Source organism: Strix uralensis, chromosome 2 (assembly GCF_047716275.1).
Source record: "Strix uralensis isolate ZFMK-TIS-50842 chromosome 2, bStrUra1, whole genome shotgun sequence".
NCBI classification, from domain to species: Eukaryota; Metazoa; Chordata; class Aves; order Strigiformes; family Strigidae; genus Strix; species Strix uralensis.
Window position 1 is genome coordinate 107,939,876 of NC_133973.1, and position 72,089 is coordinate 108,011,964.

Consider the following 72,089-nt stretch of genomic DNA (forward strand, 5'->3'; position numbering starts at 1 on the left):
CAGAGGTCTTTTCCACAGAGTTCTTGCTTGTTCACGCCTTCTAAATCAGGAGCCAAGATTCCCCCCACCTTTTGCCACTTAGGCCCTCTCTTCCCCTCCCCTCCCACACATACCCTTTGTTTGACCCCATCTATACTACAATAACTATTTAATTAACAACAGTTGTTAAATTTGTTTATGACCTGACCTTATAACACAGTTTGGCTGGCCAGTTAGAATGGAGCCAAACTGTTTTACATCTAGGTTAGGAAAAAAGCCTAGGTAGAGACCTAAGCTAAAAAGCTTTTTTCTAATAAAACCTGAAAACCAAAACACAACAAAAAAAGTCATTCCATTTGTATCACCCTTTGGCCTCATCCACCATGGCTGTTGGAGCTGCATTATAACCGAGTCCTTGACAGCAGAGCTCAACAGCCATTGCTAACATTTGCTATTTTTCATACAGTAGAGGAGAAAGGGGGACAGCCCTTTGAAAGCTTTTATTTAAGGCAAAAAGCTCTCTTTGTCTCTGCCACTGTTTTCCTTGGCATTTGGAAGTTGGGTCCAGTTTCTGGCAAGAGAGCCCCAGGGTCTCTGACAAACCTGGGTCTCTGCTGGGTACAGCTGCTTCCTTCTGAGCCACTAATACAGTCCCACGGGTAGGAAATTTCTACTGTTCCCCACAGTTACTTTTTCTTTCTCTCTCACTAGACATATTTCATTTCTCTTTTTCATTCTATATCTTTTTATGCTCCTTTGCCAAAGTCCCCCTTGTTTCTTGTGTTTTTATTTCCAGTTGCTCTTTCCTTCTTTTGTTTTTTGTCCCTCAGGATTTCGACATTAAATCACTTAAAAGTAGAGCATAAAAGTCTTAGTTTAACAACAAAAAAAAAAGTGTTAGCTTTTGTTTACCACTCTACTTCTAAGTGCATTGAATGTGGAAATCCAGTGAGGCAGAACTAAGACATCCTCCTAAGGATTGATACTGTTCTAGATGTGTTCTATATAGTTCACAAATCATGTATTGCATAAATAAAACCAGGGATGTTTTTTGTATTACTTAGGTTTTCTTTTTTTTTTCAGAAACAGTCACATAAGGTTTTTGGTACTTTAGTATCCTTAGTACCTCTATTAAGTTTCTGTGTGGTGGGGTTTTGGTAGTGGGGGAGGCACTACAGAGGTGGCCCCTGTGAGAAGCTGCTAGAAGCTCCCTAGCTCCAAGCTGGATCCGCCTTCGGCCAAGGCCGAGCCAATTAGCAATGGTGACTGCACGTCTGTGGTAACATATTTAAGAAGGGGAACCTGCAGAGGAGGGTAGGAGTGAGGAAAATACGTATGCAAACACCAAGGTCAGTTGAAGAAGGAAGAGGAGGCAGAGGTGTGCTGGTGCAGAGCCTCCACTGCAGCCTGTGGTGAGAGGGCAGGCTGTGCCCCTGCAGTCGGTGGAGGTCCATGGTGGAGCAGATGCCCACCTGCAGCCCATGGAGGACCCCACACTGGACCAGGTGGCTGTGCCTGAAGAAGGCTGGGACTCTGAGGGAACACCACACTGGAACAGTCTGTTGCTGGGAGGACTGAAGCCTGTGGGAGGGACCCACGCTGGAACAGTTCATGAAGAGCTGCAGCCTGTGGGAAGAACTCATACTGGAGAAATTTGTGGAGGACTGTCTCCTCTGGCAGGGACACTATATTGGAGCCAGGGAAGAGTGTGAGGAGTTGTCCCCTTGAGGAGGAGGGAGTGGCAGAAACAATGGGTGATGAACTGACCGCAATCCCCATTCCCTGCCCCCCTGCACCACTGGAGGGGAGGAGGTAGAGAAATCGGGAGCAAAGCTGAGTCCAGGAAGAAGGGAGGCTTGGGGAAAGGTGTTTTTAAGATGTGGTTGTATTTCTCACTATCCTACTCTGATTTAACTGGTAAATTAGTGGTGGCGGTGGTCAAATTAAATTGATGCTATTTCTTCCCAAATTCTGTCTGTCTTTTGACTGTGACCATAATTTGTGAGTCACCCCTCCCTGTCCTTGTCTCAATCCCCAAGCCTTTTGTTATGTTTTTCTTCTCCCCATCCCCCCAGGGGGGAGGAGTGAGCAAGCAGCTGCATGGTGCTCAGTTGCCCTCTGGGCCTAAACCAGGACAGTACCTCTGGAAATACCCCTCTCTGAGTCCAGGATGGTTCCCCAAGCATTCTGCTGCTTAAGCAAAACTGACTTGGAAAGTTTTATTTCATCTCTGCGGAGAGAAATGTGACTGCAGATGGGTCTAGAGCCAGACCGTGGCAGACTCTGAGTGTATTTGCACACTGGAGAAGAGAAGCAGCAAGGCCTCACTTCATGTGAATGGAAGAAACCAAACGAACTTACCTGCCTGCCCTCTGAAGGAAGGTTGGTTATTGGTAGCAGGGAGAGCTACTCTTCATTATGCCAATGTCACTGCTCATAGAAGAGGATTCAGCACTACTGGGGTTGTTGTCCCTGAGACAAAGCCAGCCCAGGTGATTAGAGATTCATTAGCACTTTTCATGAATGCATATCCTGGCCAAACTGGCACTCAATTTAAAAAAAAAAAAAAAAGTGAGCATGGGTGGACAAACAGACAAACATTCCATACCATGAATTTTCAGGTCTTACAGTAAAGTCCTCAGACATTCACTGGAGAAAAGTAGGTACATTTGATCTCAAACACCTCACTTCTGTCTGAGCATCTGATCTCAAAATGGGCTTCCCATGAGACTTCATCCACTTCCCAGTCACATTTGCAGTCAACCTAGCACAGCAGTGGAAGTGCTGTCAGAATATCTCCTCATTGTCGCTTCACCTCATCAGAGCGAAAAGGCACAAAATTTAATTTCATAGTCTTTGTTTATTCAAATGTGAAAAAAATTTCAGCTTGAAATCAGTCAGATTTTTGGATACAGGCTCAGCCTCTTTCTTATTTTATTCAAACTGACTTAGTTCAAGTTCTGTTACTGTCCTTTTGAACTAGTCTTCCTGCTCTCTTTGTGTAATGAGCTGTACATGTTCCAAAACAGTTGAGTGAAGTTAAATCATGAAACAATGGATCTCTGCTGAACCTGACTGTCAAAGAAAAATTAAAAACATATTTTGGAGAAAGGCTAAGGAGTCATATCAACCGCTAGTCTGGGTACATTCAGAAGACTCGGGAATATTAATAAACCTGAGTTCAACTGGTAATGTATGGCTTTTCTACAGAAGTTTGTGTTCAAAAAGTTTTAGTCTTCTGTTCAACTCACTCATGATGTACGTAGCAGAATCAGTTCCCTTACCTAAAATGAAATCTTGGACTCTTCTATGTTTCTTGAATTAAATTGTTCCAGGTAGACACAAATTTTGGACTGGTATTCACCTATTCATAAAAAGTTTTAATGGAACTAAAGGAAAATTTATTGTATTCTTTGCAATATTTTTCTACATTATCTATAGCTATATCAAAGCAGATAAATCACTATATTAAATACACATGTTCCTTAATTGCTATTACTTTCAGACTGTTTTCCCACAATTCCTGCAATAGGGCAGTCTGTCTGTCCTTCTCTTCTGACCTCCATGGCCCGTTTCAATCAAATTAGAGTAAGGCTCAAACTGAAATCTTACCTTAGGTTCTTAACTTGAACAAACATTTCAAGGAACTGGAGAAGAAGCCCTCTTAGAGCAACGTTTCCCTCTATAGTCAGTGGAGGCAGGTAAATTTCTTTGGATGTCTCTGAAGGCAGACCTTGTCCGTGAAATGTAGGTGCCTAGTCTCAGAAAGGCAGCAATGATCTTCTGTTGCTTGTGGTAGGGGCAAAAGCATTGAAAGAACACTGGCTCCCTAGCCTTCTTGAATTTAAGCTCAAGTTAGATCCCTCAGTTAGGCAGGGTTGATCACATCTTGGACATCTATGGATTAATGAAGATTTTCTGGAGGATATAGGTTCTCAGACAATTTGCCCTCACTGAGACAAAGACACGCCGAGCTCAGCTATTGCATGGCCAGGGGGCCAGCTAGCACACCCACAGCTCTAGATAAGCTGCAGCATATGATGAATCTCAGCTGGCTGAAATGGTCAAGAGGACCTGGGCAGAGGAGCTGGGGTTATGATGGGGGAGACTGAAGAACAAAGATAGAAATCCATAAGAAACAATTTGTTCCTTTTAGAATTTGTTTGCATTTATTAGTTCTGCTGCTCACAAAACAACTTATTCAAGTATGTGAGTTGCTTTTGTTTACTCTTGTAAATGCCAAATGCATTCCAAATGCAACTGCTGGAGTAACGGGTCCTTACTGTACCAATTGCTTTTCCAGGACGTCAGATGCAAATCTTGTGTTGAAGGAATATATCTTTTGTGGGAGGATTTGCTGATACTGCAGTCCAAATGCTTAACTCTTACAGGAACAAGCATCGCACTGACTCTTGCTTACATTTTTAATCCTTCTTTGGCCCCTGGCCATTTTCTAAATAAATGAAACATGCCTGTATTGTTCTATCCAGCAGACAGATGATAAAAAGTCTGTTTCAGACTATAGGCAAGTCAGTCTTCAGGCAGTCACTTCTAAAGATATGGAACAAGTACAGCAGTCTTTAAGTTTAATACTACCCTTGCACATTTTAAATCAATTTACAATCTTCCTTTGTAATCAATTTGGTTACTTCCCAAATCCAGTACAGGGGATGTTTTATTGCCAGTTCTTCATTTCTGGTATGATGTTCTTGATAAGGGTTATGTCAAAGACAACACTTCTTGATCGTACAGAATCTTTGATATAGCATCTCACACAGGCCCTTTGTTTCAATAAAGCTATGGATGGTACATGTACCTTAACAAGTCATTCTTATGATGATCTGCTTTGAAGGTCACAAAATACCGTTAATGATGTTCCAAATAACAAGGACCCTTTGCCTTCTAGAATTCCCCTTGAGAATACACTTGGCTGAAATAAATGTTTATGTATGCTAACAATATGATCTCTTTGCAGTGCTCAAAAAATAAGAGACTTACATTAGTGAAGACACAACACTTCATAAGCCAGGGTATAATTCAACTGAGAATTCTGATTTTCAGTCTGATTTAAAAGTAACCTTAGAATATAGCTGTTTTCAACAGAATTATCACATGCAGCAACCTATCTCTACACAATCTTCACCCACAACTCCTAGAAATAGATGAGCCTTATAAGATTTATTTGAATATTGACCTCTTGTGCCTGCTTGCAGTAGACCTATTTGGCAAAAATTCTCACTGGCCACATTGTGAGCCACACTGAAGCATGGCTGTGTCTATACTAGTAAATAAATCAGGCCAGGGTGCCTTCCATGGCTCCAAGGGAAGAATCATGATGCTGAGGCTGTACTCCTTCCCCAAAACAGGGTGGCCTGCTTATTGGGAACAGTCATGTTGTCACTGACATCGTGATGGGACAGTGTCTGGGAGCTTACTAGTTGGCACAGGACTATGCTGGGAGTTGCTACCAGTTAGACAATACAGATAGTTTCTGGACAGTGTTTGAGGCCATGCTCTAACCCTGTTTACTTTACCTCTCCTGATGTCACTCACAGTTACAGTAAAGAAGTCACAGTCAGGAATTAGGGAAGAGACAGGCGAAGCAGTCTGTGTCCTCAGGGACTGGGTCCCTCTAACAGTGGAAATACTGAATCCTGGCCTCAGAATTTCATGGAATCAAATGAGGAACCAATACCTTGTTTTGAATACATTTCTTTGGATGTGAGGGCAGTGTTTGTGGTATGATTTACATTAGGCTCCTTGCATTTAAAACTCTCAACCTGCTATGCACCTGGTTGTTCTTTCTAAATCCACTCATACAAGTGCCCTCTGCTGACAAATCCCCCTGGCTTCCACCTCTAAGCAATGTTCAGCTCTCCCACAACCACTACACAGCACACATTTCTGGCCCTGTGGAGGTATTTTTATGCATAACCACAGATGGGATAAAAGTATAGAATAGGCAGATCACGCCTCCTAGAATAAGCTTTTAGAATAACAACAAAACAGTAGTTCCAAACTCACCACGAAGCCCAGTTTCTAATGAATTTGTGTCCTATAGCTGATTGAACTTTCCTTTGAATTGTGGCATGAGATCAAGATCTTATTAGACATCAAATAATGCATGCAGATGCTAGCCATTTTATGAATGCTATCATTCATAGCTGGGAAGTCTTCAGGAATATTCACACCCAGTTTGACATGAAAGAATTCTTAGAAGAGAGAAATCTTGGCTGTGATGTTGATACTCCACTGCCCTGTGAGGCATGAACATCAAAATACTCATGGCTAATGCATTTAGAATTTGTGTTTCTTCATCTCACAATCCTCTTCTTCCCCAGGAAGGTCACTAATGCCATATAAGGTACCTTAAGATAGCGGATACATGCATATGGAGCTAGACAATATGACAAAAGAGCTACGGGACACCAGTGCTCCCCTGGACCAGATGTGGGTGTCCAGGTGTTCCACTCCACAACCAAATCAAGCCTGCAGTCATTAAATGCCATGGATTTTAGAAGAGCTGTTGGGCTGCCAGCGATGGATGTGTGTTTTAGGAGGAGCTGAATGTCACCCGAAGAGTGTTTCTCTCCTCAACCTAGAAGTGTGTTCTTATAAAATATGAACCTGCATCAAAGGTGGCTGAAGTCAGTGACCACTTACTGAGGGAGGACTCAGACATGCATACATTCACACAACATGCTCCCCTAAGCCTGCTTCCTTAGGAGACTGGGCTATAAACACCACTCAGATCTTCCATAATTATTTTTCTGTTGTTCTTAGTTCCCTATACCATTCTATCCATGGTGGAGGACAGGAACCTTCTACCTGATCTAGAGGAGGACTGTTATGCCAGCCCCAGTGACAGAAATTCAGTGGGCCTGCTGGGGGACTGTCTGGGTTTGAAGTACATGAATGACCATCTTTGGCAGATTGGCATAAAGTATTTGCTAGAAAAGAAGCTGAGCCTGTATGGATGGATCTCTCTGCAGACAGCATTATAAACAGTTCTGTTCTTTGAGATCCCACCTTGAGGGTTTTCTGAAAGAGGATGAGTCTGTTTGTTTACGTTTGTATGACGACTGAAAGCAGAAATTAACTATTTAAGTTTCATAATTAACCGTGATGGACCTCTGTAATGATTTCTGAGTATGGAATGCTGTCTTAGTTATTGCTGGATATTAGAATTATGAATGTGTTGCTTCAGTAACAGGATTGCTGTTAGTAAAAAGCAGGGAGGAAAAAAATTGGCAGAAACAAAACCATTAAACACACAGTGGTTATTCAGAGAGAATTCCTCAAAGAGGAAACATGGAAACACAGAAGATCAAAGGGAATGATAGTTGTCTAAAGACGGATGAGAATAATAACAAGAGGCATTTTCTGGACTATACAGATAGTATTCTAGGATTAATAGTACTGATTTGTCTAAGAAATCTAGGCTTTTATTCCTATCAAAGGGATGAAGCCTCAGACTGCTGAAGCCTAAGACTGCTGAAACATTTTGGTGCATAGAACGACACACAGATAGACATATACATATTTTATATGGGAAAAAATATATATTTTACATGGTTGTGTCTATGTACACAGATATATATGTATATGTATCCATGTGTATGAACTGTGGTAGAAAGGTAGTTTCTGAGGTTTTTTACCTTACGGATACTACATTTCTAGCCATTGATACTGTGGAAGGGAAGTGCAGCATCAAGACTGCCAAAGTACTGTTGGCTTATGATAATAATAACGCCATCACATGGCACTTATGAGGTTCACTGTAACTCAAGTATTGTCTTCTTTCTCACCAACCTGGACATTTTGTTTGCATAGGTTTTTTTTCATGCTCTGCTTTTCAAGTGAACCCTTGTTTTCGGAGCCCCTGATGGGGCTGAGAAATTTCTGAAATCCACTGAACAGGAAGGCAGGGTTAATATGGCCACTATAACACTTTCAATGCAACAACTTTTAATCTGAAAATGTTCAGCAAAGTCTCCATATGTTTGGTGGGTTTTTTTAAAAATATGTTAGTGTCTTCTTCTTTCTTTTTTTTTTTTTTTTTGCCAGTGTGAGTCATAATCTGGAGGATATTTTGCAGTACTTACTGCCATAGATGAATGTATCATGCACATTAAACAAGTGTTGCTACTGTTCACTTTAAGCCAGCTCACAATCTGTATACTCATTCAACTTTTTTCTCCAAACAGTATACATCATTCTGAGCAGCTTCTATAAACAGACCAAGTTCTGCTTGCTATAGCAACACACCTCCAATAAGTGAATTTTCTGGTTGATTAAACAGAGGAAAAATAATATTTCTCAGGTGCCCTGAAAGAAAATTGGGACATCCACCATACTTGAGTCAATAAGTATCTGCTTGTGCTAACCCCACAATAAGGTCCTCATCCACCCTTAGGATGTGATGGATACACAAAAGATGCAGGGAAAAAAAAAAAAAAGATAATGATAACAACTGTATGTAAACTGGGGCCTGTGCCAGTATGGAAAAAAGGTAATGGAGAAAGGTTCTTACCTGCTCATCTGAGGTATCTTCGATTTAGATATCTACCTCTAGATAGATGGGCTAACTCTGAGATAAACTTACAAAGTGGGCCAGATGAATGCTGCTGTTTCTCTCCATTACCTGTAAAAAGACACTAAATAATCAGATTGAACTTAGATATTTAAAGTATAAAATTAGGCAACATGAATCCTATGGTTTCTGTGGGTGTGCCTGTATTTCCCCATCTAATTCTGATTTCTTTCTCTTACTCCTATTTGACCTGTCATACAGGCAAACTTTGGAACCCCGCAGGTTATTTCTGTTAAGGCAAAAATTGGTAATTGTTGCCTATAGGTGTGACAGAACCTTGTTTAGTGCAAAGGACAAAGTGATTTCTGCTCAGAGCTGGATAGAATCATTTTTCATCATTGCTTGAATGCTTTTAAATGAATACTGTTATTTTCCTTAAAATGGACTATTTTTAATTAGAGAAGTACTTGCTTAGATTAATAGTGTCATGAAGAACTATTTAAAATAACTATTTTTCAGACTGAAAAATTGACTTGGAATTTCAGTTAGAAATTCAAACATGGTTTTGAGAGTTGTTTTATAGATTTGTAATGCCTCTACGTGTTCTTTCTGGTCAATGCCATCTGTATGTTAGCCTCCATATGTTCTTTTGAGTCACAGCAAAACCTTCTAAGGTCACTAGGATTTAAATATAGGGATTAAACAGCTCTTAAGTATTTTTGGATTAAAAAACCTGAGATTGGGAACTGCTTTGTGACATAAACAAACCTATTCTGGAGGACAAGATGACTGCACACCTGGACCTGTTCCCTCCTGTGTGCCCGCACATGTGTGTTTCATGTGACCAAAATGGCAATTTTTCCTGCCACAGATAGATATTGATCCAAGGCACGTTGTGACGAGATGATCCCATTACTTGAACTGAGGGAGATGGATGGTGCATTTCAGTCAATTCAGGGAGTATTTTTGGTCACACAATGGGAAAGCACTATGATTTGCTTTGGTGGGTCAGAGCACAGATACTTCATCACCAGTTTATGTTCTGTTAAAGTATGCTAAGAATACACCATTTGTCATTTAAATTAGCTTATTTTAATGTATAATGAAGCATGATTCATGTTTCCTTATACAGTTTTATTAGGCTTTTCAGTTTTCACATTTATCTGTTGTTTTTCTTTTTTTGTGTGTATCCACCATTAGTTGTGAAGATAAATGTGATTCTTGTCTAATAGGAAGAAAAATAAGGGGAAAAAAGACTGAATAAAATAATTTCAATTTGTTTCAATGCCAAACATATTTTGTTTTGAATAAAACCAAACAAAACAATAATTTGACCTGTGATGAACAGAAACAGTATTTCACACTAGATAACTTAAAATGAATAGTAATTATCCTGGTGCATCAGCTAAAGTTACGTGTATCAATAGGCCTTTTACTGGGATGAAATGTACCACTGCATACATACAGCTGACCCTTAAATGTGCAGATCAATGGATTTAAAGTTATGCATGTAAATGTTTGAACCACTGAAGCATAAAATAGATAAACTTGGCCCATAAATATGTTTGTTGAAACAGTCTAAAATGAAACATAATCATAAGTGGAAACATTTTTGTCTTTTAAATGACAACCTTGACTTAGCAATGAATCACACTGCTTTCTAAACCTTGTTTCATTTCTTGCCCCCAGCAAGATTTAAAATTTACTGCACTTAAAGCTCGTGTAAGGGAGGAGGAAGGGTTAATTCCGCAGCTGAAGGTGGACAAAGGTAGCGTTTCTTTGGCAGCAGAAAGTAAGTAATTTTTGTTTGGCAAAAGAGATGTTTGCATTTGCACAGACATTTGGATTATGAGAAGCAGCCCTAGCAGAAATGAATTAATAGACAGCATGCAGGTGAAGTCTGAATGCAAATCAAATGGCTCTGAAATGTGTAAAACGATTGTCCTCGGATCGGATGCAGTCCCATATTGCATGCATTTAGCTCTCTGGACATGATGAGTCATACGGACCCAAATGAGAATACCCATGTGTGAAAAATTAAGATCTGAGTATTTGCAATGATATCACCACAGCAGTTCAGATCAGTCTAGTGTTTTAAACTTCAACATTTTCTTTCTGGGAGATATCACTAAGGTTTAAAAGGGTTGGCAAGACTGGAGGGAAAGTATTTAATTCTTAGGCAAGTAAGACTTGAGTATCATCGGCTCCTGACAGAAATCCCTAATTAGTATATCTTTTGTTTATAATAATATAGTACATCCTATGTTTATAAAGACAGATAGTATATCTCAAATGTGCACAAGTAACAACAGAAAGTTTAAAATATTTAATATGTATAAATTACTGCATTATATTTATTCCAAAACTGATGTCATTCTAGAACCTTATTCAGGCTCACTTGAGAATTTCTGTTTGGGGCATTTTGAAGTATCTGAGAAAAAGATTTGTATCTGAAAGTTCCTGGAAAAGGACGTTATAGATCCCAGGGCCAATATGCATCTAGAGATTGTGGGAGGCACTCATAAATCAAAAGAAATGAACAGCTGAAATGTCCATTCAGTTCAATTGATGTTAGGAGTACTCAGCACCTCTGAAAATTAGCTGGTTTACCAGGTGCCTAAATAAGGTTGGACTGGTGCTTTGAAAAATGTGGGCTTAATAAGTCAGTTTTGTAAATGTACAGCAATGTTTGCTATGGCGTTTCCATCACACACCACAGTCAGGGAGGAAATAGGATGTCTGGAACAACTGCAGGTTATGCCTCTAGACTTGACCCTGACACACACTGCACCTGGAGGCTTGCAGGGTTGGATTCCCGGCTTTTCCAGAGCTTTTTTAAGCTCAGCAGTGTACAACAGCCTGTGACTTGTTGTCATTTTCAGGACTGGAGGCCAAATCGATGTTGTTATTTATGGAGAACCTTTTCTCCATATGGAAGGCTTTCTTTCTAGGAAGGTTTCAAACACAGCAACCAGCTCTGTTCTGCTCTTCCAGTGCTCTTGTATGGATTACAGTGGAACAGTTGGGAGACTCTTTCTCTCTGCTAACACAAGTACTGAGGAGGGTTTTATGAGACCCATCAGTGAATGTTGCAATCCAGGCATATGCTACAGCAAATTGCAATCACTTTGAAAGCAAGTGATTTCAGTGGGGACTTCTTCAAAACACATGATGTGGTGTGGTCTTTGGGACTTAGATCTTGCCTTACTTCAAGCAGGGAAAAAAAATCAAGAAAATCAAAATAAAACAAATTTAGATTAATGTAATCTCAGTTATGAATGTATATGCTCAAACTTCAGGAAATTATTTTTTTCAGCCTTACATCAACTCAGCTGTGTTGCATATGTCGGTTTTGGTTAGTTCTGCTCTGTTTTGGGGCATAGATGTTAGTATGTTTTTAATATTTGTTTCATATCTCTGAGATCTACAATTGATATACTTTAATACTTTTGATAACGTACAATATTTATCTCCTAAATCTCTGCAATGGTGGCCATCAACCCATTCTTGTGTTGATAAAGCTAAATTTATGTACATACATATATGTGTCTGAAAATATGTGTAAGTGTGGATCTTATTTGTGACTATGGCTCCTTGGTGTGTCAGACCTATTTAACAGGATCCTATTATACACCTGGGAGGATGACTCTTACAAGAGGGCTGGGGCTCTGCCCATGCCCAGCCTTGGAGGACCGAAATTCCACAGAACGGCAGCGGCTGGCAGATGCCTCTGGAGAGGGTCCCATCCAGCTCCCTGCTCAGGGCTGGGTCAGCTACAATGGGTGCTCAGGGCAATGCCCAGTCGGTTTTTTAACATCTCCACAGATGGAGACTCTGTGCTTGCTCAGGACAACCTGCTCCAGTGTTCGATCACCTGCACAACTAAAGGCATTTTTTCTTATGTTTAAATGGAATCTCCTGCGTTTCAGTGTGTGTCCTTTGCTTTGGGACCTGTCAGTCAGCACCACTGAGAAGAGCCTGGCTCCATTCTCTTTATTCCCTCATGAGATATTTATGAACATGGATTAAGATCCCCCCGAGCCTTCCCTTCTCCGGGTGAACAGCCCCAGCTTTCGGCCTTTCCTCACTTCAGATGTTCAAATCTGTTAATCACCCCCTGGCCTTGCATTTCTGCTTTAGGTCCAAACTCATTACACCTAATCGAAGCTGTGCCCCCCTCAAGACAACACTTTCGACAGAGGTGCTGCCTCCTGCCAGGGGCTGGCGGCGATGGGGAGTGGCAGGTCCCCCTCAGCTATGGCCGCCCGAGGATCTGCCACAGACCCCTGCAAAAAGGCACCTCCCAGCCTGCGACGGGACAAAGCCAAAAGGAAGCCGTTGCCTGCCAGCCCTCAGGGAGTGAGAGGGAAGGCGTGTATGGGAAAGCAGCCCTACTGCCAGTCCGCTCCTAGGCCGAGAGCGGGGAGAGGGGCTGAGAGGGGCTGCGAAGGGCGCTGCGGCGCTGCCTGCCCCACCCCCCCCCCCACCTCACAGCCCCCCGCCCCAGCAGCCTGCAGAGCACGGACGGGGGGCGGGGGGCGAAGTTTTGCCGCTCTCTGTCCCGCCTGCAATGGCTTGTACCATTCCCTCCACGGGGGCGGGGAGTGTAGAGGGGAAGCGGCAGCTCAGCCTCAGCCTCCTCAGTGCCCTGCTGCCGCCCGCCCCCCTCTCCCGCCCGCGGGGTGGCGCCGTCCTGCCGCCACGCGCCTGGCTGCGGGGCGCGCTGCCGCCGGACGGGCAGTAGCGCGCGGCGCGTCTTCCTGCCTCTCCTCCGCTCCCCTGCGGCCCCGCCCCGGCCGCCATGTTGTGGCGGCGGCGGCGGGAGCGGCGGCGGGAGCGCGGGGAGGCGGCCGCCCGGGCCTACGGAGCATGTACGGCGCGAAGCAGCGTCCCGCGGGCGCGCACCCTGGCCAGTGGGTGCTCATTGCACCAGGTAACCCAGCGGGGCTCCGAGGTGGGACAGGCTCTGCCGCAGCGCCGATCTCGTTCTCCACCGCGCCCCGCTGAACTGGCCCTGGCGGTGCTTGCCTGCATCGCGGCGGGGCTGGGCCGGGCCGTCGCTCGGGCCGGAAACGGGTGCCTTTCTCCGAGGGCTGGAGCAGGTCTCTGGGCTGCTGTGTGCAGCCAGCCCCAGCCCTGATGTGGTAAGGACGTTTTGAGACACAGCCTTTACACAAGGCCCTACAGAGTACCGCCCCTTCTTTCCAGGCACCCTGTTTCCCTCAGTGTATCTGTGCGCTTTATTTTTGTGTGCCGTTAAGGTTTTCGAAAGGTCAGCTTGCCCCTGTTTTGCAAACAGCGTTGTGACCCCTGGAGAGAGGAGCTGTTGAAGAGAGGTCTTGTCTGATGGAGCCTCACCATTGTCTCCCTGCTGCTGGCAGCCCACCTTGTCTCCCTCCCCTTAGTCCATTCCTGCGTTTTTTGAAGGAAATGGTTTAGTGCCCTTTAAAACAAACTCCTTGGAAACCATAAGTCCTAAGCCAGAGTGAGATCTCAGCTCTTCCTCTCTATAGGTTAAAGAAGCAGGCTTCCACATGGCAGCTCTGCAGATGCAATATACACAAGGCCTTAAACACTGTGTAGGCTGAATAAATGGGAAGATACCTTTTCCCCTTTATGTTTATTTCTGCCTAGTATCAGGTTTTAAAATTTTAAATTCACAGATCACAAAAGGTTCTTGCGTTAAAGAGGATGAGTGAAACGGGATGCGCTCAAACTCCAAGACACTCAAGAGGAAGGAGACAAGTGCTTTTTTTTAGTTTGATTTTCTAAGGAAATGCAACTTTCACAATTATCTGTGGGTCAGCTTTGTACTGTGCATATATCTTATCCCACTCAAAACTTTTGAGTGTTAATTTCAACCAAACCTGATAAAAAATAGGAGCTCTTTAGAGTAATTTTATGAGCTTTGTGAAAATGTCTGCGATGATGTGAGAAATGCTATAAATGGCACCACTGAAGGAAAGGTATAGCAAGAGCTGAGTTCAGCAAAGGTTGAAAACAAGGCAGGAGCTCAGTCTTGAGACATGCATCCGTAAGGAACCAGGCTTCTCTAGTTATATGAGAAACAGAACCAATTGTTATGATTTCACTGATTCCTCTCTTCCTCTGGTTTTAACTTTTCAATTCCACCCTTTGGTATCTGACATGCTTGATGCCTAAGAAAGGAATTTATAAGTGAGGAATTCCTTTTTTTAATATTGACTCTGCAGACTAGGATTTAAAGCTGAATCTTGTATCAGATGACTAGCTATGCCAACAGATGTCCATACTGTGCAAATATTTACAAATATGCTTAACTTATGCATGAGTAGTCAGTTCTGTGCAGTAAGTTAAATTCTTCAGTAAGTGTTTGCAGGATTGGAGCCAGAGCTTGTAACTTTCATGAAGCCAGACAGTTTGTATTACGAATTATGCCAGCAGAGCTCTGACAAAATTTATATAGTACTCCAGACCTTTAAGAAAGTTTATTAAGCCTTAGTAGAACCTCAAAGCACATAGTGATTTTTAAAAAATTCTGTGGCTGATAATTTCAGAACTCCATGGCTGATGAGACTTGCCAATCATATGACTAGGACTGCTGGAATTAATTTGATTTAATGATTGTAGCTTGGTTTTAACATTATTTTTTTTTTTCAAAAAAGATTTTTAAAGTTAACACCTATCACTTTTCAAAGTTTTGTATTTCTTAACTACTTTGTTGAATGGATCTCATTTCTTCTTTACTGGCCATATTAGCAGAATTTGTAGTAGGAAGGCCTGATTACTTTGAGCAATGAAGATGGATGCAGTTGGATTTATAACAAAAAATGCTTTTTCTTTGACTATGTTAAATTTTATTGATATGGCAATCCATATATTCATAATACCCCATTATGCTACATACATGCATAAAAATGACTGGTGTAAGTAATTGCAGGATCTGGTTCTGGCTGTGAGTTTAATACCATTTGTTAATAAGTCTACCAACACCTTCAAATAGCTATTTGTCTTCTTGTATCTGTGGCCATTATCTTGTGCATAGTGGGAGGAAGGAGCAAGGTGTGTTTTAATGCTATGCATGAAGCTGCAAAACTTTTATTGTAATAAAGGCACTTTCTAAGGTCCCGGTTTCAAGTGCTTAAGTTAGTTTGAACTACTCACATATGTAGTCTGCCTCCTAGAACAGCTCATAAGGTTAATAATGTATACTGTCCTACACAACCTAGTAGCGTCTCCACTTGGATATATGCCATTCATCTTGCTTTGACTGTGACATCTTAAAAGTTTCTGTATGGAGGGAGATGGTGACTAGTTCTGCAAAGACTCAGTATCTTAGTCTACAAAAGAACGAAGTCTGTCAGAAGTATAGAAGTAAAACATTGAGAACTGAAACTTGCTTTCTTACGTATCAGTATTTTTCAGTCATTCAGACTGTTAGAGGTTCAACAGTAGCTTCCTAGAACAAGGCAAAGATAGGGCTGGAGTTCTGAGTGGTGATCAGAGCCTGAGTTGCTCTGATTCCTTAGTTACTATTTCATTCTGAGAATCTATATGATTTTGCACAAGTCTCTGACCATGGTCTTGTTGCTTATGTGACATGTAAAAACACTTAACTGTGTAAAAAGCACATGTAAGAGAAAGGTGAGACTCTTTCTTATTTGGACTTCAGCAACTGACAATATTGGGTTGATATCTGGAACACAGCAGCTAAAAAGCAGGCAGATTTCATTTTCTAATTGCCATAGAAAGTAAGGAGAGTATGCATGTCTGCTTTAGTATGGAAGGTCATAAAATTATTAATTTCCTTGTTTCAATACACGTACACTATGTTGTATTGCATAGACCATAAATTACTGCTCTGCTGTTCAGAGCATGTTTGATGACCAAGGAGATATATTTCAATTTTGTTTCTGATTTCTTAATTTTTATAATGATTTCAGTGTTCTGGAAACAGCTCAGAAACAAGGAATCTCCTGTGTCAGGTAGAGCTGCCCACGTTCTTTGTTGAAGAGGAGTTAATGCAGTTGGAATGGTTGTTTTACCAATGATGTGTGTTATCCCAGCCCTCTTGAACTGTACTAGAGGGCCAGACTCTCACTTTCTGTTGCAAGTGATTAACTCTACTGTTATATTTCCGGTACTGTAAAACTTTGATTGTTACTGTCCATCTCATGCCTACACATAATAGGACAGAGCTGCAAACCACACAACTCACAGGTGTTTTGCATAGATTATAGAGGTGGGTGAAGGTGGGAAGGGGGAGCAGAGTTGCCTGAGCTGAGATGTTCGATCAGCAGGCCAGTCACCCCGTGCTTCATTTCAATGAGTCTTTGCCTACCCTCATTCTTTCCTATGGCATTCTTTCCTTGTTCACTGTTCTTATCAGCAGCCTGATGACAGTCTTTGCTCTCACCAGCCCTTTGCCACACTAAGACACTTGGGCTGTTTGACATGGGAGTGTCACGCAAGGGAGGTCTGAGTAGGAAGGGGAAAGAAGAGCCTCAGACAGTCATGTTTGGGCAGGCTGGTAAGGTGAGGTAGCAAGTTTTACTTTTAGAAATGGTAGTCTGCCCTTGCTCTGGTGAGAGCTCTTGGGATGGTGTTTCTGCTGATATTTATTTTTTTCCATGGAGGCAGGATGATTTGATATGCCAATACAATCACCTTGTTTTGTTTTTATAAGCATAATTGTTTCTATGTTAGGGATTGAAACACCAAGGGCAGGATAAAGCGGGAAGCCAGAAGTCAGGGGGAGAGCAGCTAGGAAGTGTTGATGTGGTGGAGAAGGTAAGGTGAGGAGAGGGTGGTAACCATGTTAATCACTCCTGAAAGGCTGGAAACCACTGGTGTACGTTGTGCAGCCTTATCATGGACATTCAGAGGAAGGTTGAGAAATGGATGTGAATAGTCAAGAGGGAAAATGATGAACAAACAGGAAGAGGGTAGATGGAGGAATTGGTCGTAGGGAGGAAGGTGATGAGGACAGAAGACTTGGGCATGTGGATAGGGATAGAGCTGTGCATGCTGGGCTTGAAATGGAGTCAACTCTTTGGGCAGTTTCTCCAGTTGCAGATTAACTATGCTGTGAATATGCAGGCACCATATTTGGCCTAGAGCAGACTCAGCTCAGCACTAACAGTTTATTAGTTCAAGTGCTGTGCCATGTTAACACATCTCTGATATTTCCAGGACCAGCTTTGCAGTGCAGCTGCTTTCAGACAGTGTCTGAACTAATAAGTCCTGATGGACCCAAGCTGGCTCTGTGCAGATCCACTTGGGTGTTTCTGTGCTGTGCTTCACGTTCCAGGGGATTTTATTAGGTTGGCTGGAAATCCAGATCTGAACTTGCTTTGTGCAGGGTAGTTGATGTCGATGGTTAAGAAGACCTCCCGAATCTGGAGTTCTGGTGGAATTGTGGTACAGAGACACCAAAGTGCTAGTAAGTCCTGAAGGACCCACATGGACTTCATTGGTGGGTGGCCAAGTTTCCAGATTGTGTTTTTATACATTTCTTGTAGTAGCTGGATAATCAGGGATGTTATCTTACCTATGGATCTGAGCCCCCCTTTACCCTTGACAATGCAGAGCTTCCTATACAGGTTTCCTGTTGTATTGGTCTAGCTACTGAACAGGTACAAGGGAAAATAAGTAGCTCCTGAGGATTAAAACTTGGTCATCTCGCAGCTAGAAAGTTGCTAATGGTGTGCTTTAGTAGAGGAGATTCTGTCTGTGTTTACTGAGTATTCATGCACATTTTTTTTTAAATCCTACCACCTGAACCGATAGGAAATTTCTACTTGCTTTGTGAGTTGGGCCCATGTAACTACCATTTTTAATGTTTTCTCTGAAAATCATAAGGACTAGAAATTATTTTCTAGACAGAGAAATAATACTGAGACCCCGCCTAATTGTAGGGTTCTAAAGACAGGGCTCTGGAAAACCCTCAAATGTTGCGGTAAAGTCACTGTGCGTGGAGTAGATCTTATCTGGGCTCTGTGTAGCAAATAAACATTCTTACGTAATGGCTTCAAACTGGTTTTACCAACAGCAGCCAGAATCACACTAGCTGCTTAACAGGATGGGTGTGAAGGGCAGTCTCTTTTCAGTACACTTGCTCAGAGATAGGTGTTTTGTCAGAACTGGAACTATTTATACCTTTCACTGGTTTTAGCAAAGAGGTCAGGAATTGAAGGCAGTTTTCTAAGTCTGCTGTTCTACTCTACACCTGAAGTTAAGACTGCTGTACTTAATTTGTTCTGTGTTTGTCTGCATTAGGAAAAGAAGTAGAGGTTAGCTGCAAGCTGAAAATTATTTTCAACCTTTATTTTTCTGAACTAGACAAATTTAGTTGACTACATTTTTTCAGTCTGCTGTTTTCTTAAACAGTAAATTGATTAGCTTTTTTATTGTTTTATGGGAACTGCCATATGAATAGCACTGGAAGGATTGCAAGGGCGGACGGAAATTTAACAATCCTATTATTTTTAGGAATTACTTATTTAAAAATAAAAGGAGCAGTTTCACATTAGACTTGGCAAGTTGTTTGAACAAATCTCATATATGCCAAAAGTCAGATGGGAGCAGAAATAAATGGACTGTGATGCCAAACCATAGGGCATCAGCACACATTAAATTAATCCTTCGTTCTTTCAAATGAGACTAAGGAACTTTTGTCTCCGTGCAACAACAGAGGAAGCATTTGACTTGAAAATTTTGGGTCATATTGAGAGAAGATGTCATAGCAAAAGAAGCTGTGGAATACTTAATGCATAAAAGTAGTTTCCTTTAAAATCTGAAGTAGGTAGTTTTTATATTTTTTTTTCCATTCTCTCACCTTGCGCTTAACACTTTGATACATCCTTTTATTTAGCATTTTAAAAACAGTTCAATTTATCTGCTACAAAATAGACCACACTGCTGGGCTGTTAGGGAGCTTGATTCAGAAGTTGTAATGAATGTCAGAATTGAGCATTATACTTCAGCATTAATAATTCCAGACTAATTTAGATAAAGAACTTGGAAATAATATTTACAGTAAACAAATATGCATGTTTTTTAACAGCTGACTTAAAACATTAGAAAGACTATATAAAATATGTGCACATATTTATATACCTTTTTAATAAGGTGAATGTGAATATGCTTATTTTAGAAGTTAGCACTCTGTGGGCATATTTTACTTAACCTCCCCCTAAACTGGCATTTGCATCTCCTGAACAAAGCCTTTTGCCTGCAGGTAATTTGCACCATTTCTTACATGTCATCTCTTAAAAGGCATACTGAGCTCAGCTGTGTATAAAGCAGATCTAACTGGCAAGCTAAGGAGCCAGGAGGAAGCGTAGCAAATAAAATAACTGAAAAGAGATGTTTTAATGTGTAACACCATCTCCTACTTCTGCTTTCTGCCATCTGGCTTGGAAGAGACCAGCTTATGCCAACTTAGGCCTCTCTGCACATGGGAATAGGGCTGATTCAGCCAGTAATACAGCTGCACCAGTGTTGACCCTATAAATATTGAGAAGGGAAGTCTGAAGTTTTTATCATTTCAAGTGATAACCTGTTCTTGAACTTCTCAAGATTGACCTCTCCTTCATTCAGCTCAAAGACCTGCATGATCTGCCTAGCATCTAGATTTCAGTAACAGATTAATTTGTACTGTCCATTGCTGCCAGTGAGTCCATGAACGTGTTCTTTTGGCCTAAAAAGTGAACAGTGCCAGCATAAGGGGAAGCCAAAAGATGGTCTCAGGCTTAAGTCTTAATATTTAGCTGTATTGCGCAGCTGTGTACTGGAGCAGAAGACCACTCAAACTGTCTAGCAGCATTTCCATGTGAAGTTTTGCTCAAGATAGAAAACAGTGCTGGTTTTAGATATCATTGTGTTTTATTGTAGGGTTTTCATGTGAAGTGGGAGCCAGAAAGACTTTAAGGGGTGTAAATTATGTCACATTAAATGTTATTTCCTTAGGGTACCAAGTAATAAATGCTGTGATTACCAAACTGATAACCATTCTATCTTTTACAACAGGCATGGCAAAAGTCCTCTCACTGAAGTACTGTGTATGGACAAGGAGAAGGTAGAGTGGTGGGGTAACATCAAGTTAACATAACTGAGTAACTGCTAAAAGATATTTCCAAAAATTGTGTGTGCAAGTGTAAAGCCATACCTTATATGTAAGCACCTGCAAAAGAGGCTGTTTGCAGAGTTAAGTCCAGCTGTGTGCCATTTAGTACTCCCCTGAGAGTATTGTTAGCCAAGGAAGCAACAGTGTTAGTCTTTTGGCTCACCTCTTGCTTTCCGACCTCTGTAAAGTCACATACTAATTAGCTCATGATGGTCAAAGACCCCCGTGTCACATATAGAGTGGGTTATATTCTGTGCCATCTGCTCCCACCATGGGTTCTGTCCCTTTGTTCTGGTGATCATGTAACCATATGGTGAGTGAGAATAGCTTACTGATCTGGGTGAAAATGAATACTTCTTTTTTGTGGCTGGTTATTTCTCAGCTGGATCAGTGAACTGAGCTGACTTGCTGCGTGGCCACAAGATCGCTAGTTTTGACAGAAAGAAAGGAGCAGAGATGCGCAACAGGAAGGGAGCAGAGGTGGGGACCTCGGGATTGCGCTTTTCAATGGCCTGTGATCTTTGGTCATTTGAAGCCATTCATGAAACTGTATCCTCAGTCTGTGCATACCTGAATTCATTCGTTATGCTAATAGTTAATTACCTTGTAATTTATAAAAATTGTCAAAAGTTTGGGCGGTACAAAGTAGTACTGGATTTAATTAATTTTTACTGGGCTTTTTTCAGGGCATGCTGCAGGACAGAGAACACGGGCACTGAATTAAAACAGTTTACTTCAGGGTTGACTGATTCTAAAAAGAACATAAATAAAATTATTATTACATTTAACATATCTGTACCCTTAGGCTACATAGTTTAAAGTCTTCCATAAAATGTCCATTTAATGGACTCCCATCAGAATGTCTCCATCTGACACACCTTTCGTGCATGGTTAGAAGTTAAGAAGGGAATGGAAAAGACTTGTGTAGGTGACGTATGGTTTAATATCTGTTTTTAAATGAAATCTTAACTTTATATTTCCAGACTTTTAAATAATCCTGGTTTTTTGCAGGGTGGTGGTGGTAGGGAAATTTGTGCTCTCAGAGGGTTTTTTCCTCTTACGCAATTGACAGATATTTACAGCCTTTTTGCTTGCTTGGCTGGCAGCTTTTTGCATGGGAATTCCATATAACTTGATATTAGTCTGTTACATACAGTATTCTATAAGCATTTTTTATAAAAAAAAAAAAAAAAAGTGAACAGGCCTTGCATCATCCATAACAGTTTCATAGATCTTAGTGGGAGTTTTATGTTCTTTTCCAATTTATTCATGTTGCTGTACCAGCTAACACTTTTTTTTTTAATGGCCAGATTCATTAGTGCCTCATATCTATCCATTGTGGAAGAAATTATTGCCAGAAATCCTTTGACAGCTGGTTCATTTTCACTTTGTTCTGTTTATATATTTTATAGAATTTGCCTGGTTGTATGTCTGACCTCCACGAAATATGATAGGCTTTTCTCTTTTTCTGTTATGGAAAGCATTGTTTAAGCTTTTATAGTCTCTTTCGCTCAGCTTCAAGATTCTGAGGTTCTGCCAGTAGACTCCAGTACAACTGATGGATATATCACCCATATTTTTAGATGGACTTTGTGTAATTTAGTTAATATTGAATAACAGTAAATTATAACTTAAGCAAAGTAGACACACTTATCAGCTGCATGTTGGTATTTAGTTGTTCTGCATTGTGATTACCTCAGAACTCCCTCCCCTGGTATAGCTGTAGTGGTGCTGCATCTGGATTCATTCTGCATTGCTGGAGGTGTCTGTAAACTCAATGGAGACAGAGGCGTATACTTGCAGGGGGTGATACAGGTGGGTTTAGGCTTTAGGTGAGTTCAGCTGCCTCCTGGAAGTGCCTGTCATTTGTCTTCCTTGGCAGTTTAGACAGTGGATTGCTAATTGAGATGCTTCCTTGGGACAGGATTAATCGAGCCCCACTTGTATCAGTTTTTTGCATCCTTGTAGGGAATGTTGTCCTAGGAGAATAGTTTACTGTACTGGCATATCTGTTCGTAAGCTGATCTTTACTGACTGTTACCTTGCAGCTTACAGCTGCAGGACAGTTGGTAGAGAGTATAATAGTCAGAAAGGTCTTACCTCTCTCAGTTGTTATTCTTGTAGATGAACAAGTTTCTCTGGGCTGAGCTGTGGAAACTGTTGTAGTACGTGTAGTGGCAATCATCTGATGTTTTCCTTTAGGATTTAACAAAAAAACTCTTCCTGTAATGTCCCTTTTGTCTGCTTATGTTCTGTAAGATTATTTCTTATCTGGATGTGAATCTTAAAACTAAAAAAAAAAAACCCAAAAAAACCCACCTAGTTTAACTCTTAGTTCTGCTAGAAAATTGCTACGGTACTGCTTTTTAAGAAGTCTTCATTTATTTAACTACAAGAGATCCTTGCCCAAATACAAGGACTGATAAATGTAATGACATTAAAGAAAAGCAGTTACCTTTCCTGGTTAAAGGCCACAACACACACAAGTTAGGTTTGGACACCTAAATTCAAAAATCCCTTGCTCAGCATATTCCTGGTCATGAACTGTTTAAACTTGGATAAATAGGACCTTCTTTGCCCTTAAGGCCACGTTAATACTGCATCCAGTTTTCCAAGCAGGCATTCTCCCAATTGCCTCTTTTTATCTGCCAGCCTGACATCTAGTAGAGCCAATCTGTAACAAAAATATACTTCAGATGCCCTTGGAAATTGAGTGGGATATTGCCTACATTTTGAGGAAACTGAAGGTGCAAGAAAAGGAAACCACTTTTGCCTGTGCCCCACTCCTTTCCTTCTTGTGCGTTTGCACGTGTACGTGACCCTTCTGGTAAACCATCTTCTGTGGCAGCTGTGTGGAGAATGTGACATACACTCTGATCCCCTCAGCATGAGATACTGGGACTGAAGGCTGTGCATTAGGGTATGGTTGCTGCTGTCCTCTGTGCAGCATTGAACCCCACGGAGCTTGGGGAGGACCTCAGGACTAAATGGGCAGAGCTGTGCTTCTCTTCACATGGGGAAGAGCTACTGGCTGAGCCAAGGCAGCTCCAGGGCCAGGCTGCATATCCAAAGGGGCAGAGCGGAGGGTGCTGAGCCTGGGATAGCATGGGGCAGGCCTTCATGCTGGAGGGTGGATATCTGGATTGGGAAGGCAGAGGATTGATGAGGAAGAGATGGGACACTGTATCCCTTGGCTTTGTTACACTGAGTGCTCCCTACGTGCAGGTGTCTCCCAGGCTTAGTGGGGATGGATAAATTCAGCGTGTTACTGAAAGGTTAGGAAAAGAGCATCAACTAAATAAAGATGTGAACTTCATTAAAAACAGCTATATTAGGACAGACTGTCTACTTAATTGTTCACGTTATACAAGATGCAACTTAGGGCTCAGCTGGACTCATTCCCAGTGTTCATAAATCTATGCATGAAGAAAGCAGAGCAAGTGAGCGCTAAAAGTTCCTTTGGGGTTTTTTTTGTTTTGCTTTTTGTTTTAAATTTTGAAACTCACATTTAGTGTGTATATTTTAACATGTTCATGTGAAACACATCAAAGTAAACACATGCAGTGTGTTTCTTTCACTGTCATTAATCACTGTAGTGTTTTAAAAAGTAACAAAAAATACACTAATGTTAAACTGTGGTCAAGAATTGAAATATACACAGCTCTAGAAATTTGAAGTTCGCCTTTGCCAGGGCAAATGTAGCTTGACAACCGTGTGTGTTTATGTATCAGCATATGAAGCAAGTCTGGTTAGAAAATATGGACTTTTTCCATTAAAACCCCTCAACTTATATTGAAACTTTTTAAAGCACTTTTTCAAGGCACCTGAAGACTCAGCTAAAAATTCAGGGGAAGAAAATTAAATTCTCCGAACCCATCTGAGAACTATTACTCTCCAACACTATTGCAAAATGCACTTGCTTTTTAAGCTCTTATGTCTTTATCTGGGCAATTTCTGGTTTTGACACAACTGAATAACCAGGAGTGCATGTGAAAGATGAGGGTTATTTGGGGCTTTTTTTGCCACTGAGGCACCAGTGAACAGCCTGTGAGAAGTCCACCTGTCCTTTCCAGATGTGTTGGGGATAGGCTTTCACCCAGAGTGAAGGACGGCTATTTTTGGTTGTACTTGAGGTTCCCACTTCCTTCTTTTCCATAGAAAAGAACTGTGCTATCTCCCTCTCCACAAATCTCCTGGATGCTACTGAAAGGGGAAGGACAGTGTGGCACTTCTGTTCCTTCCAACAGCCTCCCTTGTGAATAGCTGTGCAGCCCGCCTCTGCTGCTCCTCTCTGCTTTCCTCAGCAGCACCATAATGCAAACATCAGCCTGATTCCTGTCAGTCCATTCTCTGGGGTCTGGATACTGGTTATGTATGAGAAATGCTTTAGTAATTTTTCTTGCTCTGATGAATGCCTATATGAAAGGAATTGGGACAGAACTGGCAGTGTGCAAGCTAAGAAAGATGATGCTGTCATGTTGGTCTTCACTCAGATGTGGGAAGTTGTTTTCATAAATATAAGTTAGACTTTCCCTACAAAGAGAACTTGGATAGAGTATAATCAACTGGGGATCCTTATAGATGTTTTTTCAGACTTGAATCAGCATCCTTGTTGGAGCTGTTTCCTTTCTAATTCTTTTTTTTTAATTTCACAGAGAAATTATGCCTTTATGACTCTGCTTTTTGTCTTTTTTTGCTTAAAGACACAGGAAAGAGAACAACTGTCAGAGACTTAAGCCAGAGGTGCTGTATTCTCTCAGCTTCTTTTTCCTGTGGGGGGAATTAAATGTACTCTTTATTTTTCAAGATTATACGTAACAGATAAACAAGTGTGCATATCTTTCACAGAAGTAACAACAACTCAGACAATTCCTGTCCCATATTCCTCCATAATCTGACTTTCTGAAAGCTTTAGAGGACCGCTGTTTCTTACCACAAATATTTTGCCTTTTTGTGCTTTTTAACTTTTTATGTCCACACTGTGCTTGGCCTAACTACCAAAGCATTCTCATGGTCTTTGTGACTAATCAGGGCAGCATATCAGTTCATCTCACTTAACTGTGCTGTCAAACTTAGGAGCTCTCTTGCCTAAGAGTCTCTAGAGGGGAAGTGGTTTTCAAAATCTAAATCGTGCCAGGTGTATATCTTTCCTGTGGCAGATAGAGAGTGCCAGGAAGTCTGGAATCATAATTTAGGTGCCTTGATCAGGTAGGATGAATTTGGGCTGAGGCATATAACTTTTAGGCAGAAAATAGTTGAGTTTTCAAAAGTGTCAGTCCAATTAATTCTGAATGTCTTGGATAAGCATGGCAGGATGTGAAATACTTCTCAATTTACAAGTTCATAACTTTTTCCTCTTCCCCTACAGAGGCTGCTACTGACCCCCCTAAGACACCTGACAGCGAACCTTTGTTTACAAAACTGCGCAATCCAAGCACAGGCAAGTTTTGGAATTGTGACATGAGCCTGTTAATGTTCTGGTTGATTCCCTCCACCACCAAAAGATTCATATTTTGCAAGTTGAAATAATGATGATAGTATAAGTCTTACGTGCCAAAGATACTGCTGGTGATGCCAGATAGTTAATACTGTGCAAACATTTAGGATTTCTTTTATAATTTTAATTGGATGAACTGTTTATTCATCAGGAATATTGGCAGCACAAAAAAGAGATGTAATTTAAGTTCTGTTTTTAAGTGCACTAGTTTTGGGGAGCTTAGAGTGTTGGGTGTTGAGGCTGGGCTTTTTTTAAATCCAAATTTAGGCTTCAGAGCATTCATCGTATGCTATAAAATAAATAGTCAAAGTCAGAAGAAGTGATTCAGTTATACTTAACAAGCTTTTTGAGTCTTTTCATTTTTAAATCTAATTTTCTTCTTTCCCTGGTCCAAGTGGTGGTGTCTCTTTCCTCGTTCATAGATGGTGAGGCACTCTGAATTCAAAATACATTGGAAAGACCAACAAATGCAGGCAATATAATGACACTACTATCCCACAGTTACTTTCTTCTAGTCAGATTGTTCTTTTTGTCAAGGATTTGTTATTATTATACGAGCAATGTAATAATTGGAGCATGAGATACTGCAACAGAAACTTGCAGTGAGCCTTTGTTAGGGTTAACATATTTTGTTTGAAAAACACATTTCATGCTGGGTTTTTTTCTTTTCATAAGCTCATTTATTTTCTATAGATTTAAGTTGTATGTTTTTGTTTTGAAATTCACTGCTAATATTTGTATATGTTTGTAAGGAAAGTCTTCAGGTACATTTTAATGTCACAATATAGTAACTGCTACTTGTTCCTGAAAGAGGAAAATAACTAAAAAAAATAGATATGGAATGTGAAATCACTTACTCATCATGATGCTTGTTTTTTGATTGCTCAGATTTGCAGTGGGAACATATAGCCATGGATATTTTCCACCTCCTGTATTATATTGGCTTTCTAATTCATTATGTTTTTAAAAGCGTAGATGTTAATTTTGATTTTCTCTGTGGAAGAAGAGATCTGTTTACCTTGTAGAATCAGAGATCTTGGGAAAGGTTTCTGGGGAAAACCTAAAGTACAATGATTGCCTGGGTGTGTTCCTTCAGAATTTACAGGAGCTTATTTATAGACCTGCATAAACTTTTAGTTATGTAGCCTATTATAAGTATAGGTTCTGAGAATGGAAGGACTGAGAACATCCTATTAATGTATTTTCCTTACTTTTGGGTCTAACAGATGAATTGTTGATGCCAGATATTGTATAAATATGCACTGAAGGACTCGGCACACTGCAGAATTCATGCTAACCACTTTATTAAATAAAAGTATGTATGGTCTTTTTTATAGACAGGTAAAAAGGACAAAATTTCTATCCCTTACAAAGACTATAAACTAGGGTTCAGCCTGCAATTCAGCAGTACCACAAGAAGCATTTTTCAAGTGCTGAACAAAAAGAAGAGAAATAACTATACCACAAGATTTAAGCAACTAGTTGAATTGGTAAAGTTGTGATCAAAGCTGCCTAGGTTCTCTCTCCACCCCCTAGAGTTTGTGTCTAATGACAGCATTGGGAACCTGTGGTGACTGTCCTTTTAACATAAGCAAATAAATTAAGGATCTGGAGTTAGGCAATAGGAGTGGTCCCTCTTCCAAGATTCATAGCTCACCACCACATTTGGCCAGCGCACTCACTGGTAGGAGTCTTAAGTTGTTCAGTGAGCACTTCTGTGAGTAGTTTGATGTCTGGCGCTGATCAAACTATGGTGTAGACCCTTGTTGAGAAGCACGTGGTAATGATTGAAACCTCTGCTCCCCCTTATATCTACTCTTCACTCCTCTCCCCAAAAGAAAAATTATCAGAGAACTGAAACTATATCTTTAGGTCAGGTTAAACATCTGGTTAGCCTTTTGGATAAAGGGGGAAAAATGCATTATAAGTCATTTTTGGGAAGAGATGTGTCTGCCCATTTTAGCTGACCTCCCTTTGTACCTCGGAATCTCTGCAGACTGAGAACAGCAGTGCTGATGTCAGCTTGCAGGGGCTTACACTGAGACTGTTGAGCCAGCCCATGATCTGCAAGTCAGCACAGCTTTGCAACTTATGTGTTCCGAGCAGGATTGCCATGTTGTAGCAGCTCTTGTCTCTTGAAGATGGATTGATAACCAAGACAGGACCAGTCCAGCCAGCAGACTCAGCTGACCAAATTTCATTGGCCCCTTCTGTAGTTCTGGCAACTTCCTGTTTTAGGTATGGAAACTGCCGTTTGCAACACAGTCATCACCCTTTCGTTATAACCCAGAACTACTGTGAAATGACAGAGCTGTGCTACGGGGTGGCATAAAATAGCGCTTTCCTTTTCCTTTCCAAACTATTATGATTCTGATGAGCACTTTGAAGCAATTTCTTTTAGCTTCCTTGTTCACCTTATTTGTCTACCCATACTGAATCATCATAAATCCATTTTGATGGAAAAAAAAAAAAATTCAAATTGTCACTTGAAAGATTGAGACTTTTGTTCCCCTAACTCAGAGTCTGATATCTTGGAGACAAACATGATGGAAGGAATTTTCTTGTTTTCCACCTTCCCCCTCCAGTACAGACAAAAGCTGATTTCTTGAGTGATTTTGATTTGGGTTTGGATCAAAGGTTTTGTGTTGTAAGATGAACTATTCACACATCTTATTTATTGATTCAAATTCAGTTTGGTTTATAGAGCTGGTAAATGAACATCTGTATATAATAGTTTTCTTTGTCTGAGCTTTCTTTGTAGTGAGTTTATGTAGAATGTGTGTATGTTTGTGTGTCTGTATGTATATAAGGGACATTCTTCAGATGTATTGGGTATTCTTTTGATTTTTGTGAAAGCTTACAAACACAAACCAGATTTCTTTTCAACAGGGGAAGCAACCCTTTACTTATTCAATAGTGGTGCACAGCAGCTGTTTGAAGTAAAAGCTTTTCATGAGGAATATCGTTCCTGGTTTATAGGTCAGACTGTTCAACAAGGTGAGTAATATAACGTATCCTTCTCTCAACTGTAACTAATGTTCATACACAGACCTTCCCTCTTTCTTCTAGTAAATTTACAGGTGTTTTTCTTAGTTGTTTGAGGCATGCTGCATCACATCCCCACCTTCTGACACGCTCATTTGCCATCTGGATTTAACCAGGGCTGGGGGCTTTGTGGTCTCTCTTTAAATGGCTGCCTTTGGCAGCCTCAATTAGACAGATGTTCATTTGTCTTTGAGGAGGGGGGGGGGAAGTCATTCAATTGTATTTAAACTGAAGTGCCATAAAATACTTAGCTTGCCTTGTCAATCAGACCAGCAAGTCCTCAGTGTAAGTAAAATATGTGTTATCCTACATGAGGGGAAAAGGGCTGGAAGGCCTTAGCTAGCTAAGCAGAGCGGCGGTGTGTAAGAGCTCCAGACATTGGAATGCATGATCTTGCTTTCTTTTAATTACCTCTGTAGTTCCCTGTGTGAGTGCTGGGATTTCAGGATAGGCCTCCTGTCTGAAGGTGCCATATCAGTGTTTTGTCTTAAGTAAGCTCATCTATACCATCCCAGTCATTCTCTGATCCTAGCTCACCTTTCTGAAAATGAGGAGGAAACTTATGTAACTGCTTGTGACACCTTTAACAATCCTTTATCAATAAGGATGTCACTGGAGTAGTGTTTCTCTGCCAGCATGTCCATAGACCAAGCAGTAAGTATTAATCCAGGAGATGAAGGTGTATTTATTTTGTCCTTTTTAACTAGAAGAAAGACCATTTATAGTAATAAATAAAAGCAACCCCACCAGATATATGCCTTCTTTAATGGTAATATCCCAAAGCGTGTGTTAACTTTTAAACATCCTCTGCAGGTGCATAGAGCAATGCAAGCAGTATGTCTGTGAGCTTTTCCTTGCTCCATCTGGGGGTGAGCCAAAAGACTGGGTCTGCTTGCTGCTCCCAATTATGTCCATATTGTATTCTTCCCCTCCCTTTCTAACCTCTATTTTGGCCCTTGGGAAACAGTTGCCTTAAGGAATCATCACCTCAGTTTTCTTTAAAAGATACAGGCAGAAAAGTTGTTTCTGAATGTTAGGGCTGCTGCATCTCTGAAATGGCCAAGGGAAGAACAACACAAAAAAGCTGTGTGTTTGCAGTTAAAGCAAATTATCTTGTTATCTGCAGAGTAGGGCAGAGGTCTCTGTACACTTACAGTGAGGCTGAGCTTTTTAGAACAAAAAAAAAAAAGTCTTCCTGGAGGTACAGTGGACAGCATTTAAATGGAAGCTTTGAGAAAGTGGCTGGTGGCTTTTTTCCCTTCCAGTTTTATTATCAAAGTTTTCATGTTTGTAAATAGTCCTAATGTTTGCTTTGCCTCATGCAATGCATCATATTAGTAATACAGACATTAGATTGGGTATCAGCTTCGTCCAGACCGTGTTCTTCCCACCCCATCTTTTGTTAGTTTTAGGGCCATCGCAATGGCGATTAAGATAATTAAAGAAAATTTCCTTTTCTTTAATTATCTTAATCATGTGATTTAAAACAAAACAAAAAAACCATTTATTTGCTTTTGGTTTGCTAATTAATGTCAAATTGTCATCAGTTATTGGGTTTCATGTGAATTTTCTTGATGTTACATTGTTTCCAATTATCTACAATTATACAAAAAGCCTGACTAAGCCATTGTCCTGCAATGAGCTCCAGATGGGTAGAGGTGTCCGTTTCAATGGGAGACCAAGTTCTTCCTTTGTGCGTAACTTTGAATACAACATACTGAGCCATATTTTCTGATCTATGTATTTTGTTTTATTAGGAGACTGCATGCAGATTCTCCCCTTACAGATGAGAGGCAGTTTTAACTTAACTAGCTCTTGAAACTCTCTCTTGCCCTGCTTACCTCTTCTGTCTTGTCAGTGTTGCCTTGCCCAGTGTTTGAGGTGGAGTGTATACTGGATATATCTGGTATCCCAAAAGTTTCTGTTACACCCAAATCTGCCAATAGAGGGCAGCTTCAATTTTGCTGTTCTTAATATAGTCCAGAAAAAAGCAAAACTAAGAGTGCTTGAAGCCAGCAGACTGCAGTGGAACTTGTGCTCTGGATTGACAGGGTTGAGAATTGAGTTCTCTCTGTATTTTTAATATAAAATCATGAATACTATTTTCCTGCCCATTTTATTAGAATATTGGTATACTTACAGAAAAAAAATATTCTCCTCTTGCACACACTCCTGAAAAACATCCTAAAAATAAAAGGTCAATGTATTGTGTCTCTTGGTACTAAGTTTACTTCTATAAATCTGTCACCTAGATGGGCGCCTGCTGTTTGTTACACCAATGGACCCCTTATTTCTGATACTTTACTACCTCATAAAGGCAGACAAGGAGGTAAGCTTGCTTTATTTTAATTCTCTGACTTCTTTTTCTGCAGATGTTATGTTAATTTTACAAAGAGGGCCTTCCATAATACTGGAAATTTTGCATTTAAAGCAGAGGTATCCACCCTAGAAGTACTTTTGTTTGCATCAAGTTTTTTGGTCAGTAAAGTATATTCCAGGAGTCAGCTTGCAACCTCAACAAAGTAATCACCTCCTTTTTAAGAGAGCAGAGAATCTCTTTTGTCCTTTTGTGAGAGCCTATCGCAGAACTAGTGAATTATGAGATGTCATCAGAGTAAAACAAACTAGTGCCCTTTCTGAGACATCAATAGATGAGTCATTTTGGGAAAGAAGGGAAAAAGGAAGAAGAATTTGAGGAGGAAGAAGGAACATTTCCTCGAACTTGAAAGGAACTGTTGCCTTTTTAGAATCAGTATTTGTAGAGGTGCTGTATCATAGAACAACAACGGGATGATCAAGTATCCAAAAGTTCAATAATTAATAAATGCCTTAGTTGATTTATCATGTGTGTGGCAAAACCTCACTCCAATTTCTGAAGTGTATCAAAAGACATAGGCAAAGTTATTGATTTATTGTTTATAATCTACCTGTGGAAAAAAGAGCATAAAATAAAATGTAAATGTTGATCCTTGTTTTTTGTTTTATGGAGGCAATAATTTCACTTTATGCATCTTAAGAGTTTTTGCTCTAAGACTATTTCCTATAAGGTTGCTTGCTGTTTTCTGCTTTAGATTGCAAGTGGAGAATGTAGAATGCTTTTTGTATGGTGAACAAATAAAGTCCAACTACATTTGTAATAGTAACCTATTGTTCTTTTATTATTTTTAAGTTGTTTATGGTATAAGATGTGCAAACGTATTCTGTATTTCTGTGGTCTGTTCCTGCTTCAGGGTGGACCATCAGAAGAAGTCATTTCACAAGGATTAGTTTAGCTCCTCTAGGCACTGTGCTCTGAATTCAGTATCCCTCCAAAAGCTTTATACCAAACTTCAATTAGGGAAACAGTAAATCTCCTCTGTCTTTGTGGTAAAGTATTGAGGTAGCCTGAGCAAAGGACAACTACTGCTGCTGTTTCTGTGCTTGGGAACAGCCCTGTACTGCCCTTTATAGGTACATTGTTTTCTAGGTTTTCTGGTTTTCTAGGCCAGGCATGATGCCAGATAAATGCATAGACCTGTTCTGGGTCCTGAATCAGGGCAAAAGCGTTCCTGCAGTGCCCTGCCTAAGTTCGTATATTCTTCAGTAAAGAGAAGTCTTGGGGATTGTGTTGCAGGTACCTCATGCAAGGCCAGCTTGAATGCACCACAATCACTTGTGGCTTGAACTAATGAGTATCAAGGTACCCACTGGGTATCTTGGGATGGTTTTGATAGTGTGATGCAGGGATGCTTAATATGTCTTCTGAGCAGAGCCATCTCCTATCCAGCAGGCTTTCTTGGCCTAGGCTCTGTGCCCCTGCACAGTGTAAATGTGGCAGTCTTGCTCGGGGACACAGGCAGGTCTGTGCAGGTAAATTATCTGTAGGAAATAGTTTTTTGCAGATTTATTTCTGTGTCTCATAATCTTCTTTTTGCCATTGTTATTATGCCTTTTCTTTTTCAGGAGAAAAAACCCTTGAAATTCTTTCTGGGGTTTTTTTGTTTGCTTGTTTTTATTGTGATTTAACAATGATGATTACTTTTATTAAGCCTCTGACTGTCTAGCAAGAAGACTAATTAATAATGAAAGCAGTATACCCAAGTGGGTTTTTTTCATGCTGACCGGTATAATGACTTCAGCTTTGGCTCCTGAGACCATGCACTCTCTAAGGATGGAGAGCTCACTGAGTCTTTGTACTGATGCGCTAAAGGATCCTTCCAAAGGGAAGGCTGCCAGTTGTGCCAAACCGTGCTGAATGATTATGCATTGTTTGGCAACGGCAGAATTTTTTTGATGGTTCTGTCATGTGTGGGGCTATTTAAGTTGTGCCAAAATCACTTTATATACATACTCTGGCCAAACTGGAATTGACTTTGCAGAGGTGAAAGGTTAATACTGTGTTCCAGAAGCTGCCCTGCTCCTTTGAGATTTATCTTTATGGAAGGAAAAGCAAAATTTGAATGGAAGTTATGACACTGGGTTTAATCCAACAGGTTTTGGTCTAAAACACTGTTGGCACACACCGACTGCTGTGTCTTATGTCATCTTCCAAAAAATCCCACTGTACTTCACATTAGATTCTCCCCATGTTGTTTTAAATTTAGTCTTTTAAGTGCAGTAATTGAAGAGTTCAGCATTTTGTGGGTATTTACTGGTTTGAAATAAATATTTATAGCTTGCTTTGTAATCAGTTTCTGAGTGTATCATGTGTTACCATTCAAGATACGATCTTCTTTAAATCCTTTATTTTAAAGCTATGGCCACTGCATGCATATATTTCTATATATGTGTAGTGTGTATATGTGTCTTAACATTATAATAATGCTTTTATAATCCCTTTGATGTATTTTCAGCAACGAGGCAAGTTCCAGCCACTCGATCAAGTTGTGCTAGACTCAGAGTACCCTAGCTGCCTGTTGCTGCTGAAGTGTGCAGATGTTAAACAGTACATACATCATATAACAGAAGAAAAAGGTGAAAAAAAGGGGCTGGGAGGCAAAAAAAAAGGCTTGTTCATGTCACTTCATTACAAGATAGATGTTTTTTGGTTTACCAAACACCCACAGTGCTGGACGCAGCTGTACTTTAAAAACAGAAGCTTAAGCTTAGATGTCATCATTGCAGTATTGTGAATAGTAATGTGTGGATCACAGATCATCTGCTGTAACCTAAAATACTTGTGCAGTCTTGTTGCTAGGTATCATAAAAATGATAAACTCATCAGAGCTGGCTTCTTGACATTATTGTATGTGTTGTGAACTTTATTTGCCTTTTGATGAAAGTTCTACATCTCTCTAAATTCTTTATTTAGTGTAAGATGGTCTGGTGTGGAAGAAGTTAACCATTGTCCACTTGGATGTTTTTCTCCCTTTGCCACAAAGCGTTTAAACAATAAATAGGAAAAACTGGAGAAGAGAGAATAGGCTGCTGAGAAAGGAGAACACAAGTTTTCTAGCTTTGCATAAGTTAGTGTTGTAGGTTTCAGTTCAAAGACTTAATTTTTTTAAACTAGAAAACTTGATTTGGATGCCTAAGTGTATGAGAGAGAAAACCTAAATGGAAAAAATTAGCAAAGTATCAGTTCTGTGCATAGTTTCCTCAGCCTTTACCCATACCAAAGAATTCCCTTTGGTATGGGGGCTTTTATTTTATTTGAGGACAATATATGCTTTCTCTGGAAGGAGCATTAAATAATCTTCACAGCTTGACAGACCTGCAAAAGATGCAAGACCTCACTTTTTATATTCAGTCCTTTAAAGAGTGTTCTCCTTCTGTGAATCGTAATTTACCTACACACAGATGGAGATCTGCAGAAGGAGGTACAGGAGTCTGGGAACATTGAATCTCCAAACCAAGTGCAAAACAACTAAACTGTCTGACCTTTATGTATGTAGAGCTCCTCCAAGGAGTTGAGGTACACAGATTAAAAGCCAGAAATATTAGGAACTTGCTTTCTTGAAGCACTCTGCCCTTTTCATTGATATATATAAGAGGAAATATTTAGGTGATTTACAAATGATTGGGAAGTGGCTAAGGAAAGATGATAGAAGAATGAAAACCCTGCTAAGAAGTAAAACACCAGACCTCTTTATTGCTGTATAGAACATGAATGGGGGGGCTGTGAATTTTTCCTGAAAGGTTTAGATGCCCAAGTTCAATTATTTCCTGTATGATATGGTGCATAGGCAGTAATGTAAGGCAGTTGTTTCCCCCAGAAAATCAGTTTCAGCTTTAGGGCAGGACATGTTTCTGTTGAAAATGATAACTTTAACAAGAGAGCAGGAAATCTGGGCAGCAAGACTCTTTTTACATTCTTGCTGGGACTGGGATAGTTGCTGTTCTGATACTCTTGGATTTCCAAAAGAACCTTCAGAAAACATTTAGTTACATTCAATATCATTTGGAGCAGGCAACCTTTTTCTTTGGGTGAGTTCTGACTTTTGAGAAGGCTTCTTTAAGACAGGTGCATCTGAACTGCAAAACCATTTTTGCCTTCCCATGAAGTGATAAATACTTCCAGTAAAAACCATTGTTAAGCTTTTAGGCAATTGCTGTGCCCTACAAGTTGTCATAACACTGGCTAAGGAGCTAGGGGTGAGAGAAGGGGTACTAAACTTATGTGCACCCATCTGAGAAGGTGAAAAATCATGCCAGATCCTCTAGGCTGTCAAGCTAAGAAATCAGTATAGGAATGTAAGACAAGGTCTGGATTGTTTTTCTGAAGGGACACTTCCTCCAAACAACAGTGCTGCCTTTGGGCAGTATTTATGTTCCCTTCTTAACAACAAAATAAAAATTTAATTAAAAAAAAAAAAGTATTTTCTATAGACAAGGTCTTATATCTTGGTCTAACCTCTATCCATTCTGAAATTGTATTTGCAGTTGTTATCCACCAGAACATCCTCTTATAAACTGTGTTCTGTTAGACAGTAGTGAAGATGCTTTACTGTCTGATTTTTTGCATTGGTGTTTTTAATAACGTGTTATGTACACCAGTAAGTTTGTGTCGCTTTGCCAGCAAATGATATTAACCATTAAAGAAGTTATGTTCACTTCCTGGTTTTTGTTCTGAAATGTAAGGTAAAAATTGCTTTTGTCGTTAAAGCTGCACACACCTGTACACACACACCAGCTGTATGTGATGTTCTTGGATGTCCCTAGGCATGTACCTGCATGTACCTGCTGTTTCTTTTCTTGTTCGGGTTTGGGTTGGGTTGAAAGTAACAGTGGGGCTTGTTCTTAGGATTTCTTTCTTTTTTTAGAACACCAAGCATATTGTTACGCAACAAACACATTGGCGCTTGCTTGCTTGTCATGAACAGATCACCTTTCTGTTCAATCTACTTCTGTGTGTTTCATATTCTCATGTCGTTTATTGCCTGTAAAAAATACCAATATTATGACTAAGGTACTCATTTCTAGCTCTAAGACCTGTTGTCCACTTTGTAGCCTTTCTTGTTTAAGGAGTAGGGCTTTAGGGTAAGAAGTATCTGTTGTATTGAGTCTTCTGCAGCTCTGATCTGTTTGGCAGAACCTAACAACATTAATTATTTCACTCTCAATTTAATCTTAAGGCACTTAACATCTGTCTAACAAATTCTTACTGTAGAGCACTCACACTTTACACTTACTGAATTAGCAGAAATTCCACCTTCCCTGGCCTCAGTGTTGAAGGGCACTGAAAATTCATTTTGCTGGATTAAATTCCTGGTTACCTGCTTTAGTGGTTGGGGAAAGGGTGTGTTACAGCTTGCTAAATCTGGGTGAGGCAGGTTGTTTGCTAATAAATTCAAACATCAGATAGAAAGTACAATAGAGAAGGTTTAAGAAAGGGTTATGAATTCCATTTCTAGAGTGTTACTCTGTTTCATTTTGCAAGTCAAAAATTGCACTGTGATCTTGTCTGATGTGATTAACATGAAGAGCCAAGAAAACTTACCTGATTAGAATAACTAAGTAATATTGCCAAGCTTGTATTCCCAGAAGGTAGGAAAAAAGGGGCCATATGAGTTTCAGAGTTATGGAAAACACTGAGAAAATGGATGTTAAAATGTGCTTTAGGCAGTTTGTTCAACAATACATCAGGGAAACTTCCAAGTCTACATAGCGATTACCCGATCGCTGAACATATTATTTAATTGTAGAACCACTTATATTCCATCTGTATTTCTCAAACCCAATCTTTCCAGATGTCTCTGACCAGTTTTATAGGCACCAGACACATTAGGGAACAAAAGGCTTTCCAATATATACTCATATTATCAAACATAGTCGCTAACTCTCACCAATATCAAATGTGCATCACATGTTGAATCCACGTTCCAATGTTGAATCCTTTTGTCAGCAGTTTGTGACTTTCATAACTCACTTTAATTCTTCAGAGGTCTCAAATATTGTCAGTTTCTAGAGTTTAATAGTCAAAACTGTCAAGCACACAAAATATTTTCAAACAAAGTGATCTCTGAAGGGTTCAGTGTAATTATTTTTCACATGTTTTAATGAAAATGGCTTCACAGTTCTACGTTTCCTTTCCGAACTGAGTCACTCTGAATCTGACTGTTGTGGGGGAGTCTGCCTGGGAATCCAGACTAGAATTATTTTTCAGCATGGGTTGGGGGATGGTGGCCAGAGGATGTCCCTTCCTCGAACTTTCTTAGATAAGAGAGGAATCCACAAATCATACTCACTGTACTTGGACCCAAACCACGTTAGTTCTTTGAGAAGCAGGTTCAAGTATCCAGAGCGTCTCCCCCATTTCTGCTTCTTTTCTTTCAGAGCCATTTAGAAACTTCTTAAGTCCTAAAGGCTGCAGCCAGCAATGTCACAGCTAATTACTTTACCTGTAACTCATCAACTTCATGAAGCGAAGTGTATATCAGTGGTTTTTTTCTTTTTGCTCTGAAGAATTTTTGCATTTTACTGTTCTACAACTGTTGAGATAGATTTAAACTATTTTGTAAAGTTTTCCTCAGCCTCTCCATATCCCCTACCATGCGTACACAAAGAGCACATAATAGTTAGCTATTTGTATGCAATTTGAAAGAGCCAAGATAAACCCCAAAGAAGGAAATGCTGAAGGAATCATGAATAATATGTTGTTGTTTGCAAGGGGAGAAGGAAACTCCATGAACTGAGTGTTGGAATATGATACTGGATCAGTAAATGACATGAAACAGATGTAGGTATTTATAGGAATGATATACAGGAGATTAAAATTTACTGAAATACCTGTTAAAGAAAAAGACTGAAACACAGTGGGCTCTAAAATCTCCTGTGAAATCATATTAGGCATTTTATTCCATTCCCAAAATGTAGCTTTCTGGGAATTAATACTGAATTTTTGTACTGAAATTTCCATGAGCCTTTGTAATTTTCTCTCCTTTGCCTCAGCATTGTGATCTTGCGTGTCTCCAGATAACTGATCACATGTGAATACCAAGTGTTCATGATACCCTAGTTATCACAGGGGAAACACTTTCTGAAATTCTTATATCATTGAGTTACATTATGTTGCTCAGTAAATCAGAAATGAATCATGTACTTCCTCCCACAAGGAGTGTGTTTCACCATTTTGGATTCTGTATTTTCTTTTGACACTGTATAATAATTTTCTTTTGACACTATGTAAAAGGGGGACAGAAGTAAAACTTTTGCTTTAGTCACTCTCTGAAGTCAGAGGGGAGAACTGATAAGAAAAGGGTTTATTAAAAGGGTGGATGTTTTGTCTTCACTAACCAACTCTCTTACTAGGTGCTGGAATCCAGTAAGTAAAGATTTAAGATATGATGTTTAAAAAAAAAAGTAACGGTGGAACCAATATTTTGTGTGGTGAACTGTGTAGTTAAAATACGCAGTCTGGCGGCACAGGGCAGTGAAGGTTTGGCAAACTTCAAGGGCTTGGGAAGAATCTTGGTGAATCTAGGCAGCCCAAGATTACACGTAAATAAATAAAATATGTACTTTGCTGGATTAGGGCCTAATTAGAGTATTGTCAAGTTGTTCAGACTTGTGGATATCAGCTCAGTCTGTTTATTTTTCCACATTTCCAATATTTTTGAAACTTATTGCTCTGATATCAAACATGTGCAAGCTGCAAATTAATTTTCATGCTGTATCTACAGCTTCAAAGATCTGAAATATATTGAAAATGCAGTCCAAATGGGTCATGACTTTCTTCCCCTTACTTGTTTTTTCTCAGAGATTGGCAGTCAGAAATTCCACAAATACAGCCAAGAGAAGACACTGAAGTGGTTAAAGATAAAGGTATTATGTTTCTCTTCTACTTTCAAAATGAAAATGCTTATTAGCTTGTCCGTATTTGTATTTGAGCCATATGCTGTGCCTCAGTTCAAGGTACGTGTCCTGTCCAAGGACAGACATCACAGTAAAGTTCTTGAACTTGGGAATGTCATATTAGAGAAATGACAAGTTTGTTATGTTTCTCTTTTTGATGGGGCTGGCTATCTTCTGTAGGCTTTGCATAAGGTGAAGTGCTTGTCTTTTGCTTTGTCCACTTCACAGATGGGTTAGAGGAGAGCTTTGACTGTTGCAGCTTTTAAATTCTGCCGTGCTTTAAAGCTGGACAGAAATGCCTTGTTTTTTTGTTACAAATGGGTTTCCTCATGAAGTTTTGGCAGTCTCTCAGAATGGTCCTGATGTGGTTGCTGCTATCCTGATCCAGTCATGCTGTTCAAGAGGTCTGTACAGTATGCAGAAAATAAACTAGTGTTATAGCTAAGCTTGATGTGGTCTGTGTTTTGGTATAAAGAAGGCAAATCTCATTTTACACACACACACACGTGTCCCTACTATGATACCACTTTGTAGAAAAAGATTGTATGCATCACATGTTACAAGGAAGCCTTGTCATTTAGATTAGTCAATGCAAGCACAAAATCTGGTATACTTGCTGTAATGATGAGGCATGGGGATATCTATTTTGCAGTGAATACCTGAATATTTACATTTGAACAGGTACCTGTTTGTGTTGTTGAAAATATCTTCTTCTGCCAGTTATCTCTCTGTTAGATCCAGTATAGCGGTACCCTGTAAAGTCCTTTATCTTTGATTTCCATCAGGACTGCCTTTGCAATCCAGCTGAGCTCAGGCATTCTCTGTTCTCCAAGCAGGTGTCTTTCTCACCTGTATGATCACGGCTGTTGCATCTGAGTAGCTCTACTCATCTAAGGGTGCTGCAAAACTGGTGCTGTGTTGCCAAGGCAACATGTTCAAAGACATGCTAGTTTCTTTAGGTTGTTTGAGCTCATATGCTAGTCATTACAAATGTATATTAAATTTCACCACAGTCCATAACTTGAGTGTTTTATATGCTTGAAACAAAATTACAAGAGCTTTGTCACTGCATTAACATGTGCATAACAACACTGATACAGACATTTCATTCTGTGGTTTCCTATAGGTCAGTCGAACAGTGAAAGCACTTAAAAGCAACAATATATCTGTAGGTGAAAGGGTACATGCAGCTACATTTATCAGTGGTAAACAGATCACAGATACTAAAGAAGGTAAGAAAACTAAACATTGTAATGAATTCTATTTTTGTGAAATTGCATAGGTGGTGGTAAAACACATGATTAGAATCTAAAATGTATTGAAATTGGCCTTTGCAGTAAATTTATTCCTTGTACAGAAAATTCCATATATGTTGTGACTGTGTGCCTTGACTTTTCTGAGTTCTTTGGTATCTTCATCCTATGACATTGTAATTAACAGTAGGTTTCAGCTGGGGTTCTTTCAGCTTCTCTGTAGTTCAAGGAGAAGATGTTTTTCTCAGTGAAATATATGCTGAAATGCATTCCTGAAGTGAGACTGTCTTGGACAGTAGGAGACTTGCTTATAATATGTATGAGTGTCTGCCCAATAAGTGTCTCTGTATTAGAACAGACTTCTTTTTAATTACTATTTTTATTAGCATGCAAATGCTTTTCATAGAATTCTCAAAAAAGGGAAGGGATCTTAGGAAGTCATAGTCACAGGGTAAAACCTCTCAGTCCAGACATTACTTTATGTGACAAATGTATAGAATACAGAAGTGTTGTGCTTATTAAGGGCAAAAAATTTAATAATAAGTGTATTAAATTGCCCTGAAATTGACAGTCCTGGTACCAAAAAGTCTGGAGTGATCCTGGTTGCTTCTAGTCACCTTTTCCCTGGGGAGGACAATGTCCTGAATGTTACTGGGATATGAAGTTGTGTAGAGAAACCTGAAAATGGACTCAGAATGATTTCTTTGAATGTTAATGAAAATTAAAACAACTTTAGAACAAGACGAACAAAAGCAAATTGTTTCTTCTTACAAAGACATTCAGAAGTCTGCATGCGGTTGAAAACTAAGGAGAAACAAAGCAACTTGCTGATGAAGGGGAAAATGAGTTACCAAGTAATGATATCAAAGGAAACAACATAAATGAGATTTAAGAGGCAACTAGACAGTTTTATAGAACAGAGATTGTAATATATGGTTTTTAAAAAGAGGCAAAGCTGAAAAACTTGTGACTTTAACTTTACAGTAGCTTTTCATCCTTTTCCTCACCCCCATTTTTTTAAAGGAAGGGAAAATTGTCCTGACAGCAACCATACTGACTATGCTTAAATACTTTTATCTCTGAAACTTGTAATAAAATAGCTCATCTGCAGTGTTTTTTCCACCTTCCTCCTTACTTACAGTAACATGGATATATTATAGTCTTTTGAAAAGCCTTTTTTAGATTTGAAATAGGGAATACTGGGGGTTAAAAGTAGGTAAGTTTTGGAGGCAGTCCCACTGTATGTAGCAAGGTGAATGACGGGAAGTCAAATGGACCTTACTTAACACTTATTTTTAATAAGACTAGTTTTCTTGTCTGATCCTTTCACTGCCATGACAGTGCAATTTATTTCTGTAGAGAATTGCTTTCATAGGGTATTGTGAAATTTCAGTACCTTATGAATGGATGGGTATATGTAGTTAGCATCTACAGATGTTGTAGGGCAAAAATCTGGGAGGATGTAATGGGTTCAAATGGGGAAGGAGGGGAAATATAACATGTGAGACCGTAATATTTCATTCAGAAGACAAAGAAGGCAGGTGCACAAGTATTCCTGATGTTTAACAGGAGGTTAACATCAAAGCAAAGCTAGGGTGAGAACACAGACTCCCTAGAAGGCAAACAGTAGTATTTTAAAATTAGTAAAGGAAGTCAGTGAAGATTGCTTCAAGGCAGAAATGCAAAGATAATGGATTTTGTATTTAGTGCAGAATAATAGCAGTTGACTTGGACGCATCATTCAGTGTCATATGCAAAGAGTGAAATGATGGGAATATTTTTCTTAAGTGATAAATTGGACGTATTAAGTGCAGAGGTGAAATTGTCTTGGATTGGAATTATTTCTTGTTCTCTCTTGACCCTAAAGTGGGCTTAGGGAGTGACAAATCCTTGATGAATCTAGGCAGTGGAGGAAGGAGAAGTGCAGATAGGAGATACTAAAAATTTGATGTCAGTATAGTTGAAATGCATATGCTTGTATCAATTTGTTAATGCTTTCTGCTTCAATGCCAGTTTGCATTGGGCTTTTTAGATTAAAAAAAGAGGAAGCTATCTCTGGCACAGAAGAGATAGTTCTTTACAATGCTGAGGCTAGGTTACCACATGCTTCTGAACTCTCTAAGTGTGTATGCATATGAACAGATAGAGCTGGCCTGTTGTACATGGAATTCAGAGGCGAGATTTTAGCTTAATGTCTGTCTGGCAAATACTTCCTGAGCATGGTGCAGTTACTCCCTAGCAACCCCAACAACAGCAAGTTTAAAAGATCCAGCCCATGGTCAGTAAGTACTTGTGTAGCACGTGACCGGAAAAGATCTGGTTTAGGACTTCAAGTTATAAAAAGGTCACTTTTTTTTTCCAGTCTCTCAGAAAAACATTTGTAGCAGGAGTGCCCTATACTGAAAACAGCTTCTAGTAGTTCATATTTCCACAGATAATTATCCCCTCTTGCCAGTGATGTTTAGATAGGCCTTGGCATTTTCTGTAAAGTACTGAAATTAAGCACAAGACTTTGAAATAGACTCATTGTCTCATCTAATTGTTTTCAGTTGAAGCCAGAAAATGTACTTTAGTACTGAAGCCCTTGCCAAATAATTGTAAGATCCAGATGCTTTAAAATTAATGATTGCGTGTTCTGTTGAGTCAGCTTTTTACTTTTGCAGGTTTTTAAAATTTAATTTCTTTAGAAGAATACATGGTATCTAGTATTCTCAGAAAGTGAACAGCTTTTGTGAAGTATGTACAGCAGATATTAATAACATGTGTTGACAAAGTGAGCGTAGTAAGTCTTTACTTTTTAAATAAACCTACAAGTGTCATATAACATAAACTACTCATCACGAGAGCCATCACAGTGTATCCATTAGAAGTCTCTTACTATTAATTCAACCTCATGATTTATGGTAGAACGTGCAACATGGCTAAGGCAACGTGACTATATAATGTGAATGTTCTTTTTCTTCTCCTTCCCACTTCCTGCTCTGTTCCTGAAGACTATGTACGGTATGCCCATGGATTAATATCAGAATATATTCCTGAAGATCTGAGTAAGGAGTTGCTAAAATACTTGGGGTAAGTATCATTTCAGCTAGCTGCTAGTTTTATATGGCATACATTAATGTCCTTTTGGTCATTTCTGTTGAATACTGAGATTTGTTCATTGGGGTTGCAGTGAGTGACACAATGAGATCATATTTGCCACTCTTTAACTGTGATTTTTTTCAAATGTAGGTTGTGCATTTCTGTTGTTCCTATGATGCTAAGGACCATGGGCTGGTAGAGCGGTGTAATATATAAGTCTGATATGTCTGTTATCACAGTTGCATCATGAAACCCTGTCATGGTTTAACCCCAGCTGGCAACTAAGCACCATGCAGCCACTCAATCACTCCTCCCCCCACAGAGGGATGGGGAGGAAAATTGGCAAAAAACTCGTGGGTTGAGATAAGAACAGTTTCATGACTAGAGTAAAGTTAACAATAGTAGTAATAATAGTAATGAAAATTAATATAGCAAAAAGAGAGAGAGAAATAAAACCCAAGAAAAGTGAGACACAATGCAATTGCTCATCACCCACTGACCAATGCCCAGACAATCCCTGAGCAGCAATCTGTCCCTCCCAGCCAACTCCCCCCAGTTTATCTACTGAGCATGATGTTCTATGGTATGGAATATTCCTCTGGCTAGTTCAGATCAGCTGCCCTGGCCACGCTCCCTCCCAGCTTCTTGTGCACCTGCTTGCTGGCAGAGATGGGAAATTGAAAAATCTTTAATTTAGGATTAGCACTACTTAACAACAACTAAAACACGACTGTGTTAGCAACATTATTCCCATACTAAATCCAAAACACAGCTCTGTACCAGCTACTAGGAAGAAAATTATCCTAGCTGAAACCAGGACAAACCCTGAGCAATGAATCCCATTTGAAAACAAGGCGGGGAAGGAAATCCAAAGAGTTAAAGCAATTTGTCCAGAATTGTCAAACACAAGCAGCAGAGCCAGGAGTAGAATCTTTATTCCCAGTCCTCTTTCCTTTTCCCTGCTCACTCAGTGCTGCTGGGGTTTTGACTTCACATATCTAACCTGTGTTAGTTGATATTTAAATCTGGAAGGAGAGCCAGCATATTCAGCCTGGTGTTCCCTGCCAGCAGCAGACTTTGCTTGGAGCATCGTTGGGACCCTGCACCTGCCCTTCAATTCAGTTCTGTTCAAAGTGTTCTGTTATGGTGGCCTATGGAAAAATGCAATTTGCAGCTTGAAGTCCCATAGCTTAACAGTTTCATTGAAGAGATGTTATATGCTTTATAATATCAACTCACTAGTAGCCAAGGTTTTCAAAAGTGAGGTGAAGTTCTTCTGGTTTAGTTGCCAGATCTAACAACTTTTTAAAAAGCCCATGTTTCTGTATGGTGCCTGGCTCTGTTTTAGTTGTCTAAGTCAGAAGTATAGAGGCCATGAACTGCTTATTTTGCAAACACATGCCATGTGTGAGCAGCTTTGTGGGGAAGGAATTATAATATTTAGGTTGTACAATGCAGCTGTCTTAATGTATACTTAAAATCTTTTGTTCTACAGGCTCCCAGAACTTAAAAGTCCAGCAATAGAGCCACCATTGAAGGTAGGAGAACATTAATATATTGTGTTGTAAACTAATTTCTCTGAATTATTGTTTAAACTAGACTAGGCCAAGCACTGGGTACAAGTAAGTTGGCCTTGTGAAAAGCCAGTCTGAAATAATGCAAGAAATTTACCAGGTACTTCATATTTTTTGATAAGGCATATTTTGGTTGTTTTTTCTGTTTAAAAAGGGGGAGGGAAAGAGAGAAGCATATTTAATGTTTTTGGTCAGCAGTCTTTTCATATATGTTTTGCTTATTTAGTTTTATTGAGGTTGAAGGGACAATATGACCTCATAGGTTTTCTTTCATATGTAATTTATGAGGACCCTGAAAGGGACCTCCTGGGTCATGGATTCCCAGACAACCATGTTGGATAATCTCTCATACACTGACCATTCTTCACTGTAAGTCTCATTAGGATTTTTTATTTCCATTACTTCTCTTGGAAGACTGTTCTATAACCTCATTCCTCTGATGCTCAGAAACCTTCCTGTAAATTCCACCTTGAATTTATTCATGGCCAATTTAATCCCCTGTGCTTTTGTGCTAACATTATCGTTGTTTTTTTTTAATTGAAATGGCTCTTTTCCCGCCCTAACATTAGTTCTTTCAGTGTGTAAAGGGAAAACAGATATCCTTTGTGTTTTCATTTTGTGAAGCCAAACTTGGTTGTATAAGATGGGTTCTACATCCCTTATCATTGCGGGAATATTTCTTTACACCTATTCCAAGATTAATCCAATTGTTTCAAAGCAGGTGACCAGAATCATACATAATTATTCATGATGAAACCTTTACTGATAAAATATGATGGCATTCTTTCCTTCTTGTCTTAACTGGAAGTACATTATCTCATTACATCTTAGAATCCCATTTGACTCTATTATTGTGTGATGTACCAGATAGCTTACAGTCATGTTGTGAATGGTTAAGACACACAGTTGGGTTTTTTTCTCCACTGCAATTTTTAGTTGATCTACAAGAAATTGATGCAGTTAGCTGCTGTATACCTGACCTTAGACTTCTGTACATTTCATCCATTTTTAATGTTTCCAGTCTTGAAGGTTCTCTGGCTTTTCCTTCACAGTGTTAAAAGCTCTTTAGATATTCGTAATGCTACTCAGTGGTGTACATTCAGCAAATGTTAGCATGCTGTTATCTTTAATTAACAATTAATGAACATTTTGAATAGATATTGTTCATGGCACTACACTAGTAATCTCCATCTGATCCAATGACATCCCTTTCTGCATTATTTGCCTTTGCTTCCCTTTTACCCAGTTTCTTACCTACCTTAAAATTCTTACGCAGTCTTTGTTTTCTGTAATTTCAGTTCCTTAAGTGGCACCATGTCAAGTCCTCTGGCAATCCTTCACATTTTCTGTCACCAAAAAATGTGTTATCTGTGAGAAAAAACAATAAGTTGGTAGGCGTTACCTGTGTTTAATTTTCATCTACTTTATATCTTTAATTATTCTTCCTTCTTTCACTTTTTCTCCCCTCTCCATTCTGCTGAGGCATACTATTGCTTTTTCCTCCTCCTTACGTATGGATGGATGTTTGGCTATTCTGCAGCAATATGGTCCCTACCTGATAGAGCAGCTGCCAGGTTTTCCCTCTGGACTTGTGATTTCTGAGGCAGTCTCTCAACAGTGTCTGCATATTGAGTTTTACTTCTATCTTGAATAGATTTCTCTTTTCTGCCCCTGTGTTTAACCTCTTCATCTTTATTGAAAACAATTTACTTAGGCAAAGGATTTATTCCATTTTGGGGCTACTCACAGATTAGCTTTAATATCTATCCAATCCTTACTGTGTAGCAGCTTCACTTTTTCTTTTTTGATTCTCTTTTTGCCTCTGTGGCTAAACAACCTTCTACTATTTGTTTTAATTTCCTTTCCAAGGTCTAACTCAGCCTGACTTTTTGGCAGTTCTCACTTTATCCCAGTATTACCTGACCCCTAAAACAAATTCTCTTTTTTTTTTGGCAGTCTTTTTTTCCTCATTCATTGTAGAATTCTCCTTACTCCTAGTATCTTGGGGGGGGGGGTCAGGGGGGTGGAATATATGTGCATCTGTATGAGCAAGAAGGAGCATTCATATTGTTTAGTCTGAGAAGCTCTTTCCTTCAAGATTTTTCACCTTGTTTGAAGTAAAAGATCCAGAATCACTACTTCCATCTTTTTGTTTTACATTCCAGGTGTCCTCCTCAGACACCAAGTCCCTTTGCTTTGGCTTAGAGAAGTAAGGCATGTGATTTACACCTCTAGAATTAAGAACCCAAATTTTGATTATCCTTTCCATTTAAACTGAGGCACCCTATGTCTACTGAAACTAGGTTACTCTACACTGACCTTTCCTGCACTGTCCCTGCTACTTACTGAAACAAAGTCTAAAATAGCCTCATTTCTGGCTGGTTCAGTGACTGTTCTGTTAAGCAGTATGTCAGCTAGCACATGCAGGAATAACTGGGCCTTACTGTTATTAACAGCATTTATTCTCCAATGTATATCCATGCATATAAGTTATTTCCATGTGGTTGGACAGTTGTTCTGGCTGCACAGTTACTTGGCCCTTTGATTCAGTTAAGAATTATCTTTATGCACTGTAAGAAATATTAAATACACATCAGGAGCCAACTGATATTCATTAGCCATATAAGCATGTTACAACAACTATATTAAACTACATGCGATGTACATTACATATTATGTATGAATAGCTTTTATACCATTGGGATAGTTCTGAGAATCTATTTCTAAAAATAGTTTTATTTCAGCAGTTTGGTTACAGAGGAAATGAAGCTTAGAACTGTTCAGTTGTTGGGCAGTGAAATCTTGCTGAGGATCTGATTAATTTCCAAAGCACTGACCAGGGTGTGTAGGATGCTTCTGTGTTTAAGTCTGCAACTTCAGAGATTAAAACACTCCTTTATTTCACAATCTCAGAGGAGCAAGGTAGGCTTGTACACTGGAGCCTATAGGTGTATATCCTTCAAACCATTTCTATTTACTTGCACTGACATTTCATGAGGGCAAGGTGTATTGACAGACATATTATAGGATTATTGCAAATAAAGAAGGGTCTGACATGTATTTCCTGTTATGGTAGGAACCTATTATGGTAAAGTAATTGCATGTTTAGAAATGATGTTAAAATAAATTCTGAAGAGAGGAGAGATGTGGGAACTTCAGTGGTTAACAGAAAGGCTGACAGATTCTCTCTCTTGTAGTACAAGAGTAAACTGGGTACAGTCTGGACTCTGTGATTTAATGATTAAATCAAAATTACATGTTCTTTGTATTAATTGTAAGCCATTGATCTTGTGTTGTAATCGTCATACTGTCCAGCTTGACAGCATAGGGAGCCTGGCCATTGGCAGATGATGACAGACGTCGATGAAGAATACATAGGCTCTGCTAAAACCAAACAGCAAATGTTTTGCTGAAATGCAAATGTTTTGTTGTAAGTTTTAAAAACTTGTTTATCAGATTCCAAAAAGAGGAGAGTAGTAATTATTCATTAGATTGTCATTTGAAAATGTAATCACAGCACAGTAAACAGCCTCCTAGAGAGGCTGATCCAGATCCCATTGAAATCAAAAGAAAAGGCAGCTGTTGGATCTGGTTCTAAGAGCTGAGAAATCTAAGCTGCAGACCTGGCTTTCGTGCCAAAGAGAGAGAGGGAGAGATCACAAGCACCATAAACAAAATGAATAAAACAGGATCTTAAAATGTATGGTACCATCCAAGTTGCTTGCAAAATCACTCTCTTTGGCACAAAAACTAGGAAGGCCACAGTTTAGATTTCACAGGATATTAAGGACAGGGTAGTAATATCAGATATATAATAATAATAAAAATACAGTGTTGTAAAATACTATATACTTTTTTCCCCCTTTTGGGAACGTACCAGGAAGTTTTCACCTTTAAACTAAACACATGCTCACAGTTTATGGAAAGAAATATTCATTCTTACGGCCTAATCGTGTGAAGTGCCGAGAACTGTTCACTTCCATTATTTCTGAAGTTAGAAGGCACCCAGCACATGCAGAGTCAAGCTTCTTAATATACTGTTGGATTCAAGTGATGAAGCAGTCGGCAGAACTATGTCAGTGTTTCACTGTTGCCAAACTGTAGAAACTAATTACTTCTAAAGGTTGTGCACAAACAGATAATAAACTGATGATGATCCACTTGTGTTGGCAGATAGCAATAACACTGGAGTTGCTGCACAGTTCCATGAGACCATGGGGACCAGAGTCTAGGTTCCCTGGCTGTTAGACACTAACTTCCAACAGCTGCTCCATAAAGATTCTCTAAATAGACTCTGACACCAAAGTCACAATCATGGAAGTTAAAAACGGGATTCAAGTGATTTCTAGAAGTCATTCTTCAGAAGGCTAGGAAGAAGAAAAGGATTCCCATGATATTGAATGATCTCTACTGAATACTGTAGAGATGGTGTATATGTGTAAAGAAGACAATTACAAAGAGAAATCTTCTACGGTTACTGCAGATTCTTCAGTTGATTGCCAGTCCTATTTTGGTGCTATGGTTACGTTATAAAGCCAAAGCTTTAAAATTCCACGTGTATACATCATAAAAGTGGCTGACAGAGCAACTTCCTCACTCTAACATTTCAGAAAAGGAAATTATCAGATGTCCCTGTGGAAGCAGAAGAAGACTATACTAAGTTTAACAGCAGCAATCTGAAACCCAAAAAGGTAAGCAAGCCTTGCATTCATGCGTGTTTTGCTAAAGCACAGATTAATATCCAATTAGTACAGAGTGCCTGTTTTTCTTCTCCAAAACACATCAGAAAAACAAATACAAAATGGCAGATGTCTGTAGTTATACTTCCTTGAACTTTTCATTCCAGGCTTAGTTTGACTTTGGTAGCCTTAATGTCCCATTCTGAACTCTTCTGTACTGTTACTGTTTGACTGTATTTTATCAGTGAACATTCCTGTGAACCTCACAGACTTTGACACCTGTGTTAAGGTGCTCAGCTAATTTTTGCAAAGTTTTTTGAGATCTTTAGATGAGAAATCCTGTGGCTTAGTGATAGCAACTGTTAAATTTCAGTTATTTGAAAAAGAAACAAAGATGGCAGCATTTACTTAAATTCCAAGGGATGCTAAGACAGGCTTTATTTTTACCTAGAAATATTGCTTGGGCATTTACTTATGTCAATTTAATGAAGTTAAATCAACACAAAGCTTGCTGATTGCCAGCTGCAACCTAAGTTTGGAGGCCAATTCAAATCTGAGTCCAGTGGTGCCTGCCACTGTACTGTTCCTTGGAGAGCACCAGAGATGTGAAAAGAAATAAATTCTGTCTGTGTGCGCCAAGGTTGTGAGGCTTGCACTGGCTTATTTCTCTGAACATTGAAAGGGCTTATTTCTCTGAACATTGAAAGAAAATGAATCCTTCTTCAGTCCACTGGGAACCGAAAAGGCCCTCTGTGCTTGTCTTGTGACCTTCAGACTAGTGCTGACTACTCTTTATCCCTTTGCAAAGAGAAGCAGCTGGTGACAGATATACATTCCTTCTTCCCCCCAAAACCCCCAGAATTTTTTGTACTCAGGGCACAATGCTAGTTTTGAAGTAAGAGGATTTCCCCCTAAGTGAAGGTGGTAAGTAGTTTAAAATATGCATGTTTCCTGCCTTCCCCCATTATGTACCTATAGCTTTTGAACTGAGCATAAAGATAGAAATAAACCGAGGATAATTCATTTTCACATTAGATATGATCTACTTCTGAAATAATGAAGCATACTGATGAGAGAATCTGGGAAAGAAAAGATAGCTCTTGGACTCTGTACAGTATACTACTCTTTTTTAAATACTTTGGCAGTGTTTTTGTTTGTATAGTAACACAGACGATCATACTGTTGTTGCATATCTCCATCCTATCCATAACCTTCTAGCTGATCCCAAGTATTGTAACTGTGAAGTCCTGCAGACTGAGTATCATAAAGAAAGGTCAATGCAAAGTTTTCTTAATAGGGAAAACAGCTAGAGATTTAAAACATAACATTTTAAAATGTAAGAAAGAAAAGAGGTCAGCTCTATAAAATGTGGCTCATAAAATGTGTTTTAGGTGTAAAAGTCTGGGAAGTTTTCCCAGTGGCCTCGAAGTGCTTTGCAAATGTTAGTTACCTTCTTCATTCTTAGTTCCTCCATCTCTTTTCCCTTTATTTCACTGTTCGTAGAGTCTTTGATAATAAATCAGTGTGAATTATTCATCATCTGTACTGCAAAGCTGTAATTCAGCCTGCTGACAGCATAATCATGAGATTGAGTCGGAAGGTACAGTATGCATCTGTTATATTACATGCATTATTCCTCTTAATGTACACTCAGGGATTATCCCAAAGTAAACGTTTGAGTTGGGATACCTCATTCTGCGGAAAGGAAAGATGTTTCACCTCCTTGTCCTTGTAATTGATTCTCTGTCTTTGTCTGAGGTTAAGTAATTCGTGACAAGTATTTTTCTGTTTGAATGATCTCGAATGTTTTGTAGGGTTTTTCTCCTACAATTTTAAGTCTGCATAACGTTATCTTTGTTGCTGTATACTAAAAAAGCAATTCAACTTCTTGCTTGACTTCTGTATCTAGGAGTTTGTAGCTTATACTCCCCTCCTATGGAGATGCTGCTTACCTTTTTCTATTTATCATTTCACTAACAGGCAAACAGCAAGATGTCTGCAGCACAGAAGGCTCTGGCCAAAGTTGATAAGAGTGGAATGAAATCCATTTCTACTTTCTTCAGTTCCAAACCTAAAGCATCAAAATAAAGACTTATTCTTGAAAGAGTTTTATACAGTGGTTATTTTTATGTTAAGATAAAAGACGTCTCCCGGGGTTTTTTGTTAGTACAGTATATGCAGGGCATGTTTGTGTACATGGTGGAGTGTGATGAAGAGACTGAGCTAGAGTGGTACAGAGCTGTTATGCCTCAGCGGACCAAGGCAGTACCATGCCGGTATTCCAGCTTGGGTCAGGAAAACAGCCTAACTGCTTTAGCATGGTCCTGTGAGCTGAGAAGCAAGGTTTAGCATCAGGCCATAATGTACTGCTGCTTGTTCTAGAGCAAGCTCAGTCAAGGCCACCACAGAGTTTTCTCCATTGCACTCCATTCTGGGCTGGAAGCATGCCCTTCTTTGAGTTTTTAAGAAGAGATTTTTTATTCATAAGGAGCATTATTTTTTGAGACTTTTTGGATATTTTTACCCAGTATAACACCAGAGTAGAATGGTATTGCTAGATTTTTATGTTGACCCAAATCTAAGTGCTGATGCAAGCGTTGCCATTGGTGGCAAATTATCAAGGCAAAGATAGCGTCTATATTGGGATTTGGGTTGTTTTCAATATACTAGAAACAAATTGCAACAAATGTCAATGTGCCTGTATTGCAATAAAGTGCTTTGTGTAGCGAATTTGTGCTTGTTGTATTTGCTGTATGTTTCAAGAGTTGGGTTAAACTTCAGGACATTTCTTAAGGGGTTTTGGTATTTTCCTGTGTATAAATTTTAATCCTTAAAGAATTACAGCATCACTTTAGGCTTACATGATAAATCTCTTAAACCATGGCAATATAGGGTATTTTTATGCTCAGATCCAGGGTCAATAGGTCCTTACAAAAATAATTACGGAAAGATTCATTTAAAGGCAAAACTGGGGTTTTTGAAGAAGCCTATTTGGAGCTGTATTGAAAAGCTTAAGTGTGAGTGTCTTAGATAACATTTAGTTTTATGAAGTTTTGCACAAGGTAGGACTGTTACTTAAAACACACTACTCACCCTGGGTGTGTTCTTTCCTCATTACAGAGTATTCCTATATATTCAGAGGGATAGCTGCCTGCTATGTTGCAACCTCCCTGATTCACAGAACTGAAAAAGAGGTGGAGTCACTGGGATCATTTGTATAGGTCTAGCCAGTTCTGCACAACACTCATCGTTTTGTCCAGCAGTTGTTGCACTGAGTCATTCCTGTAGATCAACTACAATGTGTGTTTTAGAAAGACACTCTTAAAATATGTCATTCTTCGCTACTTCAGCTCAGTGGAGAATCTGCCTATATCCCTTGATAATGGGAAGTTTCAGAGAAGGCAGGAGTTTCTTCATTTTTGTTAACACTGTCATTTTTCCACTTCAGACTTACTTGCTGCCATTTACAACCCATGGATTACAGTCGTGTCTGTTAGGTTAAGGAGCTCTGTGGCTCTTTCACCAGCCCTATCAATAAAGTTTCCTTTTCTGACATTAGCTATCAGACAAGTTTAAAAGTTAATAGTAGGTGTCGTTGTGTGTGACACTTTCTACATACACCCCATTTAGAATTGCCATCTTCTTTTTTTCCTACCTTACTTGTCTAGTAAGCAAAGACTAGCCCTGTAGCAGCATGTATTGGTTTATCCCATGGGTCTTTGCTATGATTGGAAAGAGCTAGCGTTTGGTGAGCCCAGAATGAGCAACTGCAGTCATGAACCGGAAGGGTTATGTTTTGAAAAACATTCAGCCTAGCCCAGCAATTTATTTGACAGTCAAAGAAACCCCCCAACTTCGTATCAGTAGGAGAAGGCATGCACCAGTGATGACAACTTTTGAAAACCACCACTCAAAAGTGCAGGATAATGCTGTGGAAAAAGAAGAAAAAGAACAGGCACATACTGTCATGTTAATGGAGGAAGTTTTGTGCAGCAGGCAACATCTTGGGGAGTATTTTGGTAAATAAGAGGAAAAGAATTGTGTATCTATTAATGGAAAGACAATTCCAAGCACTAGAAGATGTTGAGAAAGCAGAAAAACATGGGTTGGATGTTTGAGTGGAAAACCAAGAATGGGAGAAAGTTACGTTAGAAACAGGAACTGTGAGGTAGGACAGATATATGGTAGAAGCTCTTCTGGATATTTAAATCTGCTAGTTTTAGGGGTTTGGTTTTCAATAGTTCAAAAAATTTGTGAAATAAATTTTGGAAATGCATCTTTTCATTGACTGAACTGTTCAAGAAACTTTCTTCTAAGAAAAAATCCCAGTTCCTCTGGTCAAAATTTAGGACAGAAGGAGGACAGTTCTGATGGAGATGGGAGGTCTTTGTGCTGACTCCTGATCTGGGGTACTGATTATTATTTTTTCTTTCTCTGTACATGACTTTCACATCTGCCACTGTATGCAAGGACTAAGTCTAGAGTGCTTCCGCTGTGCATAGATGCATTTTGCTTTAGTGTGTCACATCTCGACTTCAGCTGTCAGCTATGCCATGACTTACAACAATTGTAATTTTTTTAGTGACTGTGCTTTTGGTTGAGCAGGAATTTGTGCATGACAAAAAAAAAAAAAAAGCCATTTCCAAAAGCCATTAGAGCTTTCACGTGAAAACAAGAACTCTTTTCCCTTTAGGAAAGAATGAAATACATTTAGTAACTTTGAAACTTCCTCAACATGTAGCTGTAAGAAGTTATGAAGAGCATATGGTGCCAAATACATAAAACAATATTTCCTACCACAACAAGGATTTAAATATAGTTTCTCTGCCTGGCCAGCAGTAGCAGTAGGTCATTATGAAGCGCTGCTTTGCTATTTCTTCTTCGCTTAGCTTAGCATGAAACAATATGCCAGCACCATTATAGAAATGTGGTCTTACTTTATTTCTTTTTCTGGATTAACATGCCATCTCTACATGTTCATGTAAATATCTGATGAGTTGTGATGCTTTTATAGTTGTTGTTTTGGGATTAAGTGGCTCTTACTTTTCCACTTTTTTAGACTTCACATTGCAAATGTATTGACATCAGTGGGCATGGAAAACTTCATATGAAAATACCAGCACTGACTTAGGGATATGTAGGGTTTGAACTTGCACATCAGTCTTAAGTAATTAGTTTTATTTGTAGAAGTGACAACTGGTGATTTGAATATTTTCAGTGGAAAAGGCGGCATAGTTGTCAGAATATGCATTCAGATCTGAAATCTAGAAGAATTTCGGTGATGCTTGTTTTCAGGTGTTTAGCTGCATCTGACTTGGTGTTTTTTAGAGGGAAACCAAATGCATGGATGCTTATTTGAATAGATTAATATTTATGACTAGGGTTTTCTCTTTCCTTTTTAGATGCCTGCACAAAGACATGCAAAGAAGAAATGAAAGGAGCATAAGGAGACTCGCTAATATTATTTTAACTTGCCATAATCTCAAAGCAGCTTTTAAAGGCTTTTTTTACACACTTTCTGAAAATAAATGCTGGAAGTTAGACATGCCCTGTTCCAAGAAAAAGCAAATCTCAGCAGATTAACATTGTTAAATATGCGGTGTGTTAAACATACACTGCTTCAAATTTTATAGCTTCTACACTATTGGTCTATTGGGCCCTTCCAGGAAAGCACTTACGAGCATGCCTAATGTTAAGCACATGAGCAGTGATCTTAGAGTCAGCAGTGCTGTTCGTGTGGATAAGTGCTTTGCTGGATCAGCGCCTAAAGTCCTGTTAGGTGCTGAGCATCCTGATCCATATCCAGCAAAGCACTTATGTCCATGCTTATCTTGAAGTGGAAGAGCCAGTCTAACTAATATTTGTGCATTAGTGTTCACCATAAAATATCTCTTGGCACAATGACTCACATGCTTAAAATTAAGCACCTGCCTAAGTATTTTGCAGGGTCACACCAACAGCATCCTTGAGCTAGTCTTAAATAATTACTTGATTTTGTATGAATTTTCTTTTTTTGTACTCATTGGGTTTTAACAGAGTATATGATTTTAGTGGCCATAATTACAAGTTTTAGAAGCTGCATAGCAAAATACATTGCATGCAATTTTCTCCTTTCTTTTTCAAAATCTAGCCAAATTCATCAAGGTGACCTTTTTGGATTAGAAATCCAATGTTCAGACACATAATCATTCAAAATGAAAAAAAGTTAACTATTTTTTAGGACATTCACATTTTTTGAAATAATTTCACTGAGTTTGATTTACATGGTTTTGTCCAACCCTGACCTATTATCCAGAAGATGTCATCTAGCTCTGGTTGTGCGGACAGTCTGACTCTTGAAGTGCTAAAACTTGAGGTAGGATGTGTGTTCAGAAGAGCAGATGGAAAAGGTGTATTTTTATTTTACTTTTTCTAAGGGATTGAAACCTTAGAAACATGTATAAAATAACTGTTGAGAACTAAACCAAAACTTATGTAATCCCGCAGGTAAAAAAAAAAAAGACATAATTGTTTATTGTATTTTTTACTCACGTAAGAGACACTTTCTGTGGAGTGAACTTCAACTAAAATGTCAACCTGAGTCTACATAAAATACGCAGAAAATGGGTGCTAATGAGATCCTTAAGTGATCTGTGTCAGATGCAGTCTGATGTTTTTAACTTAAATACCTGTTTATCAAACTACCATTAATATCTAAATCTTTGCTACAAAACTTTTATAAAGTAATAATTGACACGATCTTGAACATAACAAATGTGTACTTCAATAAATTTTAACTATGAACCCAGTTCACAGACACCTACAGCAAATGGCCAGAATGTTCTATAAAGCTTGAATATATTTGAAGCATTCTTGATAAGAAGTAAAAAATTATTTTGCTCCACTCTGGCAAATTCTTCCTAACTTCAAGTCAAACAAGAGCTCCAAGAAGAGTTTATTACAACATCACTGAAAACTAAATTTCAAGACAAAGAGGCAATAGCTTATTCAACTTTCTTTTCAACTGAATCTGCTTAACTCTGTTTTAGAATATGAAAAACCTGAACTGTTAACCATTTCAAAATCATGTATGAAAGGAAATGTAACCTGAATGCTTATTTTAGAAATCTGCACTGAATTCTTTTTGTTACCTTTATGTTTGTCTGGTTAAGCAATGTGCACTGTCCCTTTTCAAGGAAAAAATATTTATTTTAACATAGTTTTCTAGGCAGTACTGTAAGAATATTATGTGGGTCCAAGATGAAATTTCTATTTTTCTAGCTTACATTAAAAAAAAATGCTTGATGTATGAATAAGATTATATATTTCAATAAATTGTGGTTCCATTTTTTGGGTAAGTTTTTATTTTTAATCCATGTACAAGAAAGAAATAAATACCTTTGGAATAATTTGTTGATTATTACTTCATTAATTTCACAGAGAAATACAAAGAAAAATGCAGTGCAATCAGACTACTACTTAGCCTCCACAAGGTAGTCAGTAATTCTTAGACTGAGTTGAAGGAAATAATAGTGAGATAGGAATCTAAAAGTTCGTTAAGACAGATTCAGTGAAGCAATTAGACTAATTCTTGAGGACCTTACTGTACAGATGTTCTAGTGAAACCCCATTTCTGTGTACATATAGTTTTTGGCTTAAGTACTCTGGATATTTTGATTTTCATGAATGTGGCAGTGAATCTCTGAGCGATAGTGGGATGTGGAGGGTGGAAGTGAAGAGAATGATGTGATACTCATGTCATTTTTTTACATATTTTGCATTCTTCACCATCACATATGTAGTATATAGGTGCTCCATCACAGACTTACGCAGAACTGATAGACCATTCTTTTCCATGTTTTTTGTATCAGACAGTTAATCAGACACAAGGGAAAAGCTGTTCCTCTGCCAAAACATTATCCTGGTATCACCATGATGCTGTGCTAAGTGCTGACATGAGGCTTCAAGGCTGTTAGGAGAATTATTGCCATTTCATTTGTAAAATCCAGAGAACAAGGGGCAAAGCAAAGGTGGTGGCTATTTTATTTGACAGTCAAGTTGGTTTATTGGTATTAATGAGAACCAAGCAAGAAAAGCAGTAAGATTTGTACCATTTCATAAACCCATCAGTCACCAGCACTTATCTGCAGAAACCAAATTACCAGTGCTAAGGGCAAAGCACTAAGGCAGCTTCTATTTAAATATGAAACAGCATTTAGACTGCTTAGCTCAGTAAAGTCAATTTGCAAAGTAATGCAAAGACTAAAGAAAATGGCACATTGCTTTAAGTCTTTAAAGAACTTTAAAGAAAGTGTCTAAGCTTAGCTCTCTAGTACCTTCTGTATGCACAACTGTTATGTCTCTTAGGGTCTGTCACATTGCAAATTGCTCTAATTTTTCCAAAGCTGCCTTTTAAAATGCATTTGGTACCCTGAGATAGTTGCAAAGCAAGCAACTTATCACAGGTAAAACAATGCCCCAGTGAGGCTCATCAGTTTTTAAAGAGGGAAGCTAATAGAAAAGTGGAAATCTGTGCTTTAGAATCTGGCTACTAATTTGGGGTTATGTTCATTGTTGTGTTCACCCTTTGTCTTTTCACTCTGAGGGCCTGATTCTTTTTCAAAAGATCTTTTTCAAAAGATGCTAACTTGGTACAGCCCCACCTCCCCTTGACTTCAGGCCAGCCAAGCAAACTGTTTCAGAACAGGCACCCGCATTCATGAAGACAGCTGAAATAAAAGCTTTCTGCAACCCTATAAATGAGTGAAGCTGGTCCTGTTTGTGAATGGAACCACCAGCCGCTTCCTCTTGAATTCCCTGTGCAGCTGGCAATGCTTGAGGTTCTTCATAAACAGTTCAAACTTGATTTAGTAGGAGTGAAAGTAAAAAAATAGCTGATACACTTTCTAATCTTGTAGTGAGTCCTACGTCGGAGAAACTGAGCAGAATGGTTACAGAGGTTGGTAGCTAGGAATAAATGAAGCTTGCTTGAAGGAAGTCATTAAGGAGTCATTCCACCTCATTTTAACCACCTGAAAGTTGGGTCTCTACGCACCTCTACACAGCTTCCCTGTTATTAATGGAGAGCATCCTGAAAAGGTGACTCTTGTATTGCAGGAAGAATTGTGCACTGGTGCTGTGGCTTTTTCTCATGCACAGTGAGATGAGCCTGGACACTGTGTGTGCACTGCACACTGCACACTGGACACTGCACACAGAATGTGTAGATGGTTGTCTTCAGTATGACTGTAGTGCCTTCAAGAATTGGAGGCAGTCCTGTATTTGAGGAACTGAATTTAGCCTCCAGGCTAGACAGGATAGGTCAGACTCAAGATCTCTTTAGCTTTCCAATAAGTATTGTTTCTCTCTCTTCTAATTTTACAAATACATCATACTTAATTTTTAACCTGTTCTGTTGGGAGGAGAAACTTCCCTCTCCACCCTACAGTGTTGCCATATTGTTTTCCCTTACCGCCCAATAAAACAGTCACTGAAATTTTGCCCTATTACTCCCCACCCCACCCCTCCTATTCCTGTTCTGTGTTTGAGAGGGCAAAATTTGTTTCTAATAATTTTGAAGTCCACTCTGCTGCCTAAAACATTCCCATCAGCCCACAAGGAAGCACTGAGGAATTGGACTAGACTATCTGCTTTTATCTGCAGGCAATGAAGGTAGGTAAGTTGATCTGGGTCTCTCCTCCTCTTTCCAGATGTACTCTTGTGACTGATTTTAAGGAGTTTTAGCCCCTTAATTTTCAGTTATTGTTTCTCAGCTGTTAACTGCCCCCTGCCCCTTTGGCTGCGATGCTGTGACTTATTGTGCAAGGCACATTCAGCCTTTCAGCGTGAATTAAAACAGCAACCAACAGCCAGAGGGTCGTAACTGTTTAAGCTGTTAAGGCTCAACTGAAAGAGTATATCCAAGTGTACTTCAGCTCTCTGTCCCTCAGCCTTCAATCTATAAGCTGTGAATTGTGTCTCCCTACCTCATCACAGTAAGTTGTGACAGTTACTAGCTCACAGGATTACAGTTTAAATAAAAATACATTTAAAACTGAATCCGATGAACTCAACCTGAACTTCTTTGAATTCCCATAAGCGTACCACAAGCAGGAATATCTCTTTGGAGACCAGAGCTACACAGAGACACTGATTTGCTCCAATTTCAGGAAAAGCAATGTGAGATTACCACTTAGTTTGCAACACTGTGTGAGGCAGACAACCTGCTACAGAGTAACTTGCCCTTGACAGAGGCTCCCAAATCTTGATGGAGGAAAGTTTTTCTCTAGATCCAGATCATGAGTTGTTGGTTTAGGCTGGGCTCTGTGGAATAGATACTTTGTGGAGGATTTAATGCTGACATTTGTTCCCACAGACAAAAGCCCCTACAGTTTTTGTGCTGCTTTGGTATGAATTTGCCCTTAGTAAGCACAAATTGTAACTCCTGTCCTTCCTGGAGTCTGATTATACCATAAACCTAGCAAAAAAACCATGCTCATGGGGTTTTAGCAGGATGGTTGCTCCAAGGATAATTTATTGAATGATAGGTTATTTGGGCAACTTGCAAGATATGTGAAGACAAGGAGAGATTCCCCATGCACACTCCTCCCAGGCAGGACAGGATTTTAACCTTTGCAAGTCCTCCACACCCAGCACAGGCATAAGCATGTGCTTATGTGCTCTAAACAGATGGAGTAGTGGCAGAACTGGAGTAAGACTGAAATGAGGAAATAAGTTTGAATGTAGCGGGGAAATCTAGCAGCAATAGAGACATGATCATCCCACTCTGCTCAGCATTTGTCAGGATGCACCTGGAGAACTGTGTCCAGTTCTGGTCCCCACAATTCAAGAAAGACATGGAAACAGACTGGACAGGGTCCAAAGGAGGGTCACAAAGATGATCGAAGGGCTGGAGAACCTACCCTATAAGGAAAGACTGAAGGAGTTAGGTCTTTTCTTCCTGGAGAAAAGAAGGTTCAGGGGGGACCTCATCACAGTGTTCCAGTAGTTAAAGGACAGCTACAAAGAGAACTGAGGCTCTCTCTTCATGAGGAATCACATGGAGAAGACAAGGAGCAACGGGTATAATCTGCACTGGGAAAGGTCTTATCTCAACATAAGAAAGAAGTTTTTTTACAGTAGGAACAATCATTCATTGGAACAACCTTTCCAGGGATGTGGTAGAGTTCCCATCGCTGGAGGTTTTCAAGATGCAATTGGGCAGGGTGATAGATAATCTCATCTAGTCTCCCTTTCCCACAAAAGTTTGGGCCAGATGATTTTTTGAGGTCCCTTCCAGCCTGGGCTGCTCTATAATTCTATGAAATCTGTGTGCTGCCACAGAACTGCAGCAAGTGTGCTATGTCCTTTTTTTCCCAGCCAGTTGGTTAGAGAGTGCAGCTTTGGCAGAAAGGAGACCTTCAGGGAGGATTGTCTACTGTGTTTTTTATTTTCAAGGCAAGTTGTCCCTGTGTGCATATGCTGGGCTTGAAGAGACAGACATTTCCTTTCCAGGACTACTGCTTAGTGACCAGCAGTATGGGCCAAATGATCTCCTACAGGGATCAGAGTTGGTTTTTTTTTTTCAGGAAGTTATGAGGAGAAAAAGGCTCAAGATGGGAAATAAAGGAGTAGAGGTAAGAAGGGCAGAGAGGAGAAAGAGAGCTTGGACATCACAGGGGAACAAAGAGGACTTTTCCATCCTCTCATTTTGTCTGGGAGTTGGCAGTGAATGTTCTTCTTTACTTGTGCCAGTGAAAAACCACTAGGTAGCAAGCAACTACTAAAACACAGTAACTCATTAGAATGGACATGCTACTCCATGGCAAGAAGAAAATGTTACTGGGCCTTTTTAAGAGAAAACCACACAGAAATTAGTTTGCCAGTAGCACTTATAAGGATCTGAGAGATTCTGGGTCCAGAGTTTACCAGGTCATTTTTCAGCAGTTCTTTATAGAAGACTGTTTATTTTTACAGTGTACAAAAAAGTCCTACTTGGCTTTGAAGACCACTGAGAGATGAGGTATCTGTCCCAGAGGACTTGCAGAATAGCTGCAAACATTGACATTCTCAGATGTCCTCATACTTGTGTCCCTGTGTTTTGCTCTATGGGTGTGTGAGTATTTTCAACTCTGCCAAAGTGTAACCACACAAATCCTATTGAGCGGAATGGGAGTTGCGTAGCTAAATTCTGTCCTGGGGTTTGGAAGCACAGAGTTTATATGAACAGTGTGTATTAACATACTTATGTTTATAGGTTGGCAGAGCCTAAACCATTATGCTCACAATACCTGGTCTCCATGAATAAAGGGAAGGTCTTGGGGAGGAACAGATAGCTCCGGTGTGTCAACACCTGGTTACACACCTGGTATCAAAAGGAGTCAGGCATTTACAACCACAGGACCTACTCTGAGGATTGAGGCCTGCTAGGGAGAGATGGGATCCACCTGACAAAGTGGAGCAAAAGCATTTTTGTCAGTAGGCTGACCAACCTGGTAAGGAGAGCTGAACTAGGAAGGGAAGGAGGTGGCAATGATGACCCAGTTTAAGTGAGGTAGCAGTGTACAAGGTCAAAAGCAGAGTCTGCAGTGTGTTGGATAAAAGAAAGACTTCATAAATGATAATTCAGGGCAAAGGGACACTTACCTCAAGTATAATTATACAAATATGGTGAGTCTGGGAAACAAGCAGGAGGAACTAGAGCTCTGCATGCAGCCACAACACTGCAACACCACAACACCATTGGTATAACAGACATAGGGGAACAGTTTCCCCAAGTGGAGAGTTGTGAAGGACTGATACAAGCTCAGGAAAGAGGCAGGGAAGATGAAGAGAAGGACTATTGTCTACATGAAGGAGCAGTTTGGATGTATGGAGGTCCTCTACAGGACCAACAACAGCCTGGTTGAGAGCCTGTGGGATGGGACCAGAAGAAAAGACAGTGAGTGTGACATGATGGTGGGAGTGTGTCACAGACCAGGATGAGGAAGCACATGAAGTCCTTAAACAGTTTGAGGAAGTCTCTGAAGCACAGACTGGTTCTCACAGGGGACTTTAACCTACCTAATATCTACCAGAAGGGCAACTCAGCTGAACATAGGCAGTCAAGAAGATATCTGGATGGCATCAGAGATAATTCCTTTGCTCAGGTAACTGGACGCACCAACCAGGAGTGATGCATATCTGGATCTGCTATTCTCTAACAAGGAAGAACTGGTTGGAGATGTCACAATGGCAGCCTTAGCTATAATGACCATGAAATAGTGGAGTTTAGGGTCCTAGTGGGAGTGAGGAAGGAGAATAGTGGAATGCAGACCCTGGACTTCAGGTGAGCAGAACTCAGCTTAGTCAGGGAACTGGTAGGTGAGATCCCATGGGGACTGTTCTGGAAGGCAAAGGACCTCATGAAAGCTGACATGTCTGTAAGGACAGTATCCTCCAAGCACAGGAACAGGTCATCTCAAAATTCATTAAAACAAGTAGACCAGGAGACCAGCTTGATAAAGCAGAGGACTCATGGTAGACCTCCAGTGCAAAAAGGCAGCATACAGGAGGTGGAAGCATGGCCAGACAACAGCGAAGGAATTTAGAGACCTTTCCCAGGCATGAAAGGATGGTGTCAGGAAACCTGAAGCACAACTGGAATTGAGGTTTGTAAGAGATGCAAAGGACAACATGAAGGGCTTCTACATTAGTAGTAATAGACTGAACAAGAAATATGTGGGCCTGTTGCTGAATAGGGTAGGTGATATACTGACAGTGCACTCCTACAGGGCTGAGGTGCTCAATGCTTTCTTTTGCTTCAGTCTTCAACAAAACAGGTGTCCCAGACCCCTGTGCACATTAAAAGAGTTCAAGGAGAACAACCAGCAATGCAGGACTGAGTCAGGGAATACTTGAGTGAATCCAACCTGTAAAAGTCCATGGGACTGGCAGGCTGCATCCAAGGTTGATGACAGTTCAGGCTGGCACCCTTGCTAGGTTGCTCTCTATCATTTTTGAAATGTTGTGGAGACTGAGGGAGGTCTTTGGTGACTGGAGAAAGGTGAACATTGCACCTGTTTGCATAAAAAGCCAAAAGAGTAATCTAGGGAACTAAAGGCCAGTTGGCCTCACTGCAGTCCCTGAGAAAAGCATGGAACAAGTCCTTTTGGAGCACATTTCCAGCCACATGAAGGAGAAAACCAGCACAGATTTATGAGAAGGTAAATCACACCTGACCTTCTTGATGGTTTTCTATGACTGGATTTGTGGTTGAGGCAAGAGCAGTTGGTTGTCATTTGCACTGATTTTAGTAAGGCTATTGACACACTTTCCCAAGTATTCTTGTACCCAGGTTGGGGCATTATGGTCTGGATGGGTGGGCAACCAGATGGGTAAAAGCCTGGTTGGATGGCTCGAAGGCTCATGCTTACTGGTCGGAACCTACCTGGATGCATATGACTAGTAGGGTATCAGGGGTCTATCCTGGAATCTATCCAGTTTAACAGCTTTATCAGCTACCTGGATGAGGTGAGAAGTGTGCTCTCATTAAGTTTGCAGATGACACCAAGTTAGTGGGATCGGTCAATATACTGAGCGATAGGGCTGCCATTCAGAAGGACTGAGACAGGCTGAAGGAACTTACAAGCAGCTGACAGTATCCTTATGAAATTCAACAAGGACAAATACCAAGTCCTACACCTGGAAAGGAAGGAGCCCTGCAGTGACACAGACCAGAGGCTGCCTGGCTGGGGAGCAGCTCTGCAGAAAGGGCCTGGGGGCCTGGGGAGAGTGAGCTGCACAGTAGCCAGCAGCATGACCTGGAAGAAATGATGGGCAACAGCCTCCTGGGCTGCATTGACAGCAGCAGAGTCAGTATGTCTAAGAAAGTGGTCATCCCACTCTGATCAGCACTCATTACACTGCATCTGAACACTGTGTCCGGTTTTGGGCCCCTGATACAAGAATATTGATAAGCTGGAGGGAGCTCAGGGAAAGCCACTGGGATGGTTGGGGTTTGGACCACTTACCCTATGAGGAGAGGGTGGGAGAGATGAGCTTTTACAGACAAGAGAAAACCTGTCTTTGGGGGGACCCACCAGCATCCCCCTCAGTGCCTATAGGAAGGTCACAGAGAAGATGAAGCCAAGCTCTTCACAGCAGTACAATATAGTGGAAACAGGAAAGGTTGACTGCAAATAAGGAAAAAACTTTTTCCCCATGAGAACAGTCCAGCAGTGTAACAATAAAGAGGTTGTGCTGTCTCCATTACTGTAGGTTTCAATACCTGACTGGATAAAACCCTGAACAACCTGGTCTGATCTCGTATCTGACACTGCTTTGAGCAGGATGTTGCATAGAGACTTTCTGAGGTCCCTGCCAAACCAATTTATTCTACTGTCTTATGACAATAGAGGACCTAGATGAACTCCCACATAACGCAGACCACCATTCTTAGGAGAAGAAGAAACATTCAGCATTGATTTGTTCATCCAGACCTTGGCAAGGTGTTTGTGCTTAAGTATCTTCCAGACTGAAAGAATGTACTTTATTTTTATCAAAAGTACATTGGGCTTTACCTTCTAGCCACTGGATTTATTCCTCCTTTGTGGGGTGGAGAACATAACCACCCTCTGTACCCTGGGTTGTGACCATTCAGCTTTTTTGGGGGAAGCTGAACAGATTGGAGTCTTTCATCATAAGACTTACTTTCCCATTCTCTTAGTTCAAGTCAGAATTTTTCAAAATCTGGGTCCTTCTAGGGATTTTGCTGTTCGATATCCAAGGATCACATTCTCCCTTTTGACCACAATGTTGCACATGGTGTGGGTGGTCCATCAGTAGTACACTGGGCCTACACCATGCTTTTCCTCAGATTCATTGCCTCTTGGGATGGCCTGTGCCATTTACCCCTAGGCATGGCAGCACTGCCATTTATATGGATTGCTTGTGGCCCACTGTCCTGACAGTGTCACTAACTTGTTCTCCTCTAGCACCCTGTCAGCTGCAAATATTCCTAGGAAAGATTTTGTGCATTTTGCCAAGTTGTTTTAAAATATGTATTTTCAGAGGGCTAAAAGAGGTCATCTCCCTCCACACCAGCCTTGCTTGACAGAAGCCCAGCTGATGCTGATACTGATGCCCCTTCTGCACTTACAGGGAGCTCTATCATTTGGGCTTGTTTTTTCATTTTACCCACCTAATCTGTGGGGCACTGATTTTTGTCTCTTGCTGAGGAAGCCATGTGGTGCTAATCTACTGGTGTTACAGCAGCACTTGTTTGTCCAGTGATCTTTAATCTCCTCAGGGAGCACTTTCAGGTTTCATGTGGTTTATCTTCTGCAAAGGGGCTGAGAATGAGGTAAATGAGACAGGAGAAAGGATCAGGAGGGGGGGTGTCTTAATGCACAGGTGATGCCTTCCCTGGGGGACCAGGAAAAGAATTAAAACTGGACCCTGCAACCAGGGTTGGTGAGTAGGTAGGAAAAGTGAGCAGGGGGCTGCAGAAGACAGGGACAGAAGGGTTCATATCCTGAAGCCAGCGACATCAACACTGGTTCCCAGCCTGAGAACTATGGGTGGCAGTAGGCAGTTTCCCAGTGAGGCTCCTTGGGCTGCGGGGATGAGGTAGGGTCTCCTCACATTTAGCAGATGTGTCCAGGTGCCAACAAGTGTTTCTGCTCTGCATCTCTAGAAGCAGCAGACCCTGGACACCTGCACCCAGCTGGACCCAAACCAACAGCTGTGGGTTTTATTCCCCTCTCGCACAGGTAAAGGTGACCTGACTGACCAGAGGAGGAGCTTAAAAGACCAGACTGGCATCTGAGCAGTCTGGGTTCAGTTTGTGGTTCCTCCAAAACTCCACTGAGACCTGGAGTCAGATATATACCCTTTTTTGCCTTGTGGAGGGGATGAAGAATAGAAATCTCTGCTTTTCCCTCCTGTCAATGGTTTTGTGATGCTTTGTATTTTTAATGTGATCTTGAGGCAAGGGCCATTTCCTCAGCCATGTTCATGCAGCTCTTGGCTTACAGGAGTCCTGATTTTCAGTTGTCCCTCTGTAATCTCAATTGTATGAATTTTGCCTTAGTGAAGACTACAGAATTTGTCCATCGAAAATATCCATTAAACAAATAAATTGTCCCTGACAGTCCTAAGTGCCTTTTGATCTTTTCTAGAAATCCATTTAACTGGATGCTTAGTTTTCGATGTACACTGCTGTACTTCTTTACAGTCCTTGCTGTAAAACATGTGTGTTTACTGGTGTAAACTTAATTTTTAAGATATTCTCTTCCTCGGGCCCCAGATTCCTGTTGATTTCAACTGGGCACGAGTACAGACCTTTGCCTGTGCTCACTGGCTGATGGCTTTGGACTGCTGTTGGTCTATTACACCCGGGGGAGTAGTATGAAGCTAATGACCAAGGGCAGAGGAGAGTTACACAAAAAACTGCTGAATAAAACCTGTAACAAACCAAAAATAACGGGGGAGGCAAGGAGGAGGGAAGACGGGTGGTGCTGCACGAGGCTCTAGACTGGAGCTGTGTGCTGCATTACAACGATGGAGACACAGGGGCTGAGCAGAAGGTCCCCATCCCTATTTCACACATGACACTAACATGCGGCACACAGCTCTTGCCAAGCAAAGGATTCCCAGCTCCCTGCCCCAAGGACACCACGTAACCAGCTTGGTTAGAGGGCTGATGTTCAATAAACTGGGAACCAGCATGGCTCTTTGCTCCTACAGCACTTGTCCTGGTGGCTACTTAAACCAATTCCTAAATAAAGGTGCAAATAGTAAACACAGAGTAGCATCCTAGTTTAACCAGGCTGGAGATGAAGATAGGGTTGAAAGCATTTATTTGTGTTTTAAAAGACTACTGGAAACCTCCTTTTCAAGGATGGGTTAAGTAGCCTCATTGTCATGTCGTTATTGCATTTTGAAGTTAAACAGCTCCATGATCTATGAACTCGAATCACACAGTTAATTACCCCGCGTTCCCCCTCCTTGCTCCCCTCCCCCTCCTGCTTTGCTCTTGAAATACATTATATTTCTTTGACAGTCCGCTGAGAACAATGTCTGCTTTTGTGACAGCGACATTGCCAGTGGTGTAAAAATCTCTGCGTCTGTCAGGTTTCCCCATGTGAAACATAATTGCTTAATTTCCATTTGAAAGTACATCCCTGACATTAGAACAACGTAGACACACCAAGGATAACAATGATTTCCTGACACCTACAATGGGGCATAATGCGGTAATAAATATGTGTGCAAAATGAATGCTCCGCACACAGAGGGAGCAGGTCTGAATTTACAGCTGCAGATGAAGTGTTCCTCAGGAAAAAAATAATAATAAAAAGAAAGAAACCAACAGATTAGCATCAGTGTGAGTCTATGTCAACCAGATGGCTTGCTATGGAAAAAGAGCTTCCCTGCTTTATTCCAGTAACCCTGGCTAGCAGGCTGAATGTCTGAGATGAGAAGAGAAAAATGATCTCATTCAGTTGTGTTGGTTTTTTTCCCTTCTTGCATACATACAGCTTGAGCTGGAGCAGAGTAAAAGCTCTGAAAAGAACACAGAAGTTGTCCCCTAATGGTGGTGTGTGATGGACCAGGAGAGCTCACAGACATGGGTTCAAGCATGCAGAAAACATAGCAGAGAACACTGCCAGCTGGGAGGACGGGAGCCCTCGGGGGACTGCTGCTGGTTCTAGCCAGGCATCTATGCTTCACCTTGAAATGATGATGTGTTTTTTTCCTTTGACTCCTCCCTCCCTTACGTGGCCCCTAAAATGTTTGGAGCAGAGGTAATTTCTCCAGGCTGTAGTTCCTAGCATCCTTAGATGCTAATGCGATGCCAGTCATGGACAGGTGTGTTAGTCCTAACCTGCCAATGGACTTGGAAATGAAGCACATAGGCAGTTCATGTGGAGGCAGCTACACCAGGCTACTGCCTGGTCCAGATCACCTCACCTCATTTTAGGCATTTAACTGAACACTTTTTTAGGAACAGTTTCCTACAGAGTGACTGGAGACAGAAACATGTCTTCATTTGAGGGCTGACAAAGGGTCTGCTGGTGCCTCTCTCTGCAGACTGTGGGAAAAAGTCCTAATGTAATAAGACTCTCAACTTGGCCTGAAGTTGAATGGGATGAGTTCAGGCTCAGATGCCTACCTTCAGGGCAATGACTGTTCTCCTTTGTCAGAGCAGGTCAGGACGTCCTCACCAGCAGACTATCTAAATCACACATCACTTCTCCCTGGAGACACTGCAGTTTGACAACTGAGTAAGGAACCTGTAACTGACAGTTTGAAGAAGGCCAAGTGTACTTATCTTTACAGACTTCTGAGACCTAATACTACATTTATAGCAATGGCTTGCTGCTAAAGTATCTTTTCAAAAAAACTCTTGTGCAATGGTTCCTGCATCAACCATCTTCTTTGGACAACGTTCTTCACACAGCAGGCAATTTGGCTTTGAGTTTCTGGATTCCAGTGAGAACTAAGTGCATTTTAGTGACACTGTGATGAGAGTCATGCTACAGAGAGGTTGTAAAAGTAAACGGGGTGATCTGACCTCTCTTATCTGCAACAAATGATGAGATGTGACTGTGCACCAAGAAACAGATGAGAGTCCTCCTTCTCATAGGAGAAGGTGTGTCACACTGTTTGTCAAGACCTTCTTTGAGGCTAGGGCATGATTCACAGGGAAAGAGCTGAATGGTTATTTTTCTTTTTTCTTTGTTTAAATTCTGTGCCCAGTGGAAATTTCTCACAGTAAGAAGGGAGGAGGATGTTTAACTTTGATTGGGTCTATGGTAGAATTAATGTGCGTGGAATATCCAGTACTTGATTCTTTACTTGTCTTTGGCAGTGAATGAATGTCTGTCATTGCGAATGTCTACAAAATTACTATTTTAATGACCTGTTTGCTTCAATTAAGGCCTGGCTATTATCTTTCCAAGCAGCAGAGGGTTGGGGAGGGGGAGATGGGGTGGGAGAAAAAAGCTGATCACTAGGACGTGTGAGTAGAACATTTAAGGGGCCAGCTGAAACCGAGAGTGGATTTGGAAAGGCTGTGTGATGAATCTGTGACATTGCAGTATTTCAATCATCACATTTCAGATTCTGGTTCATGCATCATTTGCTATGAAAGTTTTGAGATTTTAATCAGTGTTTCAAGAGTAAATTGATACAGCCTAATCATTTAGAATCTCTGGCACAAGACCAAAGTGTATTATGTTAAGTGTATGTTATGTATTATAAAAGCTGCTTGCTGAAAATTAATTGAGTATTCCCGTGCTAGATAATGTTTCTCCATTCCCCAGAGCCCATCCCTTTGCGTGCGAGTGTTTTCCCAAGTGCAATGCAGATGCCAGAGAAAAGGTGAATATGTAACATATGTAAAAGACTGGCTCAGCTAGACACAGCACAGTATCAAGCCTGCTAACCTCCCCGGCTAGATTGTGGGGCTGTTTATTTGTCTGCATGATGTGTAGGAGGAAAACTGCCGGGTACAAAATGAAAAAACCAAGTATTTTCCATAGAAGCAAAATATAAGAAAGCCTGCACCGTGACTCTAATTCATGTAAAAAATTGGAAATGTGTTTGCATTTCTCCTGATGGCTTATGTGGACTTGGCAGAACAAGCAACCGAGTAAATGACACGGTTAGCATCCAGTGAGTCTAGGTAATGAATGTGCCATCATACTGTGTATTCAAAGGCTCAGTAAATTCCCATGTTACGCTTGTCCTTCACGTTGTACCTGTGGCAATGCTGATAAAAGGAGTGCATTCAGAGCTGAGTGTTTAGGCACACCTTTAATTTGCCAAAAGCCAACAGTGGGTGGCAACCAGTATTATTTATGTTCCATGTTGACATTTCTGATACAAACCATTTCCATCTGGAGGGGTTGGCTTCTCAGGAGGACTTGGGTCCCTTTTGCAAAGAGGAGTTGTTTTTGGAGCTTCCCCTAGCTACCTAGTACACAGGCAAATAGATTCAAATACTTTCGACCTGAGTTCAAATACCCCTGCTGCCTAATTCATGGCTCTATGCAGGGGCTCCCCAACTGAATCTCCCCACCATCAGGATGTTCTCCCCAGCATCCTGGTTGAAGCTGTCCTGACTCATTTGTGGTTTTCAGTCATTCTCAATGTCAGGCTCGAGAAGATGGGTGTTCACTGCTGGCAGATGGATCTCACTTCCTTCAACTCCAGCCTCATGTCCTCCTCATCACACATTTACTTCCTCTTGCCCTCACAGTTACCATTTTTAGAAAGTGGAACAACATCTATACCCAGAGTATGTGTCCATCCTGTCACCTTCTCATAAGATGTCAATGGAAGTCCATTAGTCTGAACTGAGCAGACTAAAAGTTTGAAGCCCATTTGTACACATCCTGGGCAAGAGCCCCCACTCACTATTTCTTAAGACCTTCAGCCACAAAGTGAGGAGAAAGGAGCATTTCTTTCAATGGCTTTGGCTAGGACACCTAGCCTCCCCCTCTGACTGTCTGTCTTTGCCTCTTTGCCTTTTTTAAAGCCCCAAGGCAATGGAAGAAAAGAATTTGTTTGGGGTCGCTTTAAATGCTTCAGTCATCCAGAATTAATTGTTTCATTCTGCTGAATATAGAGATTTTTTTTTCCTTCTGTTTCAGTTCAATGCATAGTCTCCTCCCCAAATGGAAAATCAATAATTCTCAGTGGCCATAATCAAAGCACGCTCATTACCAGGCCTTTTAAGATCAGACATGGTCCATAAGATGGAGGAGGTAGATGATAGCTGGAAGGATGTCATCCTGCTCTCCTGAGGTGAGAATATCTCAAGGCACTCAACCAGCTTCTTTCTGCTTAGAAGGTCTGTAGTCCCTTGCCTCCATACAGGGCCTGGTTTGATTAAGACCATCCCAGAAGGATCAAGAGTACATCTGCTGGGTGCACACTTACCGTATCTCATTTACTGAGCAGGGAAATCACACATCTGGCTTCGCCCTCAGGGCCTTGTCATTCTTCAGTCATACATCTGCAGTTCCACTCTGTAGTACTCTCTGACCTCTCTTTCAAAGGACAGATAGCTGGCCTCATCTGTCAGCAGCTTACTCATCACC

General features: G+C 40.3%; 1 protein-coding gene and 1 long non-coding RNA gene across 5 annotated transcripts; both read left to right on the forward strand.

Moving 5' to 3' along the window:
• Positions 1 to 13,301: 13,301 nt before the first annotated feature.
• Positions 13,302 to 57,407, forward strand: RNASEH2B (ribonuclease H2 subunit B). Of its 4 annotated transcripts, XR_012627671.1 has the most exons (12): positions 13,302 to 13,445; positions 25,987 to 26,058; positions 29,005 to 29,112; positions 31,413 to 31,489; positions 33,993 to 34,113; positions 39,338 to 39,402; positions 40,559 to 40,664; positions 43,679 to 43,757; positions 45,262 to 45,304; positions 49,951 to 50,031; positions 51,523 to 51,619; positions 52,000 to 52,749. XR_012627671.1 is itself a non-coding variant. In XM_074859732.1 (11 exons), exons 1-11 carry the CDS (start codon positions 13,382 to 13,384, stop codon positions 52,105 to 52,107), a joined length of 924 nt encoding a protein of 307 aa, XP_074715833.1. In that variant the 5' UTR covers positions 13,302 to 13,381; the 3' UTR covers positions 52,108 to 52,749. The 4 variants fall into 4 exon arrangements, 3 of the variants coding, with proteins under 3 accessions (XP_074715833.1, XP_074715835.1, XP_074715834.1); XM_074859732.1 differs by lacking the exon at positions 51,523 to 51,619; XM_074859734.1 differs by lacking the exons at positions 49,951 to 50,031; positions 51,523 to 51,619; positions 52,000 to 52,749 and adding an exon at positions 55,422 to 57,407.
• LOC141939627 (uncharacterized) lies at positions 13,468 to 21,316 on the forward strand. The gene is made up of 3 exons (XR_012627672.1): positions 13,468 to 13,656; positions 20,522 to 20,570; positions 21,305 to 21,316. It is a non-coding gene; the product is annotated as an uncharacterized LOC141939627 (long non-coding RNA).
• Positions 57,408 to 72,089: the final 14,682 nt, after the last annotated feature.

What these genes read in the sequence shown, in the direction of transcription:
- RNASEH2B (XM_074859732.1), top strand. Translation starts at nt 13,382, where the DNA reads ATGTACGGCGCGAAGCAGCGTCCCGCGGGCGCGCACCCTGGCCAGTGG. An exon ending in TCATATAACAGAAGAAAAAG is followed by an intron (nt 34,114 to 39,337) that starts GTGAAAAAAAGG and finishes GTTTTTTCTCAG; the next exon opens with AGATTGGCAGTCAGAAATTC. An exon ending in GCAATCTGAAACCCAAAAAG is followed by an intron (nt 50,032 to 51,999) that starts GTAAGCAAGCCT and finishes TTTCACTAACAG; the next exon opens with GCAAACAGCAAGATGTCTGC.